The sequence below is a fragment of the Thamnophis elegans genome, chromosome 8 (genome assembly GCF_009769535.1).
Source record: "Thamnophis elegans isolate rThaEle1 chromosome 8, rThaEle1.pri, whole genome shotgun sequence".
Classification (NCBI taxonomy): Eukaryota; Metazoa; Chordata; class Lepidosauria; order Squamata; family Colubridae; genus Thamnophis; species Thamnophis elegans.
Genome location: NC_045548.1, coordinates 10,752,418 through 10,824,506, shown reverse-complemented (window position 1 = coordinate 10,824,506; position 72,089 = coordinate 10,752,418). Strand labels below are relative to the sequence as shown.

Here is a 72,089-nt window from a genome sequence, read left to right as displayed (position 1 = left end):
TTGTATCAGTTGAGATAAAAGCACTTTAACAATCAGTGATTTCAACAGAACAGTAAAAGCAAGATATATCCGACATTTCCCTGCTATTTCAACATTATCAATGTTTTATATTACAGTTAAGTTTTTCTGATAGAAAAATGGAGTTGGTCTTCTTTCCTGTTACAATATTATCCAAAATCTTCTTTGCATTGTTTGCTTTTTCTCATTCTACGACATACTGCACATGACCCCTAATGCTCCCCTTGTATTTTAAAGTCCCTTAAAATCATCTAAACATTAGTAACATTTAGTTTACTTAAAGTAGAACAAAAGAGCAAATTATCATTATACAGTTAAACTCACGTTATTACAGTCCAATTACATTCTCCGTCATAAATCTTAAAATTTTGATTTCTACCTGCAAACTGAAACCATGTTTTTTGCTTATGACACTTAGTGCATTATTCGATTTGATATGTGCTGAGCAAACGACGCATTCTGTAGACTAGGGGTGTCAAAGTGGTGGCCCGTGGGCCGGATGTGTCACCCGCAGGCCACCTCCGCAAATGGGGAGAACGTCCCGAAACATCATGTGACGGCAATGTAACGCCACAAGTTTGATATCCGTGCTGTAGATAGTCAATATGGACATGCTCCCTTCATTGAAACTCTTCTAGCTGAAATCTTCAATAATGTATTCTTTCTTCTTTGCATCCATCTGCACTTTCTTCTCGTTCTTCTACCTCAACCTTATACCTTTCGTTACAACAAAAAGAGCCTTTCTCCACTGCTGGGTTGAAGTGCTATCCACCATCCTTGAGTCAGCAAAGACCTATATTAACACCAAATCTGCTGAGTTGTTGCCATTCCAACACTGTCCACGGACAATCTCCAACTTTATAAAACCTATTAGGCTTTTTCACCTCACTGCCTTGGAGGAAAACAATTGCAATGTTTGAAAAAAGAGGCAGACTACTACGATGCAAAGTGTTGGGATCAGGGAACTATTGCTATTTTTACACCGGTAGAGTTTCAAAGATCCTCTGATTCATGTCATGTGGTCATGGTAGAAAAAAAAACGTGTCATGCTTGTGTCACAGTTGAGTGCATATAGGGAAAGGCCAAAGGCTTTAATCTACATGGTCGCAACTGGAAAGAAAAATACATAAGCTATGTATATAAATAATGAAGAATGGCAACAAATTGCCATCTGTGAAATCAATTGTGAAATCAACCCTGTTTTTCCTGCAAACAGAAAATAATTGAGGAGAAATATAAGCAGAGGATTACCGATGGTGTGTGCCTGAAGATGGTGGGTTTTTGCAGCCTCCTGCTTGTATGAGTTGCTTACATATTCAAGCATCCATTTTTCTCTTATGTTTTTTTTCCCCTGACTTCTCTAAAGTCATCTGGCATAAAGATATCACCAGTTCTCTTTGTGGACTGTAGTAGTTGTAGTTGTAGTTTATTTAATTTGTATGCCGCCCTACTCCCGAGGGACTCAGGGCGGCTAACAACCAGGGGGGAAGGGGATACAAATAGGACAAAAGACAGACAGATTAAAAAACAACAACAGTCACAACATTTCAAGTGGGGCTGGAAATTCATCAGCCTCAGGCCTGCCGGAACAACCAGGTCTTAGTGGCTTTGCGGAAAGCCTGGAGGATGGTGAGGGTCCGGATCTCCACGGGGAGATTGTTCCAGAGGGCCGGAGCAGCCACAGAGAAGGCCCTCCCCGGGGGATTTGCCAGTCGACACTGGCTGGCAGATGGAATTCGGAGGAGGCCTAATCTGTGGGATCTAATCGGTCTATTGGAGGTAATTGGCAGCAGGCGGTCTCTCAAGTACTAGAAACTGAACCCCATATGCTTTTTCAAGAGGCAACTGGACTTTCTGGTTTTTCTTTGAAGACGTTTCGCTTTCCATTCGAGAAGCTTCTTCAGCTCTGACTGGGTGGTGCGGAATGGAAGGGTTTATTTAAATAAATAAATTATTTGAATCCTTCCATTCCCCACCATCCAGTCAGAGCTGAAGAAGCTTCTTGGATGGGAAGCAAAACATCTTCAAAGAAAAAACCAGAACGTCCAATTGTCTCTTGAAAAAGCACCTTTGGGACAACCGTGTCCTGAATGACCGAGAATCTCCATAGACATCTATGAATTTTAATGAAATGTCCAAGTGCTCTAATAAACCTCTTTTATGATTTCAAGGGACTAATTCAGCAGAGGGCTCCAGTTCATAACATCCTAAAGAACATTACTCAAACACCAGTAGAAATAACACACAGTTTAATGCAGTAGAATTTTCATCTGAAATGGCTCCAGAAAGGCCAGTTGTATTCCTAAATGAAGAAATTATTTTAAATGAAAGCACTATTGTAACGTAGCATCAGGCACCTAGTTAAGAAGTTATTCAGGACTCATCTTCTTTCTATTGCTTAGTCTATTAAAAGTTATTATTCATTGATTAAACAGGATAGAGCATGAATAAAACAATTCATTTACTCCTGAAAGTAATAAAAGGACCACAAAACTGGTCAGTATTCTTATTCAATGGATAAACGTAACAAGAATATGGAAGAGAAGGATACAGTAAGTCACCTACGCTACATCGATGGCCATTTCATACGTTTCATTGCTTATTTCATTGCGATTGCCATTAAGAAGAAGCCATACATTCCAAAAACTCGTGACATATACATTGGCAAAAGCCGTAAACCATGAGAATAACAAGACTCGAGGGAACCAGGCTGACAAATACTACCCCCAGAGTGACTTTCTTTGATACCAGTAAGTAGATCCCTAAAGGCAAAGAACTAAAATACAGCAAGCCTAGCAACCAAACTAGGACTCGAATGGAAGTCTGGAAGAGTAAGGAGGTACAGTTCCACACTGTCCAATGGTGGGGTACCGATGCCACAGAATCAAAACTTGTAGGCCTGTAGAATTCCACCACTGGGGTGGAGTTCAGTGTCGGGGGATTCTCTCTTTGTACCTCCATGATGGTAATAACCAGACAGTTGGAGGAGGTGTGGGAAGGACTGACAAGGGAGGCCAACCTTTTGGGAGTCAACAAAAGTTCCGTAGGGTTGTCTGGTAGACACTTCTTCACCTTTCCTCCATAAGCCAAATTGACCAAGATGTTGTTATCGTCTGGAAGGCTACTCACCTCGTCATCAGGCAGGCATGTTTCAAACCTACAGAATGGACAAACAATGACTCCCTGAGGAGATTCCCCAAAGTCTATGATCTTGCAAAGGCATTTGGCACATACTCTGTGGCAACACTCCAGCACTTTAGGTTTCCTCTGCCTCAGGTTATAGCGGTTGTAGCAGATTTTGCATTCAAGCTCATCTGAGCCCTGGGACTCCACGTTATCTTCTGCCAATAGGCTTGTCATTTCTTTTTAATACGCTGTAGACTTCTGGAGAAGGATGTCAGCCAAGCCCTTATCTTCTTTGAAGAAAAGTAAATATCCGAAAGAATAAGATTATCACATCACTTATATCCACCCAGGTAAAAAGAAGCAGCGATGGTATTCGATCATATTTATCTGCTTTATTCTTCAGTGTCTTCTTAAATGTTCATGTTCTAAATATAAGATGAAATTTCTGCAGAGATTAAAAAAAAAAGAGAGGCGTAATTAACGGGAAATCCTTGCATCTTTATTCGAAATCTTGCAAAATGTCACTGAAATACTTTATTTTGCAATCTTATACTTCATTATTGATTGTTTTGAGAGTTAAAGTCTCAACCCATAAGATAAGGAGAGTTGGGAAAAGCAGATAAAACAAAGCTTGTTCTGAAAAAACATAATACAAAGGAATGTACTATGGCATATCTTGCATATGGGCTACAGATATAACTTCTTAATATTATAAAGTTATAATAAACAGCTAAAAGGGAACCATTTCAGGGAGAAAAGGGATCGGATCCAGCTCATGTCCCAGCAGAATCAGGAGCTGTGATTTTCTTTTCTTTTGCTCTAATCCAAAGAAACAGCATTTCCCCCCTAAAAAGTTAGGGGGAAGATAAATAGATAAAAATCTTCTATCCTGTTTCTTCAACATGATTATCTATGCCACGGAACATTTATTTTATTTATTAGATTTATAGACTACTTGATTCTATTCCAAAGACCTGTATGCTTACGTTTTAGCAACACACCATCTATTTCAGTGGTGAAATTCAATTTTTTTTTACTATTGTTTCTGTGGACATGGCTTAGTAGGCGTGGCAGGGGAAGGATACTGCAGAATCTCCATTCCCTCCCCAGTCTGGGGCCAGGTGAATTTCACTCCTGATCTATTTGTTTTGTTTATTTTGTTTCTAGACTATTTAAAACACTTCAGACATTTTCTGCAAGATGTAGAGAGAGTCATCAGTTCTCATGAAAAGGGAACCACAGCGATCATATTTACAGAAATATGTTCTTTTGAAAGGCACGTGAGAATACCAGGTTTGGCACCGGAACAGCTTTTACATGATTTCACATTTATTGAAACGTGAAGGACTTCACATTTATCAAAGGGAGCAAACAGGCAGGATTGAGGGCCTCCCCCAGCAAATTGTCCCTTGGTCTACCATCTGCTTCACTAGATTATCTGATAATGATGTTGGTACTCTATGCCCAAGCAATGTGAATCTCTTGTTGCTTTATGCATCTTCACATTAAGAGCCGAGGTGGCGCAGTGGTTAGGGTGCAGTACTGCAGGCCATTTCAGCGGACTGCTATCTGCAGTTCAGCGGTTCAAATCTCACCGGCTCAAGGTTGACTCAGCCTTCCATCCTTCCGAGGTGGGTGAAATGAGGACCCAGACTGTGGGGGCGATATGCTGACTCTGTAAACCGCTTAGAGAGGGCTGAAAGCCCTATGAAGCGGTATATAAGTCTAACTGCTATTGCTATTAAATTATTATAATATCGGCAGTGATACTTTCAATTTATTTCCTAATAGACCCCAAAATAGAAATTTACTTTTTCCTTAACAGTTGCCTGTTAGATATTTGTAAATGAAATATCCACTGTAACCCCAATATTCCTTTTCTATTCTGCCACTTTGTCACAACATCGATATCACATACTCACCTATAGATACATGCATTTATCTTTTAGTGGATAGAAGCTGCGAGGAGGAGAGATAAGCTATATTTTCACATTTAGTCATCTTCCCATAGGAAAACTGTTACTGGCAGCGGGGTGGGGGGGAGGCAGCTGGAAATTTAAAGACAAACTTTTGGAAGGATAGTGATGGCAGTGGGGAGTGAAATGCCAAACCTAAACAGATTTTAGGTAATGTTGGCTGTTCACGTCTTATTGGTTCCAAAATCTAGGAAAAAACATTTGTATTTTGGATAAAGTTCCAAAAAAACATTGAAAAAAGAAAGAAGAATCAATGACCCACAGATCTTCCCAATGTTAGATGGCTTCTGTGGAGGCAGAAGAAAGTTAGAATGCCTGCCATCCAACAAAATTAACTCCTCAACTTTAAGTAGGAAGTCGGAATACAGAAATAGCATTGTGCATATTGAGTGAACATGTGGTCTGCACACATGTCCATCCAGAGATGGTTAACTTTAATATGCATGGCCAGAAGCAATACAAATCAAGCTGTTGTTTTACAGCCTTGCCAGAATTTTGCTATGGTTTATCAGAAACGAAGAGATAGATGCATGAAAGTTGGGGAATGTGATCAATCATGCAGTAATGAAATAGCTGCCTGAAATGCTTTGTATGCATAAAATCAAAACTAAAAACTTGCTTTGCTTTGCTAATACAAGGGCATACCTTCTTAGATTTTATATTCTTAGAAATGTGTCAAGTTTACAATTGCAATCCAAATTAAGCTGCCCAGTGACTTTATACGCAGATCGGGATTAATTTGGAGTTCAATTAATACCAGATCATTTGTTGTTTTCTACAGATGTATCATTTATCTGTTCAGGAATTACATTTTTAAAGTGGGTCTTTATCAGAAATCAGAGCAAAGATCAACTCACCTGCTACAGCTTTCATTCTTCGGAAGCTGATAACAAGGCTTCCATTGATTTTGGTACAATATTGAGAAAACAGTAGAAATATATCTTACTTATGTTTGCGACATGTTTTGGATATGGAATGTCAACTAAGCTCTTTGTAATAAGCCATAAGAGGATTATAAACATCTGTGGAAATATGATAAAGTCATAATACTCCATTTGTAACAAAAAAGAGAAACCTATGGGAAACTGGTATTTGCTTCTGCAGCTTTTACCTACATCCTTATCTCAAATACTGTATTATATCCAGCACATCTTACCAAACTACCAATCTTTTAAAAATTGCATCAGATGAATATGTTATATGATTATTTTTGGAGTTTTTTTGCTTGAAGAAACCTATTATAAATTATCACAAAGGCTAATGAAAATAAGAAACAAGAAAAGTGTCGCATCACAAAACCTAGCATTCTAGCTACGATCCAATTAACGTTGAGAGATGGTGTTTCCGAAAGCATTTCTATTGAATGCTTAACCTTTGCATTTTCTTTAGTAGAGAAATGTTTTGAAAGGATTTTCTTCTGACCCAATCAAAAACCTTTATTATTAGACACAACAGTCTTAACAGTTCAAGTGAAAGCTTTCTGTTTCCAGAGCTTTCTCAGGTCTAGACATTTGTTTATTTGTGATAGAAGCATCACAATTAAAATAAGGCGTACTACATGACACGGGTGTCAAACTTGCTGTGTCAAGTGACATTTTATAACATTTTTCCCCTCTTCCTGGAGTTGGGGTGGGCTGAGTGCAGGGGTGGGTTTCAACCGGTTCGCGGTGGTCCCTGCGAACCGGTTGGTCGCTGGACCCGGAAGTAAGTAACTTCCGGGAACGGCGAAGGGCGCGCCCGCCCGCGGTCCTTACCCGGTTTTGACGAGTTCTGCGCTTCCACGCATGTGCAGGACGCATACAGCGCCTGCGCGATCGTCCAGGAGCAGCTGGAGCATCGCGCAGATGCTAGTACGCATGCATGCACCGCGCACGTGCACGAGGACGCCGCCGGCCCCGTTCCAACCGAACCGGTTGGAACGGGGCGAGAAACCCACCCCTGGCTGAGTGTGACGCATCCAGCTCCGGGCCGTCACTTTGTCACTCCTGTTCTATCATATAAAATTTAAAGCATAAAATACAAGATTAAAATGTGTAGAAATCTAAATAGTGATAAATAAACTAAAGCAGGAGGAATGACAATAAAACCTTATTTAGAGAGCAACAACCAACACAACTGATTGCAGAAAAGGCAGCAACTCCAGAATTGTGAAGCAATTGCAAAAGCTTCCTCACTTGGTCCTTGGACAAGTGCCACAATTCTTTGCTATTCAATCACAGTTGCCTGATTTTATACACGAGTCTGGAAAAAAACCCAATACTACTTCTTTAAGAGTTCAATTCACAAGGAGCTTCTTAAAGCAGTTGCATTTGTTCTTCAGTCTGGAAAGAAGGAAGCTGTTGCAGAAAGCTGAAAAGATTAGGAACTGCCCACAGGAAGAAATTCTTGAATTGGTGCGTTTGTATTGCAAATGCCCTGTCTTAAGTCAACTACTGCAGCTGTTTCTTGGCAAATGAGGAATCTTAATAAGGCCATGGCCAAAAGGATGCTGGTTACAGGCAAACATCTAAGGGAGAAGTTGTTTTGTGAGATATCCAAGAGTTCACAATTCTTGTGATGATATATGTTACGCAATGATTCCCTAAAGTGAGTTAATGTACTTTGTATCTATCCATATCAGTGGTGGTATTCTGCCAGTTCTAACCGGTTCGGGTGAACTGGTGGTGGCGGCTGCTGGAGGCTCCGCCCACCCACCCCGACATAATGCGTGACCTTCTGTGCATGCACGCTCACATTTGCAAACCAGTAGTGAAGGTAAGTGAATCCCACCACTGATCCATATAATGATTTTATTGGGTTAATGGAAAAAAAAATGGCTTACCTGAAGGGTCCTTTTCTGTGCGCTGCGGGAGAGTCCATGCAAGGTCAAATTCTGTCCTTCTGCCCACTGGACTGGATTGAATTTCTGGCCATGCCTCCTGGTCTCCTCTAATATTCAGTTTTCAATGAAGGCATGGTCCCGTGTAAGACAAGTCTGTGGTAGCATCCATCAACAGCAATAGCAGTTAGACTTATATACCACTTCATAGGGCTTTCAGCCCTCTCTAAGCGGTTTACAGAGTCAGCATATTGCCCCCAACAACAATCCGGGTCCTCATTTTACCCACCTCGGAAGGATGGAAGGCTGAGTCAACCCTGAGTCGGTGAGATTTGAACAGCCGAACTGCAGTCAGCTGAAGTAGCCTGCAGTGCTGCATTTAACCACTGCGCCACCTCGGCTCTTCAAGGTCAAAACTAGGAGAAATTCATTCCAATGGAAAAAGGTATCCCAGGGTGGAGTTGGACTCTCCCACAGAGCATAGAAAAGGACCCTTCAGGTAAGCCAATGGTCTCTCCAAGCAGCCCACAGGAAAATGGAACTTTTAATAAGTAAATGTCCTTTAATAACTAAATGTCTTTATCAGAGGTGGGTTCCTACCAGTTCGCACCTATTCGGTAGAACCGGTTTGTCAAATCTACGAAAGCAAGCCACACCTACAGAAGAGGTTCCAAAAATTTTTTGAAACCCACCATTCACACACACACACACACACACACACTCACACACACACAGACTGACACACAGAGAGAGAGAGAAAGAGAAAGAAAGGAAGAAAGAAAGAAAGAAAAAGAGTGAGAGAGAGATGAAAGAAAAAAAGAAAAAAGGGACAGAGAGACAAAAGGAAGGAAAGAGAGAGAGGGAGAGAGAAAGAGAAAGAAAGAGAGAAAGAAAGAAAACACATGGGCAGCAAGCCACTCCCACCAGGTCACATGGCCGGCAAGCCACTCCCACAAAGGAGGCCACACCCACAGAGTAGGTTCCAAAAAAATTTGAAACCCACCACTGGTCTTTATGAAATAAAATGACACCATTGGAAATAACTATATTTCCAACGGGAAGGATGACCATACTACTTTTTGAATAATTATAGAAATCTGGATTCCACTTCAAAGGCTTGGTAGCTCTCATTCACCAGAGTCCAGAAAAAAAGAAAAGAGAAGATGTTTCTCTTAATCTGCTCTTAAATTGCTGCAGTTTGCAAAACCCCAGCCGCCTGTAAATTGCTTATGGCATCCTCTCTCCCAGGGTAATCCGATTGAGATCACAAACGCTGCCCTTGGCCCTTCCCGCCTTCCATTGCATTGTGATTCTCTCTGCTGATTGAGCTTCAGGTCAGTTGGTCAGCAGTTTGCATAAAAGCCTCATGCCCTCCAGGCATTATTACTCCTCCAATCAACCATGAAAGGGTTGAAAGGTAAATGCAGTGCGTTGAAAAGAAGAAGAACAGCGTTGATTTCATACATAAGCCTCTGGAATCTTAGCATTGCTTTGCATTGAGCATACTTTGGCATCCAATTGGTGAACATCTCTTCAGAAAGGAGATGTTCCAAGCCAGCGGCCTCCAATCTTTTGGGCACCAGGGACCAGTTTCATGGTGAGAAGTTTTTCCGTGGACCGGAGGGGGCATTATTTTGCGTGCTGTCTAAATCCCGCGAATGGGGTTTCCTTTGTCCGTGCGGCCCAGTTGCTGGAATTGTGCATACCAGTCCCAGGGACCCCCATTCTAACCAACAATGCATATGATAAATTATTATCCTTATTTTGAATTTATCTCCATAACTGACAGCCAACATAATTCATATTATAAAATAGGTATAATGTGAATATAATATGATATATAATATTATATGAATTGGGTTGTTCCATTCACCTACCTATTTGTGGTATAGGTAGTCCCCAGCTTACAACCATTCGTTTGAAGTTATAACAGCACTGACTTATGATCATTTTTCACACTTACAACTGTTGAAGCGTTCCCACAGACACATGATCAGAATTCAGATGCTTGGCAATTGGTTCATATTTGTGGTATTGCGGTATCGTGGGAGTGTGTGTGTCATGAGATCCCCTTTTGCAACCGCCCAGCTTTTGTATGCCGCCCAGAGTCCCTAGGGAGTGGGCGGCATACAAATCTTATTAAAGTTGCAAAGTTACTTCTGACAAACAACGAGGAAGCCAGGTTCGCTTAAACAACCATGTAACTAACTTAGCAACAGCAACGATTCACTTAACAACAGTGGCAAGAAAGATCATAAAATGGAGCAAAACTCACTTTACAACTGTCTCGCTTAGCAACACAATTGTTGGGCTCGATTGCCACCATAATTCGATCACTACGTGCATTTGGCAATGCTGCAATTTCTCAAGCAAAGAAATGCAGGTTTCTCAAGGAAAATCCCACGGTGAAGACACTGCAATAAATTACCCGTGACCCGTCAAAACCGCGGTAGACAATAGCGCGCTCGACGAAAGCACGTACCTGACGTCATCAGCAGCGCGACGAAAAAAATTAAAAATAAATTAAATTGAAATTAAAATTAAATTAAAGCAAGCCGATTCACATAAAGGTAAGGGTTAGGTTTAGGGTTAGGGTTAGGGTTAAGTTAAGGTTAGGTTTAGGGTTACGTTAAGCGTTAGGGTTAGGTTTAGCGTTAGGTTAAGGGTTAGCGTTAGGTTAAGGGTTAGGTTTAGGGTTAGGTTTAGGGTTAGGTTTAGGGTTAGGTTTAGGGTTAGGTTTGGGGGGGTTAGGGCAAGGTTTTCGCTTTAATTTTAAATTTACCGCTCACAGCGCGATGTTTTCATCGCGCTGTGATGACGTCACGTACGCGCTTTCGTCGAGCGCGCTTTAGTCTACCACGGTTTTGTGGTGGAACCAAATTACCAGAGCAATTTAGCCACGTTATCCAGGAACAGTGGAAGGTAGTGCATCAAGTGGAGTTGAATTCATGCCCCCCTTGTAACAGAAGTCATTTTGCTTCCGAGTGATGGCTGCAAGAGCATGCTCCTTGAGGGAGCATGCAAATCCAGCAATAGTGGTTAGTCCATCTAATTCCCAGTTAAACCCCTCCCCCCCTCCAATGCAATGTGACTAAATCTGAATCTGGGATTCGGATTCACCTTACTGACTTTGCCTGATTTAAAAAATACCCAGATAGGAGTAGGGGAGAGGTAAGGGAAGAAGGAAGGGGAAGGAGAGGAGGAAGGAAGGAAGGAAGTAGAGAAGGAAGGGAGGGAGAAAAGAAAGGGAAAATAAGGTGGTGTTACAACAGGCGCTAGGGATGGTAAAGAAAGCAACCCAAACTATACCTTATAACCTTTTAAATGGAATAACAAAAGTATAAGAATGGCAAAGAAAAAGAATAACTATGTGAATGTATACCTATAATTGCATGTAAGAGAATAAATGATAGTAAGAATATAAAGCATAATATAGGTAAACAATACTTTGTTATAAATAGCTAAGTATAAATAAATATAGAATTGTACATAAAAATGGATAACGAATAAGGGGACCATGAATGCAAGATAGAAATGTATAGAAGGGAAAACACTAACTGCAAAGAAACCGATACGGAACTGCTGTATGATATATGATGGAACTTCTTGTTCCTATGTTGTTTTAAGTCATGCGTTTGTTTTTGTTGATGTGTTTGTGTTTAAAATAAAAATAAATAAATAAATAAATATATATCGCCAACCTATTTCATTACCTCTCTTTCTCCTGACTTAGATAACACCCAGAAACATGTCATCAACATATGAATGACACTTGCTTTCCAACAGATTGTCCCAACAGTTTCATATATAGATGATTGTATCAGGGAGGGAGGGATCGTGCAGGAGATCTGTTCCCTTAACCACCCTCGCTGTACGATGAGCGAAGAGAAAGGAAGTGAATAGGTGGGGAAACACTGGATTCTCAAACTGCTGCAGTGCTGATGAAGAAATAAATGAATGGCATGCTGCAGCTGTGGATAAACAGCATAAAAGGCTCAGTGTTCACAGGGTGGGGGAAGCCTACTTAGGAGCACTAAGACACTGCACTGAATGAGCAATAAAGAAGCCTCCTTTCAACATAAAACTGGTTGGCCATGGCACACTGGATGAGGGAAGGCTGCCAAAGGAGGCACCCCCCCCCCCAGCATACTCGAACAAGATGCCCATGGCAAAAATTCCTCCTTAGCCCTGAAGATAAGGGCTTTTCCTTCCTTATTTCATTTTGGGTTCATTTAATCTACCATCTGACGTAAACAGAACACGGATGGTGGACTACTGAATTTCCGTGTTATTATTTTTATCCTATTGTTAACTGTATGAAAGCCTAGGTAGTATTGGGGGTAAAAGTGTTGGACTGGCCCCAGGGAATCCAAGCTTTTGGACTGGCCCCAGGAAGGGAGGGAAGTGATGGGTGGGTTTTCAAGAAGAGACGGTGTTGAGGACTCATGAAAAAAATACTGTTTTGGTTTGTATAATAAAATTTTATATTCTTGGCCAAGTGTTTATAATTAAAAAAAAACCCTAAAATATTACAGATGAACAAACCAATTGAAAGGACACTTTACAAAGTGTCACTTGAAATGATGTAGTTGTTTTAATGCTTCAAAGAAGAACGATTGTGCTTATGTTAATACACTTTGCAAAATGTCCCTGTTGAATGTTTTACACAGCCCCATAATGTTAACAAACCTAAGGGTACACGACTAATAAATGCCTGTACAAATTTTAATTTGAAGGATTGGTAGAAAACAGCTGATTTGGAGACGCTAACTATATGAATTGAGTCTTGATTCATATCCTAATCTATGTATTGGCAAGAATGAGAAATTAGCAAGTAAATGTAGCTTATTTTACTTATTTATTGGCCGACACACTTGCTGAAGCAACTTTAAACTGTGTTAGAATGATAAAAGAGCAATTTAACCTAGCCAATAATAGAATTGGATGGCATTTTCAGTAACTTCCTTAGGAGACACCAGAATATCCAAATGATTAAGAAATAAATACATTAAAATGTAGATTAAAATATTTTTTAAAATAAAAACATTCCTAAATAAAATGCACAACGTTTCTTGGCAGAACTGAATGAAATGTCCTGGCTGGCACCAATGATCTTTCTTTAATGTCCTTTCAATTTTTATTTCAATAATCTAAGATAATGTTGTGTAAGAACCAGTTTGCAGATTTCCTGAAAAAGTAATAGCAATAGCAATAGCAGTTAGACTTATATACCGCTTCATAGGGCTTTCAGCCCTCTCTAAGCGGTTTACAGAGTCAGCATATTGCCCCCAACAACAATCCAGGTCCTCATTTTACCCACCTCGGAAGGATGGAAGGCTGAGTCAACCTTGAGGCGGTGAGATTTGAACAGCCGAACTGCTGAACTGCAGCCAGCTGAAGTAGCCTGCAGTACTGCACTCTAACCACTGCGCCACCTCGGCTCGATGTAAGGATGTAATCCTTCTATCTTTCTGTGCTCAATTGTTACGCACACAGTCATAACTTTAGCTAATAAAATTATACAAATTGAGCCAGCATGATATAAGTGGTTATATTTTTGGACTGGAACCAAAGAACAACCTATTTCATAGATTATTGCTCGGAAAAAAAGTGGATGAGATACAGTAGTGCTACATATGTTGTCTTGAGTTCCTGAGGGCACTCACTCTAATAAAATAAATCAATATTTAAATGGATACATGTAATAGGCTGATTACCTTTCTCCTTGTTATTGCAGGAATAGCCTAAAGAAGATTCCAATATAATCTTGTCTTGATGTCCCCCAAAAAACGTTGAGATATAAATCTAATTTTTTAAAAACGTTGAAGGTGCCAAAACAGCATTTTTGGGGGAGAAGTTAGTATCTATGTATTCAGAGAATTGTATTAAATTGCATAGTTCTGTGAACATTCACAGTTTCTAAAAAGATGAAGTTTCTACACAAATTATACATAATGTATAAATATAAAGAAAAGCTTATATAGAATATATTTAAAGGTGGCAAAAAATTGAAGAGTCTGAAATACTTAAAGGATAACTTACCTAATTATTACACTGCTAATTATGTTGAATGAGAGCCAATTTGGTATAGTAGTTAGCCATAAGACTAGAAGCTCGAAACCATGAATTTTAGTCAGGGTTCCCACTCCGAGCAGGGTGCAGAGAGGCTGGTTGGCCACCAGGAGGCACCTGAGTCTTGGACCAGTGGGGAGGAGACAAGGGAGAGTGAGCCGGATGCCAGTAGTGAGTTGTTCCTGGATGCACGGCATCGAAGAGCTAATAGGCGTCAGGAACAGTTGCGCAGTTACAGGAGGTAATTGCACTCAGCTGGTGGTCATTAGGCTCTTCTCCAGACTATAAAAAGACTCCTTGTGCACACACCCCTCTTGCAGAAGTCAACGCAGGATTGAATGTCGGAGGACATTACTGTGAGCTTGGCAGGCTGGATTGCTGCCAAGCCTTATCTGTGTTTATTGCTGCCCAAGATTGTCTGTGCCGGTTTGCTGCCAAGGACCCGTCTGTCTATTAATTAAATGCCGTAACTCATCTTTGGCTCGGAGTGTACTTTGGTGTGGAACGAGGGGGGCCAAAATAGGTTTCTAAACTATTAAAATGCTAAAAGTATGAAGTTTTTGTTTTATTATAATATATAGATAATACTATATAGATAATTAATAATTACATTAACTACATTAATAATAAACAGGGATAAAATGCTAAAAACCTCAAATAATGAACTAAGAATTCAACTTTAAAATATGCCATAATCAAAACACATGGCCAATTTGGCTCTACCTCACAATTTGTATTTATTTTCACATGCAAAAAGCTTAGAGCAAAAACAAATCACAACCACAAAACCCCGTCTATGAACATTTCATGTTCCCAGTCTATATCATCACATTCTCCATTGAGGTCCTTGCCAAAGGTTAAGGAAAGATCTTGCGACTAAAAGAATGTACTGACTGATTTAATTAATACATACTACGCTTTTTAAAGCAGCAGCCTCAGATCTGAACAGACAGATCTGTTCTGTTCTGTTCCAGAGTGTAGAACAGAACATATCATTCTGACTCAAAGTCAGAAAACAATGATGTAATTAGAATACATTGGAATTGGAAAAGATTTTGTAAACCATCTAATCCAACCACTTGATCAAAGCTGGAATACATTCTCCGCAGGGGAAAGGAGAATCTACTGGTTTCTGGGACAGTCTATTCCACTGTTCATTGGTGCAGCATTTTTTTTTTCCTGATGTCAAACAAAAATCTTTTTTAATCCTGTCTTTTGGAACAATTCTGTGCAATTCCTTCATTTGCCAGTTGCCTACAATTCAGCAGTTTGAATTCCACCATGCTCCAGGTTGACTCAGCCTTCCATCCTTCCGAGGTGGGTAAAATGATGACCCAGATTGTTGGGGGGGCAATATGTGGCTCTGTAAAACCGCTTAGAGAGAGTTGTAAAGCTCTGTGAAGTGGTATATAAATCTAAGTGCTGTTGCTATTTGGATCTGACAGCTTTTTACGTACTTGAAAACAGGTATTAGGTCTTCCTGTAGTCTATTTTTCTGAATGCTAAACACAATCAATGCCTCCAATTGTCTCTCATAGGTTTCCCCCGCACCCTTCCAGTCGTCCCGCTATCTTCATTACTTTCTTGTGGGCATACTACAATCTGACAATGCTCTTCCCACACAGATGCAATATTCTAGGTGCAATCTGACCAATACAGAATAGAGAGGACCCTGTTCTTGCCAATGCAATTTCATTGCTTTCTCCGCAGCTGCAGTAAAGCATTGATTCATGCTCATCAAAACATTCGGTTCCTTTTTTACATGCACTGCTGCTCGGTTTGATCCCCTGTTCTGTATTCATGCCATTGAATTTTCCTATACAAATCTAAGACTTTGCATTGGTCCCTTTCGAAATTCATCTTGCTGGCTTCCATCCATTAACCATAGGTCCTCCTGAATCTTGACCTATTTTCAAAAATAATGATCCTCATTCCCCTCTCTCTATTTATTTATTTCATTTGTGATTCTTGTGATTTATAGTACAGTACAGTAGAGTACATACAGTGTGTATAGGGATGCAGTGACTCAGTGGTTAAGATGCTGAGCTTGTTGATCAGAAAGGTTGGCAGTTCGGTGGTTCAAAGCTCTAGCGCCATGTAATAGACCCATTACTTGTCCCAACTTCTGCCAACCTAGCAGTTCGAAAGCATGTAAAAATGCAAATAGAAAAATAGGAACCACTTTTGGTGGGAAGGTAACAGTGTTCCGTGTGCCTCTGGCATTTAATCATGCTGACCACATGACCACGAAGACGTCTTCCAACAGTACTGGTTCTTCGGCTTTGAAATGTAGATCAGCACCGCCCCCTAGAGTTGGGATCGACTAGCACATATGTGCGAGGGGAACCTTTAACTTTATCTTAATTCTTGTAATCATATTTTTTTAACATGTTGAACAATACAAGCCTTAGAACGGAGTTATGAAAGATGCCACTTGACTTCAATGGAGCCACTGATGAGTATAATTGTTCTGCCAGTTCTGTATCCATTTTGTTAGGTAAGCTCCCCGTTGGGAGAGTGAGTACATTCAGCAAAGCGTTGTGAGAGTTGTGTTGGAGAACACACAAACCAGCATACAGAAACACTGCAGTTTAAATAGGCTTTTACTTTCGTGGAAATAGAGGTATCAGCGTCCATCAAACAGTCTAAGTCATACACGGATAAGACAGTCAGTCATCAATGTCTTTCAGTTAAGGGATAATCCAAATAACATAGTCCAATATCATATAATCATTCCGTACTCAAAGTTTGCTAACAGTTGCAAAACTTACAATAGCTCACGGCACTTTCTAACAGCCAGCTTCCAAAACACTCAGTTCAGCCTAGCATCTAATGAAACAGAGAGCTAACAGTCATTCTGGCTCCCTCTTATGGCCAACTGAGGAAACAGTAACCAATCACATTTTACAGTATGATTTAAAGAAACAGGTATAGCATTGCTATATGATTTATATATTGCCAACCCAACCATTAGATTATATTCCTAACACATTTCATTTTCTCTACTAGGATCTTGGGGGGGAGTTTGTCAAATGCTTTTCGGAAAATCAGGGTACAGTACATCCACCCCATTCCTGTTCATCAGGTTAGTTTATCGTGATTTATTCCTGATAAATCCATGCTAGTGTCAGCCTTTGTTTTGCTGCTTGCTTTTCGGCTGCCATTGAAACGGGGAGGGGGGGCATGGTATTTGGGTGTGGGAAATAATCTGTACAGGAGGACTGTTAATTGGGAGTTGTTCTCACCATCTACTGCGCATGTGGCAGGGAGAGGAGTTTCCCGCCAAGGCCAACTGTCCGGCATACCAACCTGATGATGATTTTTGAAGATGTCTCCCACCTGACAGCTGTGGAGATATTGGATTGGACTATGGACTGGGGTTACCAAGAGGAGGGGAATGGGTCATGTATTGATATCAAATGCTTTCACGCGCTTTTGCTCAGATCCAGCTTTGCTTAGCTTCTATTTACTTATAACCAGTGAAAGTACTCTTAATTCTGCAAAATGGAGTTGAGTGGTTTCTTTCTTGGTTATTAAGTGAAGCAGCCCTGACAGCTAGCTTTTGCCAAGCAAAACAGTTTTTTCTCTAGTTATTCCCAAGCTGACCACTTAACAATATATTGTAAGGTTCTGCCTGCTATAGACAGTCTGAACTAACTATGCCATAGTTCACTTGGTCTGCTTTTTCCCTGTTTTTGAAGAAAAGAATAAATTTGCCCTCGTTCCTTCCTCTATCACTAACCCTGACCACCAACTGTCAAACATGATGGCAATTTCACATTCCTTAAAGAGCTTCTGGATGTGTAGGTAGTCCTTGTTTAGTGACTGCCTAAGACAATAATAGTTTAATTGAAGAGCATTCGGAGACTTCAGCTTGTCCAGAATGTAGCCGCGCGAGCGATTGTAGGTGCACCTCGGTTCACCCACGTAACACCTATCCTCCGCGAGCTGCACTGGCTGCCTATTGGTCTCCGGATACGCTTCAAGGCGCTAGTCGTCACTTATAAAACCCTTCATGGTATTGGACCTGGGTACTTGAGAGACCGCCTGCTGCCAATTACCTCCACCAGACCGATTAGATCCCACAGATTAGGCCTCCTCCGAATTCCATCCGCCGGCCAGTGTCGACTGGCGACTACCCGGAGGAGGGCCTTCTCTGTGGCTGCTCCGACCCTGTGGAACGAGCTCCCCGTGGAGATTCGTACCCTCACCACCCTCCAGGCCTTCCGCATAGCCCTTAAAACCTGGCTGTTCCGACAGGCCTGGGGCTAAAGAATCGTTGCCCCTATCTCGAATGGTATGATTGTTGCGTTTTAATTATGTATTGTCTTTGTGTTGTTGTTAACTGTCTGTATCCCCCTTCCCTTGAGTTGTGAGCCGCCCTGAGTCCCTTCAGGGAAAGGGCGGCATACAAATGAAAATAAACTCAAACTTAAAAAATAAACTCAAACTACAACAGTGCAGAAAAATAATAATTTTGTAACGAATTCCTGCAATTAAAACCTTCTCAATATTTCTCTCCCGGTCATGTGTTTTCCATTACAGTCAATTAGTATGTTTTGTCCTGTGTCTGACGCATTTTCCCAACTCTTCTTTTTGCACTCACAGATGGAGAGATTGCCCAAACCGGCTATCTCTTCCTGAGCTGCTTTTCTCCGAAGGATAGCAAGTCCCTCAAAAGTATCAATCACAAGTTCACAAGCTCAGGCCTATCTCCTTAGTTGCTTAGCACCCTGTACTGCCTTGCATATATGAAGTTCAGAAGACCTTAATCAGTTCCACACTGAAGGCTTTGTACTGCTTTCTAAATGGCTTTTGGCTCACAGTCATGAGTGCTCTAGGCCAATGATTGGCGAGCCTTTTGGTAACCGCATGCTGAAATTATGCGTGCGTGCACAATAGCGCGAGCGCATACCCCACATCCACAATGCGACACGCCCCACCCTCCTGCTCGTGTGTGTGTGACCCCCGCCCATGTGCATTCATGCGACCCCCCCCCCCTTGTGCATGTGCATGTGACACCACCCCCCGTATGTGGGGAGTTCTTGCCCTCTCCAAGCTCTGGAGGCTTTCCTCAAGCCTCTGGGAGGGTGAAAACAGCCTCCCCTGGGCTCTGGAGCCCCTCCAGAGGTCGAAAACATGCCAATTTCTGAACTCAGGAGGCCGGAAACACGCTCTGTTTTTGGCACCAGGAGGCTTCAGGGAGGGCCCCTGGGGGAGGCCATTTTCGCCCTCTCAGAGGCTCGAGGAAAGCCTCCGAAGCCTAGGGAGGCGGAAAAATGAGGCCCTCTGGAGGCCGGAAACACTTATGGAACTTCTGGAAGTTCCATTTTTCGCCCTACCCAGACTCCGGAGGCATTCCTCGAGCCTCTGGGAGGGCAAAAATGGCCTCCCCCAGAGGACCTTCCTGAAGCCTCCCAGTGCCAAAAATGGAGCATGGGAGCCCCGCTGCACCCCCGCCCCCAATGCATGCGCATGTGTCTTCCACATGCACAGCAGACCCAAAAAATCAGCTGGATGGCAGGAGGCACGCACACATGTGTGGTGGAGCTACACTGGGCAGTGGCTTGTGTGCCCGCAGAGAGGGCTCCCCATGCCACCTGTGATGCGTTTGCCATCACGGCTCTAGGCAAACAGACAGTATTGGCATATTTCTTTTGATGAGTACTCTGCCATATGTACCTGCTTACTCTCTTGTAATCCCTTTCTCTCCCATGAATATACATTCAAATATTAATTCTCTTCTTGCTAATTAATTCTGAGATGAATAATGTAGGGAGGAAAACAAAGTGGTGAAAATATTATTAAACAGTTTTTCTACTTTAGATCTTTATTTTATGATCATATATTTATGCATTTTCTTCTGACTATATGTATATTTATGCACATATACTATGATATATCAGCATATCACATTGTGTGAAATTGTATGTCCACATTGAAATATCAGAAAAGTAAAAGTAACTGAATAATATTAAATACACTGACAGATACCTGTGCAAATTTTAGTCCGAAACTGCATTTCTCCCAAATGGATATAGCTTGTATTAAACTGATTTATCTGTGAAATTCTACACCCTTCTTCCTTTTATACCATTTCTTCTCCATAAATACTTTTTATAATGATGCATATATAAAAGTCTACATCAGAACCTGTAAATAGTTTCTTTTCTGAAAAAATGCATGAATAACCTAATTTTAAACACTAGATGAAAATCTGTAGGAAATCTGTAGTCCTTTTCTAGTAGCTTTTTAATAATAGTATTTTAGTGATTCACATTCATTCAGGCACAATAACTTTTTAAATACGTGGTTGTTTTGTAAAGGAAGCCTAAATTTACAAGCAAATTGACTATATATAGCCTAAGTACTATTTGCGTATACTTATGAAGTATATGCAAATAGTGTTTAGACTATATATAGGCAATTTGCCTCTAAATTTAGGCTTCCTTTAGAAAACAATCATGCATGTTCTGTCAAAACATAGCATATTACAATAAGTCCTCAGGAATACCTTATAAATCTTTAATTTTGGCAAGGGTCCTGTGTTAGGCACTTTTTTAAACTTAGATTTTCTTGACATGAAATTACAATGCTGGGGAAAAGTAATTTGCCAATTACATTTAAATTTTCTTTATACTATTATTAAATAGGTATTGAAAAATGGTGGTACTCTCAAAGGCAGATTTTCCGTACCCATATTTCCCCAAAAATAAGACCGGGTCTTATTTTCTTTTGGGCCCCAAAATAAGCACTAGGGCTCATTTTCGGGGTTTGTGTGTCAATTTTTCCCCTATATACGGGAGACTTCTGCTTGCCTGCACCGGCTTATCTCAGGGCCCCCGCAGGGAGGCTACCCACGCCTCAACACCTGCCTCGCCTCACAGCAGCAACTCTGGCAGCCCCCTCCAGCAGGAATCCGTGTGGCCACCAGCCCACTTCCTCTTCTTGCTGGTGGCTGCAACGGAGCAGGAGTGATGTGTTGGTGCCACGGCTGCAAGGTAAAGTGGAGGGTTGAAGCTGCCCCATGCATCCTAAACCAGCTTACCTCAGAGCCCCCCGCCCAGCCAGGCCATCCACGCCCTGACACTTGCCTCGCCTTGCGGTCACAGCACCGACACCAGCACACCACTTAGCCTCCTTCTCCATTGTGGCTGCAAGCAAGTCGAAGAAGTGGCCTCCTGCACATGGTTGTTGGTGCCGCTGCCGCAATTGGGGCACGAATGGCCTGGATGCAGGGGCCCTGAGGTAAACCGGTGTGATGTGCGCGGGGCAGCTCCACCCTCCCGCCTTGCCTTGTGGCACAGTGAACAACCAGACAGAAAGGGCGGCTGCGCAGGCTCTTAAATAGGATTTATTTTGGGGGGTAGGGGGTTATATTAGGCGCACACATAAAACATGCTAGGGCTTATTTTCAGGATAGGTCTTATTTTTGGGGAAATGGTATTAACATATATCATCTCTTCAGAGATATGCCTACAAAAGAAAAACCCTGCATAGTTCATGTAAACATAAAGAGCTGCAGACACAATCAGTTGGATTATTGGACTGTAGAATGTTTCCCACAGAATCTTGCAAACTGGCTTTTTGCTTTAATGTGCTGCTTGGACTTCTACTTGCCAATCTGTTCCTTTGAATGATACCATAAAAGATTGGGCTATCAAACAATTTTGTGACAAATATCAGCTTTCTCAATTAACAACTAATTACCTATGCATCAGTGGTGGGTTTCAAAATTTTTTAGAACCTCTTCTGTAGGTGTGGCCTGCTTTGTGGGAGTGGCTTGCCAGCCATGTGACTGGGTGGGAGTGACTTGGCAGTCATGTGGCTAGGTGGGCGTGGCCAAGTTGTAAAATGTGGTGAAACTCACTTAACAATGCTCTTACTTAGCAACCAAAATGTTGGCTCAGAAATTCTGGCAATTGAAGCACGCAAGTCTTAAAGCTGTCAAGTTACAAGACCCTTGCACCCCGAACCCTTTAGGAAAAAAAAACCCAGGGGTGTTCAAACTTGACAGCTTTAAGACTTTAAGGTTTAGATAGGACTCTTAGAGGTGGGCCGAGCGATTGGTGAGCCAGGCAGTGAGCGGCAGGCGGGACAAGGCGGGGCAAGCGTGGTGTGGAAGGGTGGGGGGGGGAGGGAGCTGGAACCGGTTCTAAACAGCACGGTAGATTTGTGGAACCTCTTCTATAGAACTGGCAGGAACCCACCCCTGCTAGGCATACACAAATATCTGTCCCAAACTTGAGGCCTGAAGCAAAAGGACAAACTACAGGCCATCCCTGACTTACAATCATTCATTCAGGAACCATTCAAAGTTACAATGAAACACCCCCACCTCGGAAAAAAAAAGTATTTATGAACCAGTTCCAAAGTTTCTATGGCTTTACCCCTCCCGTCATCATTCCAGGCACTTGGCAACGGGCCCACATTAATGGCTGTTTGCAGAGTTCCACAAACATGTGATTGTGATTACACTGTTATTGTTGAAAAGCAGCATTTACTTCTGGCTTCTGGCAAAGATGAGTAGCAAACAATGGGTTCACTTAATGACCATGGTGCTTCTCTTAACAGCCGCTGGGGAAAAAAAGGCTGTAAAATTAGGTGGGTCACTTGATAGTCTACTTTACAATTGACTTATCACTATAACAGGGCATGGTAAGTCAAAGACTACCTTATGGCAGGGGTTTGAAATGACAAAAGGTAGCAAAAATCATCGCAACCACAAGGTGGCAGCAAAGAGCTAGCGTTTCCATAACTTTTTGTTATCCAAACCTTTTTTGGTTACAATTTTGTAGCTCCAATGTTGGACGCCTATCATAAATGTATCCCTTTTGCAGATATTGCTGCAAATCCCATGCATTGCAAGGACATTTCGCATACAGTGATGCTTTAGTCATCCCATTCAAAGAAATCTTTGCAACTTGAAATGGATTTTCCCACAGAGCTTTTATCCATCTTCACGAGGATCTAAACTGCATTCTCTGGGCATTTATATGGTGCTGTTTCCATTCCCCACTCCCTGGGGAATGAAGCTGGCTGTATGATTATCTTCATTCCTGTCAACCTTAAGTTGTTGAGATTGGGCAAGGAACAGTTCTTTCTTCAGACAACCAATAGGGAAATGCAAAAATCCAGTTGACGTCTTACCCCATAAGCCCGCGATGGCGAACCTAGGCCACAGGTGGCGTGCAGAGCCCTCTCTGCAGGCATGTAAGCCGTTGCCTCAGCTCAGTTCCGTCACACAGGGATGTGCGCCTCCTGCCGGCCAGCTGGTTTTTGGGTCTCTGCCGTGCTTGCGCGGGGGTTGAGGCGCATGCGGGAGACGTGTGCGTGCACAGGGGTGGGGCACATGCGTGGGGCTTGCAAACACGTGTGGGAGGAGGGTCACGTGTGTGTGGGTCACATACGCATGCACAGGGCGCAAGGGGGGGTTCCATGCGCATGCATGGGGGCACGCACGCATTGCATTATGGGTGGGTGTACACCAGTGGTTCGAACCTTCTCTGTGGGTGTGGCCTCCTTTGTGGGAGTGGCTTTCCGCCCATGTGACCGGATAGGAAGATGCCGACAACACTTGTCAGAACCACCCTAAATTACCTCACACACAGCACTGCAATGCATAAAAATATAATGTAAACTTGTTTTTTAAAAGGCATCTTTGGTTTGCGTTAAAACAACTTCGACACACGCAATGTTCTGATTGCACCACAAACGCAGTAGTCATCCTTACCTTTCACAGAGGCACTGAGTTTTATAAATATGAGCATGATAGTATAGAAAAACCATATCCAAGGACCAGTGGTGGGTTTCAAAAATTTTTGGAACCTCTTCTGTAGGTGTGGCCTGCTTTGCAGGTCCACTGGTGGAACCTCTTCTAACCGGTTCGGTAGATTTGAAGAACCGGTTCTACCGAATAGGTGCGAACTGGTAGGAACCCACCTCTGGTGCACGCATACACACACTAGCACACATGCTAACACATGTTTGTACACACGCTTTCAGCACTCAGCGCCAAAAATGTTAGCCATCACTGCCATAAACTATGAAAGTTCCTACAGTGAGAAAAATCCCGTCATCCTGTTTACATAGAGAAAGGAGGCAAAATGTTCACTGCATGCTATGTGGGTTTTCTCTGACCATTCTACAAACAAATGATGGCTTGAGGAGGGTTAATGTCTACCTGTCAAGATGTCATTCTTCTAGATATAAAGCCCATCTAAAACTGTAAGGATGACGTTTAGCTCCAGAACCAGTGGTGGTTTCCGGGGGTGTACGCCCTGGTAAGGGCGTAGCGGTGGCAGCTGGGAGCAGCTGCCACCATACCAGAATGGCGTTTCCATTGAGCCCACCTGCCCGCCCTCGTTTCTTACCTCTTTTTAAGCTAGCGGGCCATTTGTGCCCACGGACGCAGCGTATGGCGCCTCCGCGATGCTCCCCCGAGCAGCTGGAGCGTCGCAGGGTGGTGGGTGCGTATGCGTGCGCAGCGCACATGCACGTGGCGGATGCCCGGCCCCGTCTCAGCGTACCGATTGCGATGGGATCCAGAACCCACCACTGTCCAGAACCTCAAATTGCAAAATAGAAGTTGTGTATTGAATTCCATGAAAGCCAAATCAAAAGAAAATTGGTTTGGCTGCTCAAGTCAGAGGACATTATGGATAAACAGCAAAGATACCTTATTTGGTCTCCAGAAATCCAAGTTATTGCTGGATGGAACGAAACAGTGGAGAGTTTTTTTGTATCTCCCTTTCATCGTCCCGGCATCTGGATTTTTGCTGCCCTGATCTGCAAAAGCTCTATAAAACAGCAGTGTAGTACTAATATTTTCTCTGTTAAATACCATGTATGGAAAAATCTTCATCACTCTTTGTATAATACTTGCAGGAGAGCAATTAAATACATAGTCTTAGGGTTCAAAACACCTGCTAGCCTGCTTTCATAATTTGTTCTATCCTGACAGCCATGCTCTAATCTCCCTTAGAAAAAGACCAACAAGCGGGGCTGCCCTTATAATATTCACGTGAGACAAGTTAAGAAAATAAATGGGTGTGTTTTCTGCTGGTTATAAATAAAAGATCAAGCAGAGATGTTCTTTCTAACCATGGGTTTGGAATGAGGATGGAAAAGATGAGGTTTGATAGTACTAGACACACAACAGGCTTAGTCAATATCACCTGCAAAGTGGAGGGAAGAATTTTACACCTTTTCTGCCTTTCCAGGAAGACCCTCACTCACCTTTCAGAACTGAATCATGTGGCAATTGAGATATCTATGTTACTGGGAAGCCCTCACCTACTCTATCGGTGATCCACCAATTATCTCTTTTCCTTCGTGACCTGAAAAAAGCGCGCACGACAAAAGCGCACCGACAAAACCGCGTCGCTAAAACCGTGACGTCATCACCGCGCCGACAACAGCGCGCCGACAGAAAGCCGATTTAAGTTAAGGTAAGGGTTAGGGTTAGGTTTAGGTTTAGGGTGAGCATTATGTTTAGGGTTAGGTTAGCGTTATGTTTAGGGTTAGGTTTAGTTTTACAGTGCGCTTCTGTCGGCGCAATTCAGCGCTCATTCGTCGGAGCGCTTTAGAACTCGCGGTTTTGTCACCGCGGTTTAGTCGGGCGCGGTTTTATCATTTGCCCTTTTGTCGGTGAACCCTTTTCCTTGTTATCCCCTCTTGCACATTCTCTCTTCCTATTCCTTTCTCCCTTCCTTGCTCAATTTTCTTTTTTTTTCACTCTCATTCTTGCTCAGTCCCAATTCTGGCATTATACAAGTAGTCCTTGACTTATGACCACAATTGATCCCAACATTTCTGTTGTTCATTGAGACATTTCCTAAAGTGAGCTTTGTCCCGTTTTAAGACTTTCCTGGTCACAGTTAAGTGAATCACTGCAGTTGATGTTGGTAACCTGGTTGTTAAGTGAATCTGGCTTCCCCATTGACTTTGTCAGGAGGTTGCAAAAGGAGATCACATGACCTTGGGGCACAGCAACGGTCATAAGTATGAACCAAGCCTCAAGTGACCTTGGGGATGCTTCAAAGGTCATAACTGTGAAAAACGGTTGTAAGTCACTTTGTTCAGTGCTCTTGTAATTTTGAACTGTCTCTAAATGAACTGTTGTAAGCAGAAGACTACCAGCACTTGTCCCTCGTGTAACCCTCACCGCCAGAGTAGGAATAAAACACACCAATCACTTTGCACAAGGGAATGCACCTAGAGGAGTCCACTTTACTCCATGTTGATATGTATTGCCTATAAATAGAACACTTTGATGACATTATTTAAACAACGAGAAGGTATAATTCTGTGCAAAACCCCCACCTTTCTCTGTGATGTTCTGAAATATGAGCCCATCATCAAAATAGGACATGCCACTGGTGTTTTAGCAAGGAACAAGTGATTAGCGATGAGATCCAAAGAGCTGAATGTTTTAAGATAGCAACACTTGAGGACTAATTGGGGAAAGCACACCTTAAGAGGCAGGTGTATGTCAATAGCTTGTTAACGCTGCGTGATTAACTAAATAAATAGGCAGAAGTAGATACACTTCAGAATGTCTGCGAGGGCCACAGGAGATTTCCCTGCGAAGCTTACACCTAGGTCCCAACAGAGTTCCATAGCAACAGTAAAACCACAGGCTCTAGGGGTCATTGGCAAGTACCTACATGTGTTTGAAGTTGCTTTTTGGCAGGGACGCAAATCTTCAAGAGTATGCACGTAAAATACCGTATTTTCCTTCCTGGCTTCTAGACTTTCTTCACTTCATCCTAATGGTTGGTATAGTCCAGTGTTTCTCAACCTTGGCAACTTGAAGATGTCCGGACTTCAACTCCCAGAATTCCCCAGCCAGCGAATTCTGGGAGTTGAAATCCGGACATCTTCAAGTTGCCAAGGTTGAGAAACACTGGTATAGTCCGATCAAGAGGATATAGAATGGCCTTTCAAAGGATGCTAAATATATTGACTCTTTTGCTTATGTCTTCAAAGAGATTACAATGTACATTTTATCCCTTCCACCCGAAAGAAAAGCACATTTTAAGCAACAAATGTTTCATATGGCAAGGATAGCAATTATGCACTGGTATGTGGGCATGTGGGTACGGTGGCTGAGTGACTAAGACGCTGAGCTTGTCGATCAGAAAGGTCGGCAGTTCGGTGGTTTGAATCCCTAGTGCCATGTAATGGAGTGAGCTCCTGTTACTTGTCCCAGCTTCTGCCAACCTAGCAGTTCGAAAGCACGTAAAAATGCAAGTAGAAAAATAGGGACCACGTTGGTGGGAAAATATACCAGTGTTCTATGCGCCTTTGGCATTTAGTCATGCCGGCCACATAACCACGGAGACGTCTTCGGACAGTGTTGGCTCTTTGGCTTAGAAACGGAGATGAGCACTGCCCCCTAGAGTCGGGAACAACTAGCACATATGTGCGAGGGGAACCTTCACCTTTACCTTATGTGAGTATGTATATACTCATAGATTGTTCACTTTTATTACATAGTTTTACATGTGTGACATTACATTAAAATGGAGAGAATAACATAATTTATCAATACAAACTTCTGTTTTTTAATAAAGCTCGATTATTAATGTTTTAGGAAAGGTGTGAATTTTATTTTTGAATTTTAAAGTTAAATATAGTTTTAACTTTTCATGCTTTCCTTCGTGACCCGTCAAAAGCGCGTTCCACAAAAGCGCGGTCGACGAAATCGCGTATGTGATGTCATCACAACGCGACGAAAAACATCGAAAAATTGAAATAAAAATTAAATTACAGCAAGCCGATTCACATAAAGGGAAGGGTTAGGTTAAGGGTTAGGTTAAGGGTTAGGGTTAGGGTTAGAGCGTTAGCGTTACGTTTAGCGTTAGGTTAAGGGTTAGCGTTAGGTTTTTCGTTACGTTAAGGGTTAGGTTTAGGGTTAGGTTTAGGGTTAGGTTTAGGGTTAGGTTAAGGGTTAGGTTTGGGGGGGTTAGGGGAAGGTTTTAGCTTTATTTTTACATTTTTCGATCTTTTTCGTCGCACTGTGATGACGTCACATACGCGCTTTCGTCGACCGCGGTTTTGTGGTAGAACCGCTTTCCTTATGTGGGCCATACACACTGTGAGATCCATGGCTTCTTTACACTGATATATCACCTCTTGCTGCCAAAATAATATATTTGTAATTTTCAGTAGGGTTTTTTTTTATATACTAAGCTACGAACTTAGGTTTCTGTCAGTTTCAAAGATAAAAAGGTATCACATTATTATATAAGAATATACACCAGCAAAAGGAAATACAATAGAAGTAAATACAAAAAGAAGCAGTGAATGAAAAATATTGTTTGACATGGTGTATATGCCAATGCGTATTGTCAAGAGTGTTTTCTTCTGCTTTCCCCCCCACTATTTCAACATTTAGTCTAAACGTTTGGGAATTCACTGTTGTTCTCAATATTTCAGCATTCATTTTTACTATACATTTCATGGAAAGATACTGCAATATTAAATTTATGTTTGTATCTCTAATATAAATTCTTTACAATAAAAATAGTCTAGAGTAGCATACACCTACTTGAACTAAACAGTCATTGAAGCAAAAGGCCGTTCCCACAGAACCATTATTTTCAAACTCTTAAAATCAATGTATGAATGCATGAATGTCATAATCACCACTGTCATCTTAGAAATACACAGAATTCTGGATGATCCAACCAGTGTTATTTCCAGCTGACAAGGTAATTAAAAAAAACTGGGGGTGGGTGGGTGGGAAACCTATCACTGCACCTTCACTCATTCACTTTATGCTTTTTTTCCTCAGCAATTATAATAATAAAAAAAGATTGGCAGGAAAGTAAGATGCTATGACATTTCCCACTTGCATTTTTAAAAATCGTGTGCAAAATTAGCATGTTGACATTAGATGGCTTAGCCACAGAGAAAAGGAAAGACAGAAGTCAGTGCTTGACATATAGCATGGAGGGAAATTGCCTGCTTCAAAGTTTTGGCACATTATTTGTGATTCTGCATTGGTACCAGTGGTGGGATTCAGCCAGTTTGCACCCCTTCGGGAGAACCGGTCGGTAACTTTCTAAGCAGTTTGGTGAACTGGTTGTTGGAAGAAATCATTAGGGCAGAGAACCGGTTGTTAAATTATTTGAATCCCACCACTGATTGGTACATACAGTTAGTCCTCAGTCTGCGACCACAATTGAGCCTAAAATTTATGTGGCTAAGGGAGAAATTTGTTAGGTGAGTTTTTTCCTCTATTTTACAATTTTTCTTGCCGTATATGTTAAGTGAATCGTTGCAGTTGATAAATTAGTAACACGGTTGTTAAGTGAGTCTGGTTTCCCTGTTGACTTTGCTTGTCAGAAAAAAAAGGTGATCACATGACCCTGGGACACTGCAATCGTCATCAATGTGAGTCAGTTGTCAAGTATCCAAATGTAAAACCACATGACCATGGGGATGCTGCAATGGTCGTAAGCAGTGGTGGGATTCAAATAATTTAACAACCGGTTCTCTGCCCTAATTACCATCTGGGTAGGAGGGGCTCGGTGGTCATGTGACTGGGTGGGCGTGGCCAACTCAAGGTCACTTAGATCGATGGGCGCTTCGCCTTAGCTGTTACAATGTAATCAGGGCTAACCGGAGAGGCAGTTTCTGTAAGCAGGGCAATAAAGATTAGGCTAGAAACAACACTAGAATGTTTCCTTCCTGCCTTCCTTACAGGATTAGCCTTGTAAAGTGGGAAAAAACAAAATGAGATTTCTTCCAATAACCGGTTCACCGAACTGCTTAGAAAGTTACCAACGGGTTTTCCCGAATAGGTGCAAACTGGCTGAATCCCACCACTGGGTCGTAAGTGTGAAAAATGGTGATAAGTTACTTTTTTCAGTGCCGTCGTAACTTTGAATGGTCACTAAGTGAACTCAGTAGGTCGAGGACTACTTGTATTCCCTTCGTATCAAGCAAAGCTGGAAGCTAATCGGTTCTTCCATCTAACAGAGACTGTGGCATGTGATCACAAGGGTACCATTGATCTTGGAGTGATGCAAATACTACAACTAAAAGTGCCCATAATATCTTGGGTTGCTATTCAAGTCCACATAACGAAGCAATTCTATTGAACACAGCAGCCCTTACCTCTGATCTCCTTATCTCTCTCCCCTATATCATCTGTTTGTTTGGTTGCCTGCTTATTATCTATTTTTTTTATGCCTATGCTACTTTGCTAAAGAATAATGGGTTCAGGAGTTGTAATAAACAGAAACGTGGCAGATTAAACAACATCTGTAGCAACACTTTTGTACTATACTAGAAATAGTTGAATACTTTAAAAAAAATTACCTGTAACTATTGTTAGATCTAAATTCTGCCAGGAAATTGTTAGCGCACTTAAATCTGATTAAACTGCTCATTTTAAAAATGATTGATCTTTGTAATTGCTAATCCTTTTGATTCATTACCCTCTCTTCTTTTTTACATTTATCCAATTTTGTTGTATTTATTTTGTACAATGACAATAAAGGCTATACTATACATCCGCTATTCTTGAAAATCTGCATGCAATTATTTGGAGTCAGAACATTCTTTTCCTTTTGTAAAGATTGCAAATAATGAAGTATCTCGTAAATTAAAAATACCCGATCAGAACAATTATTCTGGGTTTCCACCAAACGCTACTTGTTCGTAGGAATAAACAGTAGCAAAGCTAACAGTTAACATTAACAGTTTTGTTAAATACAATTCAAAGTGTTGGTATTGCAAGCATGTACAAGCTCATAAATTACCCCTTTGTTATTCTCTTTGTCACTGAATTAAACTATTTTACTTTGAAGTAGCAAAGTGCTTCCATCTTAGTTTGTCAGCATATTAAACATTAAAGAAAAGTGTGCTCATAGAATAATAACTAAATGTAAATAGAGTGTTTCACATTAAAAATTCAAAGTTAATTTGAGGACCCATCAGAAAAATAATATCCAATATTGTTTGAACTGTTTTCCAATTATAATCCATTATTAAACACAATATACCATACATATGATCAAAACACTAGGCAGATATTCTAAAAAGGATCTACACTATTCCTTTACATTACCATTTACAGCACACCTTTTAAAATTCAGACATTAAACATGTATTCAAGAGAACCAAGAAATGCTATGCCTCTTAAATGTAATGGGGAGGGGGAGTAAATGGACCGGATACAAACATCAGTTCCTTGTGAAGTTATCTTTATACTCATTGCTAAGTGAATGAGCCTGTTCCCTCATCAAGCTAGAAAATGACCTTCATTTTCAGTGAAGTGTTACAAGTGCACTGTGGAAGAGCAGTAATTTCCATCTTTTTCAACATTTCCTGCAGGCAACATCTCCACAAACAGCCGTTTCATTGCAATGGGTGGGAGACGACCCAAACTAGGCAACATCATCAGTGCTAGTAAGGAGTGCTTACAACTTCTTAGTAGCACTGATGCTGTTACCTAGTTGGGTAATGAAACGTCTGCAAGAAAACAAGCAAGTTCAGAGAGCATCCCCACTCATTTCAAAGCTACAAACATTCCCCTTTATGAATGAATCGGATTTCAGACCAGGCCAATCGAGCAAAACGCCCGCTAGGATTTCGACCCGCTTCCATCAATGCAATGCAAGGGGGGACCTCCTGAGAGGGTCCATCAAATCCTCCCCCCCCCCCCCACCTCCCGAAGCCCTGCAGACCTGCGCACTTTTGGCTGCTGCCGCCGAGCCGCAACCGGAGCAGCCAAACTTTCCTCACTTCGGAGGCTGTGGCTTTCTGGATCTGCTTTCGCCTCGCTTCACGCCGCTTCGCCTGTCGCGCCCTCCCTCCCCTCCACAACCACCCTCAGCGGGGTGGTCGGAAGCTGCCGGAGCCCGCTGTGCCCTGGAGGAGAGAGAGAGAGAGAGCCTCCACCACCTCCTCCTCCTCCTTGAGCGCCGTTTCTCTCCCTGCAACCCGGCGAGCGGGACGCGGGCGAAGGCGCAGCCCTGCGCGCCGCGCGCCCTACCTTGCTTTGCTTTTGCTCGTGCCGGAGAGACGGCGCGTTTCCTCCTGGCTCGCTCAACCCAGCTCTGCCGCAGCAGCCCCGGGGAATGTCGAGGCAGAGCGGCGGGGCTCCCTGGTTTTGTTACTACCGGGAGGAGAGAGGAGCCCGGATCAGTGCCGTCGCTATAGAAACTGGCTGTTCCCGCCGCCAGCGACGTCGGGGCGGAGGTTGGGTTGGGGGGGGGGAGAGAAAGCGCTTTCAGACGTTCATGGAGGAGCATTCGGGCTTCTGCTTCCCCCCCCACCCCTCACCTGAGGCGAGCCTGTCAGGCAGATGGAGGGTGGAAAGGCTGCTGGCCCCTCTCGTTGCAGCCTCCTCACATACAGCGTTATTATTTTAAGGGACCCAGCCAGGAGACGGCCAGACGCAAGGAGAGATGAGCTGTTTCGATCTTGACTTCTACGGGGAATAAGCAGCCTCTGTGTAAAAAATAAATAAATGGGTGGGTGGGGAACCTTTTAGAAGAGTGCCAAGGGACGTCATGAAAAGCAGCTACCCATTTCTTTGATTCTGAGTCTAGATGAAAGAACCCTTTGGTGGTTCCTCTTCTGTTCCCCTGTTTTTTTTTATATCAATACAAATTCTCATGTCAGAAGCCAGATTGTGTGAATTCAATCTATTTTACTGAAGTATTCATAAGCCACATTGCAGAGCAAAACCCTGGAAGGTTTTACACTTTACAATCATCATCAACATTGAAAAAAAATTCAACCAGGGGTTAAAATATTTAGTTCGTGCCATCCACTTGCAGCCTAACGTTTCTCTTCGTTTATTTATTAAATAAAGAGTAGAGAGTCATTGATTTAAGGAAAAAAAGATATTCTACATCTCTGGGGATGTTCTCTGGGGATGTAAACTGGCCTTGTGATTCATCTGTGGATGATGTCAATGGTGGATAGTGTTTGGCTTGCTGTCTGGTTCATTCTACAGGAATTTATTGATCCTTATTACCATAAATTCTAAATTTATTAAGCCCCCCGAAGCACGAATGAAGAAGGAATGAGAATATTTACCAAAGATTCGGCAAGATTGAGGTCATTAAGTTGCAAGCAAAGGAATTCAGAAATGGGGTCAACTGGAAAATTGGGGGGGGGGGGGGAAATCCTGATGGGAAAACTCCAGGCGGCTATGCAGATAAGTGGAGAATGTCTTGTTTGTATTTAAAGATTGTTCTAAAAGTTGCAAAACAATTGTGCTACATAGAGCAGCTGGATAAATCCCAAGAACTGCTAGAATGAGCAACACCAGGAAAATCTTTTGAGGCTACTCTGACCTCTGAGATAATCCAGCATATTCTTACAAAGAACCACCTCTGCTGTATGAGTCAGTATTTGCAATAAATCGTACCTTTAATAAAAATTGAGTTCTCCCAAATTTAGGTGTTAATCTCATACTGTTCCCAATAACATAATTTCTAGACACAGCTTTAGATAAGCAGAGATTGTTGTTTACCGAAGGAGATAAACAGTATCCCCATAACCTTGTTTGTTTTTATTTTTAATACAGACTTACTTAATACTTATGTAAATCCATTATTGTTTGTGGAATCAAAGTGTTCATTCAAAGCCATATAAAAATGCAAATGCAATATGTATCTATTTACAACAAATTCATAGAGTCGATCATATCTTATGATTTATGATGAATGTAGTTTTATGATAACTATGATCATGATTTATCACTTATAGCTTTTATGTACACTGAGAGCTTATGCACCGAAGACAAATTCCTTGTGTGTTCAATCACACTTGGCCAATAAAGAATTCTATTATATTTGTTGAAGTATTTCTACAGAAATTTTCAGTAATGTTTGACAATAATTACAACAACAATTGGAATTCCTTAGAGGGGAATTCTAATATATCAGATCTCATCTTACCAGAATTAATGTGACCAGATTTCCACCTTTTTAAAAATAAATAAATCATGAAATCCATCACTGAAAGCAAAATGCTAGTGACTTATCTATAAAAAGTACTATCAAGATTGAAGTTTGAGATGTATTCAAGATAGTCTATGCTTCTATCTGTATATTCCAAACACTTTTGCCACTACAATTTAGGCTAGAGAAGAATAATTCTGTTGCTATTATTATAAAACATTTGGAATCAGAAACTATTTCTGAATTATTAAAAATCAACCATAGCCTGTTTATAGGTGTGTATTTATCTAATGATGATGATGTTACCAATTCAGTCATATCCGACTCTTGGTGATTCTACGGGCCAGGACTCTCCATATCTTCTGCACTACTTATATTTATCTAATAGTAAAAATTAATTCTTATCCAGATAGAGGAACAAAGCTATCTGTTGTTAGAGTAAGAAATAGAGAGAAATTGGGCTCCTAGTGAACATGGCTGTTTAGCTGACTGCATACAATAGCTTGTTAGGAGAAAAAAACCCACCAAATTATGAATTTTCATTTCACAATAAATAGGGCTCACTCTTGGTGTATTGCTGTGAAGTTTCCAGAGTGAGTTCCTATTTAATAGATTCCTAGCTTTTCTACAGTAAGTTACTTACCAGAAGTTACTTATCAGAAGTTTCTGGACTCTTATGTGCCAATTAACTGGATTCAGCCCTGTCAGACAAAAGTCAATACTACTTCTGTTTAAACAATTTGAAAAATGGAATAGGGAAAAGATGAAATGAAGTTATTGAGATCAAGTAATACACAATACATTTTAATCCAAAGATAGAAGGAAGGAGAGGTGGCCTAGCAACATAATTATTATTATTTTTGCAATATTTGTAGAATGCTACCATTCCTTGAGACTTAGGGCAGTGAACAGCAAGGCAGATATAAAAACAACCAGCTTTTTTTAAAAAATTAGACAAATACAACTGAAGATGGGTGCCCACAGCCTATTAAGGCTTAAAGTACAATGGAGTAAAACAGGCTGTACCGTGTTGAGAAATGCAGAAGTGAAAGGGCTAAGCATATGTCTGGGAGGGGCATTTTCTAGAATGTCCATGTACTATAGAGAATTCCTGCCATCAGAGCCGCATCCCATGTTTATCTAATGCAGAAGGGACTCTCTGTAGTCCCTTTCTAAATATCCAATTAATTCTGGTAAGATGATACCTGATGTATTCTGGTGCTATTCTAGTGCCGTATAGGGCTTTACAGGTATTCATCAGCGTTCTTGATTTGAACCAAAGCTAAAACCGAACGCAGTGACTTTAATGTTGGTAATATCCTACAGTGGCAAGGTTGACCTGCCAACAGCCTAAGTATTATGTTCTGTACTATCTGGAACTTTGAAGTTATTTCTAAAGGCAAACACATGTACAACATATTAATATAGTGGTACAAATAAACTGTGATCAAAGCATGGGCTGCCTTCAGATAAGAGTTTTTGAACTTCTCAGGGATGACTTAAGTCTCATAAGCTACAACAATTCCATTTGATGGGATTTAATCTCAGCTAGATTAAATCCCATCCAATGGAATGAGATTTTGCCACATCTAGTCCCTGACTACCTCCATACGCAACTCAGATGTTCCTTGTGGCTGAATTTTATCACCTTTTGAATAATCTTGATAAAGGAAGGTTGGAGAACAAGCAGAAGTTGTCAAAGACTGATGATTCATGTAAGACATTTTCAAGAGAGGTTTCCTCTCAAGAAAGCATTGAGTATATCTCCTGGATCCAGCCATAGTCGGAAGGAACTAGGTGGTGCTTTGTCTAATCTGCGGGTGACAAAATTCACACTGCAGAGAACTATAATCATTTCCTACCAATTTTAATACCTGGATTCCTTGCTTGCCATAGTTGTATCCAACAGGGTGGATATAAGCAACTTTATCTTTTAAGAAAATTGCAAATTCATCTGGGAAGCTTGCAGGAACTTTGTTGCATTTGTTCTTTCTTAAAAGGGTGTAGAACATTTTATATAGGGTTACCAGGCAGAAATCTGTAGGCATAGTCTACTGGGAGAAGAGCTGATTCTTTACCAAACATCGGTTCTTACCAATGTGCAGTTACATCTATTTCTGATACACCAGTGGTGGGTTTCAAAAATTGTTCAAACCTATTCTGTGGGTGTGGCCTCCTTTGTGGGAGTGGCTTGCCGCCCATGTGACCGGATGGGAGTGGCTTGCCGCCCATGTGACCGGATATGAAGATGCCGACGACACTTGTCAGAACCACCTTAAATTACCTCACACACAGTACTGGCGTGCATAAGAATATGATGTAAACTTGTTTTTTAAAAGGCATCTTTGGTTTGCGTTAAAACAACTTCAACACACACAATGTTCTGATTGCACCACAAACACAGTAGTCATCCTTACCTTTGTTTTATAAATATGAGCATGATAGTGTAGAATAATAATATCCAAGGACCAGTGGTGGGTTTCAAAAATTTTTGGAGCCTCTTCTGTAGGTGTGGCCTGCTTTCCGGGTCCACTGGTGGAACCTCTTCTAACTAGTTCGGTAGATTTGACAAACCGGTTCTACCGAATAGGTGCGAACTGGTAGGAACCCACCTCTGTGATACCCCCCCCCCCAATTACTATAAGTGCCTGTAGGGGCTTCATGTCCCTCAGCTACTCAGGAAATCGAAAAAGCTGCTTTGGGTGGGAAACTTGGGAAAGGCTTTGCAGGAACAAACTCACCCAGAATTCTGGCCTCCATAGAGTTTCAAAGATCAGCCAGGCATGATGCAAAAGAACCTGCCAAATTGTCAGAGAAATCCCCAATGCCCTCTGGAATCTTTCTGGCTCAATTAATTGCCTGGGAAGGACCCAGCTAAAAAGTTTTACCCATGCAGAGACGTCCCAGGATCTGCAATGTACATTTTGAATGATCTATGAAAGTGACTAATGGCAATGTCTCCCATTTTCATATCATGCCTCATCTTCTCCAAAATAAAGACAATAGAGAATAGAGCTGGAAGAGACCTTGGTGGTCTTCTAGTCCAACCCCCCCTGCTCAAGCAGGAGACCCTATATTACTTCAGACAAGTGGCTGTCCAGTCTCTTCTGAAAAACTTCCAGTGTTGGAACATTTACAACTTCGGGAAGCAAGTTGTTCCACTGATTAAATATTCTCACTGTTAGGAAGTTTCTCCTTGAGTCCAGATTGCTTCTTTCCTTGGTTAGTTTTCATTGTTTCTTGTTCTGCTCTCTGATACTTTGGAAAATAAGTTGACCCCCTCTCCTTTGTGGCAGCTCCTCAAATACTGGAATAGACCAGGTTAATGTGTGCCCACCCATGTATATTGGAGGCATGAAGTCAAGTTTTATGGGATTCCTATCCCAGAGAATGGGGACTGAACACTCATCTATGGCCTGAAGCCTTGTAAATTCTAACAGTCTATCCAGGAGGTGATAAGGGGCGTGACCCGTCAAAAGCGCGGAGGACAAAATTGCGCTCGATGAAAGCGCGCATGTGACGTCATCACAGCGCGACAAAAAAAATTAAAAATTGAAATAAAATTAAAATTAAAGCAAGCCGATTCACATAAAGGTAAGGGTTAGGTTTAGGTTTAGGGTTAGAGTTAGGTTAAGGGTTAGGGTTAGGTTTAGAGCGTTAGCGTTAGGTTTAGCGTTAGGTTAAGGGTTAGCGTTAGGTTTAGCGTTATGTTAACGGTTAGGTTTAGGGTTAGATTTAGGGTTAAGGGTTAGGTTTAGGGTTAGGTTTAGGGTTAGGTTTGGGGGGGTTAGGGTAAGCTTTTAGCTTTAATTTTACATTTTTCGATCACAGCGCGATGTTTTCGTCGCGCTGTGATGACGTCAAATGCACGCTTTCGTCGAGCGCGATTTTGTCCTCCACGATTTTGTGGTGGAACCATAAGGGGCTGCTGATGGGACAGCTAAGGGTTGCTACAGGTAGATGGCTATCATTATATAATCAATGAATCATCTGTATTTCAAAAGATCTAGCTAGAGACAGCAGAATATTACTATCACAGAAGAGATATATGAGGTTTAGATCGAATTATTCAGGCCTCATTCTGATTCTATAGGGCCCTTTTTAATAACGGTGCATCTTAAAAGTGCTAAAACTAAATGTAAACAATCTGTTCATTTATTCTTTTTTTATTCTGCCTCCAGCCCTTCTTTATACATAGTAGAAACATGTTTTCTGGGTCTTCTTTCCTTTTATCCTTGCTGTATTAATTTAATTTAACGCTGTCAGCAATATATCACAAGCTAGTTTGCTCGATTTTCTTCCTCCATGCTTCTTTATTCTTGAAAGGAAGTTGATAATGATCTCTCAGTCTTCCACAGATGAGGATGGGAAGCAGACAAACAGCTAAAACACAGCTCTCAGGCGGCATTATAAATTTTAGTTGCTGTCACTATGCTCAGCTACTGGCTGAGACTATCAAATAGGAGCTTTTCAAGTCACCGAAGAGCGATTGCCAGAAGCCGCTTGTGGACTGCAGATTACGCATTCTTTGGGGCATGTAGCCATTATAGGAAGGAATCTTCCATGTGCCCTCCAAACAAAAGTAACAAGCTGGTTTAGAAAAAAAGATGTGAAACAACAGAAAGGGAAACAGACTAAATAGGAGGGAGGAAATCAATATGTGTTTCTGTGCATCTGTGTTTATTTATTGGTCTACTGCAATCTTTCTCAACCTAGGCAACGTGTCTGGACTTCAACTCCCAGAATTCATTGCAAGCATCGAATCAGATCTGAATTTTTAGCCCTTTTTTCATTGCCCCCCCCCAGACTAAAATAAAAAATCCTCGTAAACATAAAATCACTAGATTCCTCACATATTTGCATTGAAATCACTTCAATGCAATTTACACTCTTTAACCTATCATTTACTGCTACATCTTCTGTTTCATGAAGTCTATTCTCACGCTGACATTTTTAAAAAAAATTATCAAGCTTGTTTTAAAATCCCAAAGCAGCAAATGTTTTATTTAAAAGCGATGCAATTGGTTAAGCAACAAGTAGATTTATGACAGAAACAGTTGCTAAAAAAATCCATTGTATTTAAATTGATCTGTCTAGACATGTTGACATAAAGCAGGCAGTGTTTAACATATTTAAGTCCCATTGATTTCTGTGAGAAAATTAAATATATTATTAACTCTCTACCAGTAAAATCAATGAGACAAGTGTTTAACTTTAGTTAAATTGTGCCCTTTGAATAAATGTATGATTACTTCATTCAGCAAAAGAATGCACAGGAGAGGAGTAAACATAACTTAAATACAATTATTTCCTAATTGCATTAAAATTTAGTCAAATTAGAATTAATTCAAAATTTTATGCTCACTCAAATGTGTACATAGATCTTTTGAATTCACAAACAAAGGAATTTTCTGCCTGCTATCTGTTTTTTTGTAGCCTGAGTTGAACATAAATGACTTTTCAAATTTCCACCAGATTTATGGACAGAGAATTTTCTGTGGAGATAATTTCTCAGTTCTCCAGGGGAACAATATTCTTCAAAAATGGTCATGGATTTGATCCTCTGTAGTAATGAAAGAAACATATAATTCACAGAAATATAAACCCCACAGAATCATGACAAGCAACAGAAGAAGAATCAGAATCAGATCTAATCAGCTAATGCGAATTAACCAGTTAATTTGGAGAATAACACCGTGGCCAACAGACTGGAATAGATCAATCCTCATTCCAATATGAAAAAGAGACCGAAAAAAGTGTGCAAATTATTGTACAATATCCTTAAATTCACACACCAGCAAAATAATGCTTAGCTTCATCCAATTCAGATTAGAACTCTGTATGGAAAAAGAGATGCCAGCTATTCAAAATGGCATTAGAAAAGAATACAAAACAATATTATTATAAAATTGTATTCATTAAACATGGAACTCAGTCAACTGAACATTTAAAAATGTATCACCAATATCATTGATTGGCACTGATGGTTGATATGGGTTGCTGCCAGCATCCTAGGTATCAACCAAGTATCTTCTTAAAATGTACTGATAAATGGAAAAGGTTTCCTCTGCGGGTTCGGATTTCCCAGATGGGAGAGCGTCACCGGCTGAGTGAATTCAATTTCAATTTCAATTTATTGACATTTGTATGCCGCCCACTCCCTTGGGACTCTGGGCGGCTTACAAGCAGACAAAAACATATATAAAAATTAAAAATAAGAATACAATGGTTAAAATTTCACATCATGCATACTGTTAGAATGGGGCTGGATAGTGAATGAATGAATTTAGGATCGAAGCAAGCTGCATTTGAAAGCAAGTTGTCTTTATTATTTCAGGAAAGCAAGACCGACAGTGATGTAGATCAGCGTTCCTGGGTGAGCTGACCCCGACATACAGTAAGTGTACATTTTTTATACCATTTTCCTCTTTGAAGTCCTTTTTGTTGTCTTTGTACTATTGTTTTATCACTTTTTGTGTGTGTCCTTGCTAATGTTTCTAATCCTGTCTTGCGTTTTGTTACTCCTCTGCCCTAAAGTAATTCCCATGGGGCTGGGATGAGCCTAAGTGTCTTCTACTGTATTCCCTATTTTTACATCTTCACCCTGAGCTAATGAATCTTTGTTGTCACTTTGATCTTTTGCTTTTTTAAAAGGTAACTTCTTCCTGCACTTCCTAGGTCTTTTGTATTATTTGTACTCTGCAGCTATTTCTAATTGTCCTGATATCCTGGTAATTATTCTCCGGAGGTTTCTTTTGGAATGTATGCTGGCTTTGTTATTCTAGTGACTTCCAGTTTGGTTATGGGCTGTACTGCTCTCTTCCTAATACAACACTGTCTTGGTGAAGTTCCCTTCCCACAGTACAATGTTTCAAGTAGTGCAGTTTTTTGCAGTTCTGCTGGTGATATTACAGAAAGCTGCAACTTCTTGATGTATTTTGTAAAATTCTTGAACATGGTACTGTGGGAAGTTATCACCCAGCCCTCTCCCAGAAAAATGAAATATCCTAGGAAATATTGAAAAGGCAGAATATTTCTCTGGATATGAAAAGAAAGAAACATGTTTTAAAAGACAGAATAGTTGCCTGTAGCTTCCTGCCCATCCCCACTGTTAATGGGCCATTAAGAAGGCCAAGCTAGTCCCTTTTACATAATAAAGACTTCTCCACTGCAGCCCCAGGGGGGATGGGAGTAAAGGCATGATAATATTGGCCCTTTACTCAACTGACCACATGGCATCTGAGAACTCAACTAAACCTGGATTCAAAACACAGCCCAGAGAGTTGCCCCTGCATGGCCCTATGGGAGTCTGACAACCAATCAGAATACATTTCTTACACAGGAACAGGAAACAGAGAGGTGGGACTAAACAGGTTATAAAAACCCTAGCAAGCTCCTCCTTCAGCCCTTCTCTTCTTCTCCACCAACATTGAAGCATGTGATCACCTTTTCTGTTCAGGGCTCAAGGCCTGTGGCCCTGTCCACCAATAAACCATCTTTCCAAGTAGCCTCCATGTCTCCAGTGTCTTTTTCCCCACTTGGAGCCGAACCCAGAAGGACATTTCTTTCATCAGTACCAAGTGCCCCAATGACAACGGGTATCACTGTCACATGTTTCATCCGTAATCACTTAGTTTCGATGGCCAAGTGGCGATATTTCATGATTTTTTTCCAGTTCTTTTTCTTCGACTCTGGTGTCTCCTGATACAGCAATATCAATAAATTGTACACTTCGACCCTCGACAACTGTGATACCTGGCGGGTTTTGTTCCAAATGATGATCCATCTGTATTCGAAAGTCCCACAAGATAATGATGACGACGATGATTAATTTGATTTTTACAGCCACCCATTTCATCTAAGTGATTTTAGGTAGTTCACAGCAGGGAAAAACAATCTTAACAAAAACATGTTAAATCCCAATATACAAAGAATTAAAGTGTTAATTCAAAAAACAGAAAATCAAGATCATAAGCAAAAGGCATCCTATATCAGCTCAACACAGCCATTGTAAGTGCTCCCCACTATTCCCAGGTTCCACCACAAAACCGCGGTAGACTAAAGCGCGTTCGACGAAAGCGCGTACGTGACATCATCACAGTGCGACGAAAACAGCATGCTGTGAGCGGTAAACTTAAAATTAACGCGTAAATCTAAACCTAACCCCCCCAAACCTAACCCTAAACCTAACCCTAACCCTAACCCTTAACCTAACCCTAAACCTAACGCTAACCCTTAACCTAACCCTAAACCTAACCCTAACGCTTAACGTAACCCTAAACCTAACCCTAACCCTTAACCTAACCCTAACCCTAACCCTTACCTTTACGTGAATCGGCTTGCTTTAATTTTATTTTAATTTTAATTTAATTTATTTTTAATTTTATTTGTCGCGCTGCTGATGACGTCAGGTACGCGCTTTGATCGGGCGCGCTTTAGTGGACCGCGGTTTTGACGGGTTACGGATTCCCAGACCTCCTCTGCATGCTGCCAGAATGATATCTTCAGACCTAAAGGCCAGGAAGGTGATGATTATTGATGTTGCATGCTGAATAATTGAGAAAAACGAAGAATAATGAGGGAGGGGGAAGTCAGTATGTGTATATTGATTACAGGAAGACCTTCAATTGTGTTCATTACATCAAGCTGTGGCATATATTCAGGAAAAAAGCGAATACCAGAAAATCTCATTGTCTTCTCGCAAAACCTAAATGGTGTATAGGTTTTGCAATTTGCGTTCTGTATAATTGAGAAAGACAAAGACAAAGAATAACGAAAAAAAAGTCAGTATGTGTATGATTGATTACAGAAAGATTCTCAGTTGTTGCGGCATATATTTAGAAAAATGTGAATAGCAGAAAATCATTACGCATTTACGCAAAACCTATATTACGTATAGGTTTTGCAATTTGGATGGAAAATGACAAAACAGACTTGCTTCGGGTTGGCAAAAAAGGGGTCATAGATCATTATTTATTCCATAACTCTATATACTTAACATGTACAATATTAAGGGAACTAGAGTGGAAGAAGAAGAGCGCATTTTTAAAACTGGAGGAAGAAACACTGTGCTGTACTGATTGGCATTACTCTGACAACTGAAAAGGATTTGCAAGCCCTAGTAATGAAAGCCAAGAAGAACAGTGAAAAAATTGAATCTAAAATTAAATACGAAGACCAAACTAATGGCAATGGTACAACATCCTGCCTTAGAACTGGCAATGAAGTTATGCACTTGGTAGCTAACGTCTGCTTTTTAGGATCATCTATCCATAGTAAATGAACAAGCAGTCAGGACATACACTGCAGAATAATGCTTGATACCGTAGTATAGCCAAGAAGGCCTTGGAAAAGATTTTCAGATACCCTGATGTGTCTGTACTTCAAAATTCAGAAAAATGAAAATAGTAGTATTATTCTCTGTGATACTCCATGAAAGCAAAAAAAAATACTTTCAAAAATAGAATAGAATTCTTTTTTGGCGTGATTGGACCCACAAGGAATTTGTCTTTGGTGCATATGCTCTCGGTGTACATGAAGAAAAAATAAAATACATTCATCAAGAATCATAAGATACAACACTTAGTGATAGTCATATGATACTAATAAGCAATTAAATCAAAAAGCAGGATAGAAAGTGTATTAATGCTTTGGAAATTTAGTGTTGGAAAAAGACTTAAGAATACCATGAACAGCCAAGAAAACAAATGAAGAGATTTTAAACTAATCAACCCAGAGTTTTCAAACAAGGTAAAAATTACCTTAACTCACATCATTCTAGGCATATTATGCAAAGGCGTAGCTTCCTGGAGGAGGCTTTAAGGATGGCAAAACCAGACCAAAAGGGAAGAAGAGGTCAACCACCATTAAGGTGGTTAGAGTCAGTTACAGTAGCACTGAATACAGGTAGTCCTTGACTTACAATCACAATGGAGCCTAAATTTTCTGTTGCTAAGTGAAACATTTGTTAAGTGAGTTTTGTTCCATTTTACAAACTGAATTGAAACATTTGTTAAGTGAATCACTGCAGTTGTTAAGTTAGTGACCCGCTTGTTAAGTGAATCTGGCTTCCCCATTGACTTTGCTTGTCAGAAGGTCGCAAAAGGTGATCACATGACCCCGGGACACTGCAAAAATATGGGTCACTTGCCAAGCATCAAAAGTTTGATCATGTGACCACAGGGATGGTGCAACAGTTGTAAGCATGAAAAATGGCCATGCCGAGGGCTACCCTTGCAGTGTTTGGAAGATAGCAATAGCAATAGCAGTTAGACTTATATACCGCTTCATAGGGCTTTCAGCCCTCTCTACGTGGTTTACAGAGTCAGCATATTGCCCCCAACAACAATCCGGGTCCTCATTTTACCCACCTTGGAAGGATGAAAGGCTGAGTCAACCCTGAGCCGGTGAGATTTGAACAGCCGAACTGCAGAACTGCAGTCAGCTGAAGTATCCTGCAGTGCTGCATTTAACCACTGCGCCACCTCGGCTCGGATCAGAAAGACTAAGTTGGGAACAGGTTGTCATGGAAAAAATCTATTTCTGTGGATCCTGATGGCACATAATCAATCAATCAATCAATCAATCAACAATCAAATAATCTATCAGTCAATCAATCAATGTAATAAAAATCATATATTCTTTCTGTTATGCTTTCTGTCTTTGCTTATAATGATTGGGACGGCATACAAAAAGTGTAAAATAAATTTTATTTTACCCCATCAAGAACCCTAGGTAGACTAGGTAGCTCTTGAAGCTTTTGAGCATAGGTATAATTCTCAGGTACCCACCCCTCTCTGAGAAATGTAGGCTCTTAGAGGAGTGACTTAACCTTGTTGTATGATAAATGTACAGGAATTGTACAGGGATGTGAAATATGAACCTCTCTTCACTGCTTATCAAGCGACTCTACTGAAAACTAATAGAAGCTTCTGGAATTGTGGCTTGTCCCAGGGCCCCAAATCACAAATATGTTTACGTGAAATGTTCTTTACGATTCCAACTTTTCAGAGACACTTAAACCAAATTGGGGCAATCAGATATGATGTGTTGTTGCCACCTAGGGCTGGTTTAAGGAAATAGAAAGAACATTTTTTTTTATTATAAATTTTTATTTTAAACACGTAAACACATCAACAAAACAGACACATGACTTAAATCAACATAGGAACAAGAAGTTCCGTCATATATAATACAGCAGTTCTGTATCGGTTTCTTTTCATTTAGTGTTTTCCCTTCTATACATTTCTATCTTGCATTCATGGTCTCCTTATTTGTTATCCATTTTTATGTACAATTCTATACTTATTTATACTTAGCTATTTATAACCAAATATTGTTTACCTATATTGTGCTTTATATTCTTACTGTCATTTATTCTCTTACATACAATTATATGTATACATTCACATAGTTATTTTTTTTCTTTGCCATTCTTATACTATTGTCATTCCATTTAAAAGGTTATAAGGTACAGTTTGGATTGCTTTGTTTACCATCCCTAGCGCCTGTTGTGACACCACCTTATTTTCTCTTTCTTTTCTTTTCTCCCTCCCTTCCTTCTCTACTTCCTTCCTTCCTCCTTTCCTTCCCCTTCTTTCTTCCCTTACCTCTCCCCTACTCCTCCCCTCTCTCTTCCCCTTCTTACCCTCTCTCCTTCGCTTTCTCTCCCTTCCTCCCTCCTCTCCTTCTCTTTCATTTTATTTAAAACATGTTTGCGTTCAGTACATTTTAAAAGTTCCTGGCTAATTTTAAATGTCCACTGAAACAGAGAGAGTTTTGTCTCTCTCCCTTGCTCCCAACAGTGTTGTCAATAGATTTCACGAAATGTATGAGAAACTCAAGGCAAACAGCTCCAAAGTCGATTGCAGAAAATATGACTTCAGCAACAGAGTGATCAACACCTGGAATGCTCTACCTGACTTCATTGTTACATCCTCAAACCTCCACAGTTTAAACTGTCTACCATGGACCCCACCCCATTCCTGAGGTAAAGGGGGCATGCATAAACGCAGCAGCGTGCCTACCGTCCCTGTCCTACCGTCCCCCATTTGCTTGTATCCATTTCCTTTGTTCAAACTTATACCTGCTATCCTGTACATGTTTAACAAACTAATTGATTAATAAATGAATGAATGAATAAATAAATAAAGTGCCATTAGAATTCCAAATAAACCTGCCCTCCTAGTTTACATAAAAAATTGCTAGTTCATTATGTCCAATTTGGAAAATACCTAAAGTCCAATTTTGGTAACTAAATAACATTTATAGTTTTCATTTCCTCTTTTTAAAAAAAACAAATGTCAATTTCCCACTTCGTACTCAATTTTTTTTTTAAAAAAACCACAGAGTCTCTGCTTCTTCTTTCACAATTTGTCACCTCAATCACCTTAAATTAATGACTCCCCTCTATTATGTCACTGGCTGGAAACTTATAATGTGAATTTTTCCCACAGGGGAATAAATTACCAATAAGATGCAGTTCAGTGGCAAGTAAAATGATGTCTTGTACTGATGAAAGAAATGTCCTTCTGGGTTCGGCTCCAAGTGGGGAAAAAGACACTGGAGACATGGAGGCTGCTTGGAAAGATGGTTTTAATGGTGGACAGGGCCACATGGCTTGAGCCCTGAACAGAAAAGGTGATCACATGCTTCAATGTTGGTGGAGAAGAAGAGAAGGGCTGAAGGAGGGGCTTGCTAGGCTTTTTATAACCTGTTTAGTCCCACCTCTCTGTTTCCTGTTCCTGTGTAAGAAATGTATTCTGATTGGTTGTCAGACTCCCATAGGGCCATGCAGGGGCAATTCTCTGGGCTGTGTTTTGAATCCAGATTTGGTTGAGTTCTCAGATGCCATGTGGTCAGTTGGGTAAAGTTCCTTAATCCCTTCCCCCTGCAGCTGAAGTGGAGAACTCTTTATTATATAAAATGGACTAACTTGGCCTTCTTGATGGCCCATTAACAGTGGGGATGGGCAGGAAGCTACAGGCAACTATTCTGTCTTTTAAAACATGTTTCTTTCTTTTCATATCCAGAGAAATATTCTACCTTTTCAATATTTCCTAGGATATTTCATTTTTCTGGGAGAGGGCTGGATGATAACTTCCCACAGTACTTAGGCAGAAAATGCCAGGTGCATAGGTACGTGATGGGCAGTAATGACTGTGATAAGGATCTTGATGGGCCATCACTTAAGTATGAGTCAGAACTATGCTGTAGTTGCCAAACAAAAGCTAAGGTAATCTTCAGCTGCATCAAGACAGGGATAGCATCAAGATCAAGGGAGGTGATAGTATCGTTCTATCCCGCACTGACGAGTCCACATTTGGAGTATTCCATGCAGTTCTGATCCCCACTATCCAAAAATTGCTAAGCTCCTAAAAAGAGTGCAGTGAAGAACAACAAAGACGATAGGTGGTCTGGAGGCTAAATCCTGTGAAGAATAGTTAAAGGAACTAGGTATGTTTAACGTAAAGAAGAGAAGACTGAGGAGAGACATAATAGCAGTCTTCCTATAGTTGAAGGGCCACCAGTGGTGAGTTTCAAAAATTGTTCGAATCTACTCTGTGGGTGTGGCCTCCTTTGTGGGAGTAGCTTGCCGCCCATGTGACCGGATGGGAGTGGCTTGCTGCCCATGTGACCGGATATGAAGATGCCGATGACACTTGTCAAAACCACCTTAAATTACCTCACACACAGCACTGGCAGGCATAAGAATATGAGGTAAACTTGTTTTTTAAAAGGCATCTTTGGTTTGCGTTAAAACAACTTCAACACACGCAATGTTCTGATTGCACCACAAACGCAGTAGTCATCCTTACCTTTCACAGAGGCACTGAGTTTTGTAAATATGAGCATGATAGTGTAGAGTAATCATATCCAAGGACCAGTGGTGGGTTTCAAAAATTTTTGGAACCTCTTCTGTAGGTGTGGCCTGCTTTCCGGGTCCACTGGTGGAACCTCTTCTAACCAGTTTGGTAGATTTGACGAACCGGTTCTACCGAATAGGTGCGAACTGGTAGGAACCCACCTCTGAGGGCTACCATAGTAAAGAGGGTGATGATTATAGCACTTGAGAGTGGGATAAGAAGCAATGGGTGGAAGCTCCTCGGGGGTGGGGGAGATCTAACCTGGAAATAAGGAGAAATGTTCCTGTCCCTGAAACCTATTAAGCGGTGGGACAGGTTACCTTCCAGAGTTGTGAGTGCTCATCGTTGGAGATTTTCAAGAAAAGATTGGATAACCATTTGTCTATGATAGAATGGGATCTAGAAGACCTCCAGGGTTCCTTCCAAGCCTATGATTCTATAATTCCATGAACCCATTTTCTTACGCTTCAAAGTGCTAGTCGTAACTTATAAAGCCCTTCATGGTATTGGACCTGGGTACTTGAGAGACCGCCTGCTGCCAATTACCTCCCATAGACCCGTTAGATCGCACAGGGTCGGCCTCCTCCGGGTTCCGTCTACCAGCCAATGCCATCTGGTTACCACCCGGGGGAGGGCCTTCTCTGTAGCAGCTCCGTCCCTTTGGAATGAACTCCCCGCGGAGATTCGGACCCTCACCTCTCTCCAGGCCTTCCGGAAAGCCGTCAAAACCTGGCTGTGCCGGCAGGCCTGGGGTTGATGAGTTCCCCTCCGCTCTCGACTTGTATGGCTGTATGACTCTTGTGTATTTTAATTACATGTATTGTGTTTGTATCCCCTTTTCCCCTTTTGAGTTGTTCGCCACCCTGAGTCCCTCCCAGAGAAGGGCGGCATACAAATAAACTAAATCTTAATCTTAATCTTAATCTTTTGCATGCATTTCCTATCTTTTAGCTAGATTTTCAAGAATCTGTTTTACTTTGCAGCCTCTAAGAAACATTCTGACAGGGAGCCCTGATTCCTGATGGCCATTTCTTCTGCTGACTTGAAATCCTGGGAACAAGGATCAAAAATCACTGCTCCATCCTCAGCTGTACACATCCTGAAAGAGCAAAGCAAAACAACACCCACTCCCATATCCTCTACAACAGTGATTCTTAACCTTTTCTCCATCATGGAACCCCATTAAAATACCTTTTGTGGCCCCTGACCATGGCTCCAAAATCCGAATCACCAAGACTTAACTCAAGATTTAAATCACAACTGTTCTGACTGAGAACAGTTGCATGAAGCAAACTCCTTGTCCCGACAAAAAAACCTTTCTATTAATTCACTGTGAATTCTGCTCATTCACATCCAGCTAAGTCTTTCAAGGGAGGATTTACAGTCACAGACCTTATCTGGCTTGAAGAGCTGATAAGCCGATATCTGCGAAACTTGGCAAGGAGTCTCGGAGAGTCACGGACCAATTAAGCAAACAAATTGTCTCCTGCAAACTCCACTCCCCTTCCGCTCTTTTATTTCCTCTGGGAAAGGCCATTCATTGTCCACCTGTGGTCTTACTCCCAAGTCGACCTTGTTCTTTAGCTGTTCCCTTCATCTGGCAACTCTGCTCATGGGAACACTCTGGGAACAGGCTCCAGCTGTTCGTCTGCCTCACTGATGTCTGACTCTGAAGGCAGCTGATAACTGGCATACGGCTCTGGCCCCCTTTCTGCCTCCAACACAGAGCCCTCATCAGAGCCCTCCCCAGCCCTTGTTCCTTCCAACCTCCTCACTGTATGAATCTGCTGCCAGCTGTGCAGGCTGCTGGCGGGCCACAATAACAATATTTCTTCTGCACCTAATAACGGCAGCAAGACTGTTGGAGGCGCAATACTGGAAGAAGGGAAGACTTGTCTACAACTCAAGAATGGACATTGAAAGTTACAAACTTAGCCGAGACGGCTAAAATATCGGCATATCTTAAAGATCACTCAAATGAGAGATATAAACGAGACTGGAAAAAATGGATTGACTATATACAAAATAAATACGGGACCAAGAAATTCCAGTTAGCCTATGCTTAAGATCAGAAATGATTTAAATTGTTTAAAGTTAGCTCAGCAAGAAGAAGCTAAGATCAATGTAGAGATGTCATTAATTTCTTTATTTCTTTTTTTTCTCAATAGATTTTAGTCTGTGTTTGTTAAAAATCCATACCGGGTACGGGTTCTGGGAAGTTGGGGGGGGGGAAGGAGGAGGGGAGTTGGGGGGGAGGGTGGAGGGAGGGAGGGGTATACATTAGTCTAGACAAGAATTTGGTGGTAAACTAGAACTATTTTGACACACAAAAAATTGTACTCCGATGTTTTACTGATTGAGGAATGATGAAATGTTTGTTTTAAAAGAAATAAAACTTTTGACCCCCCCCCAAAAAAAACAAAACAATATTTCTTCAAGCTTTCATGGACATTGCAACCCTCCAGGGGTCTGCGGACCACAGGTTGAGAACCACTGCTCTACAGAAAAGAAGGAAAATAAATAAATAACATAAAACTGAGTGGCATGGCAGTTGATAAAAGTACCATCAACTTTACCATGTCTTTTGGAACAGAAATATTGAATATGTAAAAAAAAATGTTTTTAATGTTGGAAAACTATCAGTCAGGCAAGGAGGAGTGATCAAGCAGGGTATTAGCCTCGAGTCATTGCGCAGTTGTAAGAGATCTAGGACTGACATACCCAAAGTTCCATGGAACATTATTTGTTTGTTCTCAAGGATGGACGAGTAGTCTGGGGAGATCCTTGTACTATAGCTAGGAAGAATGAAGTAGTCGACTTGAACCTTTCACATATGGATCTCGTTGCTTGTGCCCGACATGAGCTTACAAAAGAATGGATAAATTTTCATTCCCCAGATCATGTGGATGTTCGTTTTGCGTAGTCTCTGTTTCCTACTTTTGAATGAAGGCTTTTTCCTTACAATGTTTTATTGATAAATTTAAATATTTGGAGGATTGCTGCATGATTGTTGAGAAAAAAAAATACAGCTATTTTCAATAGTTGCTGATAGGAGCTATGTAAGTGTCCACCATACCTCATACACCATGTTGCTTGTATCTTTAAAATTTATATAGTTTTATTTGTTTCCTAGTATAATTTGATTGCTTATTAGTAACCTATGACTATCACTAAGGGTTGTATCTTATGATTCTTGATGAATGTATTCTATTTTATTTTTCTTTATGTACAGTGAGAGCATTTGCACCAAAGACAAATTCCTTGTGTGTCCAATCACAAATTCCTTGTGTGTCCAATTCTTTATTGGCCAATAAAGAATTCTATTCTATTCTATTCTATTCTATTCTATTCTACTCTACTCTCTCCCTTTTGAATCTACCACTCTGCAAATTCAGGGGAAAGGGGAATTATCATAACATACTCTTGTATTATTATTATTTTTTGCTGCCTAATGATATTCAAACCATGGAAGTGACATTGCATGGATGCGTGGGGAAAAAACCACGAGGGATGGAAAAAAAAACCCTTCTCTAGACTAACCTCATATAAAAATATTGTAAAATGTTCCAAGTGAAGAGTTGGGTGAGTTACTGAGTTTTTGAGGGATCATTTGGGGGGAAATATGGAATAATCCCCCAAAGTAGACTTATTATAGTACTGCATCTCTGATTACACTTATTTTTTAATTATTATTAAAAAGATGAAGGCTATCCTGTGGGACTTTCTGCCTCCAGCCTGTGGCCTTTAAGACTTCCTTAATTTGAAGTTGGGGAGGAGGGGGAAGTCCCCAATAATTTGTTTCCTGTGATCTTTACAGGCTGTTAGACAGCATCTCTTTCACTTCTTCTTGCCTTCTCCTGAAAAGAACCAAGATCTCCCCTTTGGCTGAGCACTCATGGCCTCAATGCGTTGCTATCAGCTTGTCTTCTTAAGTCAAAGTAAATAAGTTTTCTTTTCAATGTTTTATTACTCTCTGCCTCTTCATTTTCGCCACACCTTCAGGATCTTTCTTGATTTGAAAAAAAAAAAAGTATCTTTCATTTGGAAAATCACCCTACAGCTGTTCATTTTTAGTATCTTTTTTTTCTGGTATCTTTTCTTTTTCAGTCTGGTTTGGGCTTCGTGCAGCAGTTGCTGTCCCACAAGAAGTTGAGGCGACCTGTAATGAAGATGCTTTTCTCCCTTGTAAGGTTTTCCAAGATCTACAGCTCACAACTGGAACTATCTCCTGGCATAAGGTAAAAAAAAAAAACTGCTGTGATTCATTTACTTCATTTACTGGATTCTGTTTCATGCCTTATGTGATTTTTGATGTCATACTGAGAGGGTGAAAAATATGTTAGCAATAGCAATAGCAGTTAGACTTATATACTGCTTCATAGGGCTTTCAGCCCTCTCTAAGCAGTTTACAGAGTCAGCATATCACCCCCACAGTCTGGGTCCTCATTTCTCCCACCTCGGAAGGATGGAAGGCTGAGTCAATCTTTGAGCCGGTGAGATTTGAACCGCTGAACTGCAGATAGCAGTCAGCTGAAGTGGCCTGCAGTACTGCACCCTAACCACTGCGCCACCTCGGCTCATGTTGCCATAATCATATAGATTGCTGTAGTTGCTTCAGTTCATATATTGCATTATTAGCTACATGAGTGTTTATCTGAAAATGGTTAAACAATACTCTGATGAGTGGGCGTGCATGCATATTAGGAAGAACAACTTCTAATACACATAGTCATTTTTCATTTTTTTTTCATTTTATTAAGCATTTATAGGCCGCCCTTTTCCCTGAGGGGACTCAGGGCGGCTTACAATAATAGTGGGGGGAGTGCAGGACAAAACACAAAAAGAAAATGTGAATAAAAATAATTAGCAGTAAAAACCCAACATTCATTCAACATTCGGGAGGGGCGAGAGTAAAGTCTTATCCCCAGGCCTGACGGGATAGCCAGATCTTGAGGGCTGTGCGGAAGGCCTGGACGGTGGTGAGGGTGCGGATCTCCACGGGGAGATTGTTCCATAGCGTCGGAGCTGCAACTGAGAAGGCTCTCCTCCGCGTAGTCGCCAGTCGGCACTGACTGGCGGATGGAATTCGGAGGAGGCCTACTCTATGCGATCTGATGGGACGGAGGGAGGTAATCGGCAGAAGGCGGTCTCTCAAATAGCCAAATCCACTACCATGGAGCGCTTTATGAATGGTAAGTAGTCCTTGACTTACAACAGTTCATTTAGTGAGCAAAGTTACAATGGCATTGAAAAAAAGTGACTTATGACGGTTGTATACGCTTATGGTCATTGCAACATCCTCATGGTCACGGGATCAAAATTCAGATGCTTGGCAACTGACTCATCATATTTATGATGGTTACAGTGTCTCGTGGTAATTATTTTTGTAACCTTCTGACAAGCAAAGTCAATGGGGAAGCCAGGTTCGCTTAACAATGGTGTTATTAACTTAACAACTGCAGTGATGCACTTAACAACCGTGTCACAAAAGGTTGTAAAGTGGGACAAATCTCACTTGACAAATGTCTCACTTAGCAGCAGAAATTTGGGGCTCAATTATGGTCGTTAAGTTGAGGACTACCTGTATTCTACTGATGCAGTTTGTAGGCTGTATTTCCCCATACACAGGGGTCTCCAGGTTGAAGAATAGGGCTTTTGCAGATGAAAGCAAAATTATGTCACAAGAGCCTAACATTCAGAACAAGGAATGCATTGCTTCTTTTTTTCTGTATACCAGTTCAGAACAGTTGGAATAATACACCATGTTGCCTCTCTCTCTCTCTCGATCTCTTTTGCATTTTTAAAAAGAAATCAGTGGAATTGTTTCAAGATAATGGCAGCACCGAGCTGCAAACTTGATAGAATGCAGTCAGGCAAACAGGCAAATAGTAGAATTAATCACTTAAAAAACTATTAGGGGCCTAATCAATAAGCAGTGTATTTAAGCCCTCTAGGGGACTATTAAATAATAATCCCAACAAATTGTATGACATTTTGCACTGTAAAGTTCAAATAGCTCTAAGGTTAAGTCACAAGTATGGGATAATTGTGAACTGTGCGGTAAATACAAACAATTAACCTTTGACTTTGCTGCTTGAGAATTATGAGAATAATGTGACTCTGCAGAGTGTACTACATGTTGTGTCAAATTAATGATCAGACTGTAACAAAAGCAAGATTTTCCAGCTTATTGTGTGATATATTGTTAAAAAAGATCTTCTATCTAAAATAACAATAACCCATTAACTAGGTATGTTAAATATGTTAAAGGCTCATCCGAAAGCTGAGTTTAAAAAAAAAATAGCTGGAATTCATCTTAACTTATAACAAAGGATACAAAATGTAAATGAATGAAAATGCTGCACTTCCCCCCACAAATAACAAGATGTACACTATATATGTAATATAGTAGTTATACTGTATATTTGAAAGACTTAGAATAGATATTGTGTTAAACACACATCAACTTCAGTGGTGGGATTTAAAAATTTTTTAGTACCTGTTCTGTGAGCGTGGCTTGATGGGCGTAGCATGGCTTGGTGGGTGTGGCAAGGGAAGGATACTGTAAAATCTCCATTCCCTCCCCATTCCAGGGGAAGGTTACTGTAAAATCCCCATTTCCTCCCAATCAGCTGGGACTCGGGAGGCAGAGAATAGATGGGGGCAGGACCAGTCAGAGGTGGTATTTACCGGTTCTCTAAACTACTCAAAATTTCCGCTACCGGTTCTCCAGAACTGGTCAGAACCTGCTGAATACCACCTCTGATCAACTTACCTTAACACATAACAAGATCATAGTGATCCAGGTTAATTTTCAGAAGGGTAACCACATTATCAATCAACAACTAAAACAATGCATGGTATCTGACGAAGCCAGACTATATCTATTATCTTTTATGCTGTAATAAATGCAATTGTCTTTTAGGTATTCCCCAGATACTGTATTCATTGTTTATAATTATTATTTGCCTGGTGTTTAAAAACACCAGTTTTTTTTTTTTTTAAAAAAAACCTGTTAGGAAAATTCTGTGCAGTCAAAACAAATTCAGTTTGTTGTGGTTGTTTCCAAAAGATTTCCAGTCATGTTAGCTTTTTGGTGGAATACTCATATGGCAGCAATTTATCCCCTGAGTGTGGTGTTATGGCTCCATGTTGTTGTGGGGATCATTGGATCAGTGGCAGGGTGACTTAAGTTCTAAATACATAGGAAGAAACAAGTTCCAGGAACCAAATACTGATTCCTTTGCAGGGATTGTGTGGGAGGGATGGAGGAGAGAAGGAGAAGAGAAAGTGATGACTAGGAGATGAGTAAGACAGAGAGTTCCTACTAATGGGGGGAAAACCCATTTGCAGAGCTGCAATTCAAAGAAAAGTGCGAACTTTTTTTGTGATTTCAAATAACCAAAAGAGAGACAGAATAAATCAGTTAAATTCCCCGAAACAGATATTATTGGGAGATATACATTCTAAAAAGTTGCTTAAATCTGATATACTTGGAAGGTTGCTGTTTTCCAACTTCTGTAAATTGCAGCCAACAGTGTAAAGTTGAGGAGAGTGAATTCCTCTCATAATGACCTCCTAGGTAAGAGGTTATAGCAAATCAGTAGGAGAGTAAGGGAAACTCCATGAACTTCATGGGGTGTAGGATTGCCTTCGGAGACATTATGCTGAAACCGTTTCTTATTTCAGATTAAGTGAACTGAAAAATTGAAGGATTAGGATGGGAATATTGAAATGATTAGCGCTCTGGAATTTAGCAGGAGGGATGGTTCATTTGTATTCTGTCTAACTGGCTTCTGAAAAATTGATTGATGAGATAGATGAATGATGGTTCTGTACACTTTATTGAATTGGATACTGAACAATACTAACACTGATAATAAATACACATTTAATAGCAGCAATTTTTCATGGCAGAATATTTGGCTATTGATACTTTAGCTACAGTGGGATGCATTGTAAAAATTTGCAGTATGTATGTATGTATGTATGTATGTATGTATGTATGTATGTATGTATGTATGTATAGCTTTTCCTTGTAAACAATTTAGGCAAAAAATAATTTATCCTGTCAAACCAGATATGGCCACTAGATGACCCCACAGGCAAATGTTATTAGATGGCTCTGAAAGAATTTATCCTAAAAGGAAAAATAAGTGTATTGCATTTATGTTTTTGAAGAATTGTCGCTGCCTTATGCCATTTTTTTTTGGGGGGGGGGGGCTGTCATTTTTTCAAGAAGATACAGTTTGCACATATTACCTTTATATCTTGTTTTCCTGTATACACTGGATTTAGCAGATTACTAAAGCAGATTATTTAATCATTAGAAACGGTTTCCTATTTTAAAGTTTACTAGTCTAGTTCTAACATGGCTCTTTTGGCCCCGAGCCATCCCATTCTGCTACCAGAACTATCCAAATGGCGGAAATTAAAATGTGTATTAAATATTAATCAAATTGGAGCCAGATTTAGCTGAAACAGCACCACAGGCACAAAGCATTTCAGGCAGGTGTGCCCCTCATTCTTGCCTACTGCTCATTCTCATAATCAGTAACATCATCAATTTAAAGCTGCTTTAGCAGCAATAAACAGCTCCATACCAGGATTCGGTGGTGACTTGAAAGCAATGAGTCTACCTGATTCTAGAATGTCAACAGTATTGGAAGATGAGTCTTTTATTTCCAGCTCAGCTCTGAAGCAGCCAAAATTACAATAAAATAGTTCGTTTTTGCAATACTTTGAGCCTTTCCCCTTTTGCATCTATCCATGGTATAAAAAAAATGCTTTAATAATATTTTTTGCTTTGGACGTGCTCTTTTCAGTGAGTGATAACTCTTTTGAAAGCTTAAAAATGGCAAGTTAAGGTGCAGCAATTGGGGAATTTCCTTCACTGCAGGAAAAGCTTTCACCAGTCACTCTGCCCTGTGTGAGTTTAGGGTGGCAGATTTAACCATTGACAGAACCCCTGAATTCTAAGAATGGCTCCAATTATCTCTTGAATGCTGTATTTTGCTTTATAAAGAGCCATTTTCAACAGTAGCAGATAAACCAGTACTCTTTAAATAGGAGACCAGGACCTCTAGGCATGAATTTCAGCAAGCATCCAGAAGGCTCCAGACTGGAAACCCTTCATTAAAGGGTTTGGTTATGCTACATTTCCACAGAATAGTTGGAGTTGGAAGAGACCTTGGAGGTCTTCTAGACCAAACACCCTGCTCAGGCAGGAAACCACATACCATTCCAGATAAACAGTTGTCCAATTCCTTCTTTAAAACTTCCAGTGTTGGAGCATTCACAACATTTTGAGGCAAGTTGTTGCACTGTTTAATTGTTCTGTCAGGAAATTTCTCCTTACTTTTAAGTTGCTTCTCTCCTTAATTAGTTTTGAAGATTTGCCTTTAAAATCTCATCTGTTTTAAACTTCAGCAACGTTGGTCACTTAGGTTAATTCTCAATTAATGTTAAAAATTTCTAGTTTGTCGTTCCTCTAACACCAATATTACTTCTTCGCATCCTCAGAAAGAGTTTCAGGCTCACGTCTCACTGCCACCAGCCTGAACATCTGAATGGGTGCCAGATTAAAGAAAGCAATAGAGCAGGAGTGTCAAATTTACATTGTCATGGAGCCATCATGTGACACATCATGACTTTTTTCCCCTTTCACTAAACTGTAGACTTATGAAGGGCAGCACAGTGGGAAGGCTGCTGCAGTGGTTTAGCACTGGCGTATAAATACTTTCATGTAGTTGCAATCAAAAGTCTCTATGTTAATTTGTCATTAAATTTATAGATTGATGAAAACCACAGAGGGCCGAAGGACGCGGAATATAATAAAGAACATGCATATTCCAGAGGATTTAACGACTCCTTAGAGATTTCTAATGGCACTTGGCATTTTCTGAAGATTAAACATGCTACGCACTTGAGTAGTGGAACTTATAAATGTATCTTACTGGAACCAGTCAGAGAATACAACCAAAGTACAATTATACTCAGAGTAATAGGTATGGTACACCTGTTTGTCAATCTCTCTTCTTTTTCCTTGCAGTTGGAACTTTCGAAGTACTTTAATCACGTAAAGATTACTGTTTTGCTTTGCAGGCTGTCATGAGGAATCGCAAAATCTGAAACTCCAAAAATACACCACAGAACTATTGTTGCTAATCACTATTGGGAGCTTCTATTTGTTACTTATCATCCTTACTTGTGTAAGTGTTTTCCACAAGTCTTTCTACCCTAGGATTCTATTTACTGCCTTTTTTTCCAAGTGTTCCTTCCTGCATAACAAGAAAATGCAGATATATGGGCACGTTCACCTTCTTCTGTTTATTAGCTTCACTCCCAGTCTTCTAGGATATAGAGGATTAATTTCTGAAGGTTTCTGGCATGATTGCACAGCCTGATGATGTTGTTTAGTGAAGAAATATTGGTTGTAAGTAAGACATACACAAATACAGGCCATTGGAAGTTCAGTGACCAAGATGCTAAGCTTCTGTGCAGGGCAAAGAGGGGGGGGGGGGAGAGAAAGAGAGACGATTGCAGATAATGATCGGTTTTTATATGGAGCCGAAATGGTCAAGCAAAGCACAGAAGGGTGAAAAATACCTCCAAAGAAACAGACTGCCTGCATAAACAGTGAAGTGAAGCTCCTGAAGCCTCCAGAGGGCCTCCGGGGGGGGGGGAGGCTTTTTTCACCCTCCCCAGGCTCCTATAAAGCCTCTGGAGCCTGGGGAGGGCGAAAAATGTCTTTAAAAAAAGATGAACTCAGCTGACAGTGCAATGCCTCGCATGCCCTGACAAATGGCTCTGTGTGCCACCTGTGATTTGATTTGATTATATTTATATGCTGCCCTTTTCCCCCGAAGGGGACTCAGGGCGGCTCACAATTCAAATCAGGGAAAGGGGGTACAGACAATAAAATAAAAAACGAAACATAACAATGCATAATTTAAAAAAACACACAACAGTCATACCATTCGAGACGGGGGCAACAGCTCTTTAGCCCCAGGCCTGTCGGAACAGCCAGGTTTTAAGGGCTTTGCAGAAGGCCTGGAGGGTGGTGAGGGTTCGAATCTCCACGGGGAGTTCGTTCCAGAGGGTCGGAGCAGCCACAGAGAAGGCTCTCCTCCGGGTAGTCGCCAGTCGACACTGGCCGGCGGATGGAATTCGGAGGAGGCCTAATCTGTGGGATCTAATCGGTCTAGTGGAGGTGATTGGCAGCAGGCGGTGGAGCCTGGGGAGGGCAAAAAATGGCTTTAAAAAAAGATGAACTCAGCTGACAGGGCAATGCTTCGCATGCCCTGACAAATGGCTCTGTGTGCCACCTGTGGCACGTGTGACATAGGTTTGCCATCCCGGAGTTAGGGAAACAGCTTCTGCCTTAGTGAAAAGAAGAAGACAAAGAAGAGATATAGAGATGCACACATGCAAAAATGTATATGTTCCAATGTGTATATACTAATGTATAGGTGCCAATTTAGAAATCATTAATGTAAGATATTTTGTCCTAATTAAGGACATGATTAATCAAGAGACCCAAGTACCTGCATTGTGTCATTTTTATCTGCTCAGTGTTGAAAGGCAACTTCCTGTCCTCTCACATTCTTGATCTTTCATCACAGATGAAAGGGTGGACTACATAACCCTTCAAATTAGGCAATTTAGATATATTTTTTAAGATTGGAAATGTATTTGGCTTCTGAGACAGGAAAAATACTAAATCTGATTCAAGGAGCTTTACATTAAAATCTCATTACATCAGTTAAGGATAATTAAAATTATACCCAATGAATGTAATACTTCTCTTATTCTCAAACACATTAAAAATGACAATTTGGTGACACTTTTTGGAGGGATACTGTGACTCAGGGATGTGTTCCTGCCTGTTCTAACCTCTTCTATAGAAGAGGTTCCACAAATCTACAGTGCCATTTAGAACCGGTTCCAGCTCCCTCCCCCCCCCCCGTCCATCCACACATCATCAAGATGAAGAGCGAGAGGAGGAATTCTGGGAGTTGAAGTCCACAAGTCTTAAATCTGTCAAGTTTGAACACACCTGGGTTTTTTTTTCCTAAACGGTTAGGGGTGCAAGGGTCTTGTAACTTGACAGCTTTAAGACTTGCACACTTCAATGCCAGAGTTCCTGAGCCAACATGACTGGAGGAGGAATTCTGGGAGTTGAAGTCCACAAGTCTTAAAGCTGTCAAGTTTGAACACCCTTGGGGTTTTTTTTCTAAACGGTTAGGGGTGCAAGGGCCTTGTAACTTGACAGCTTTAAGACTTGCATGCTTCAAATGCCAGAGTTTCTGAGCCAACATTTTGGTTGCTAAGCAAGAGTGTTGTTAAGTGAGTTTCACCACATTTTACAAGTTGGCCACGCCCACCCAGTCACATGGCTGGCAAGCCACTCCCACTTGTCACATGGCTGGCAAGCCGCTCCCACCCAGTGACATGGCTGGCAAGCCACTCCTACAAAGCAGGCCACACCTACAGAAGAGGTTCTAAAAATTTTTGAAACCCACCACTGTTGCGACTGTACCCAATATGTTTGAGAGGCCACTGCAATCCTATGCACCTTATTGATGAAGTACTTACACTGAACAGCATCAAATAAAAAAATGGTGCCCAATGAAGTGAGAAACATAGCAGCCATCTTATTGCTAATTGATTTATTATCAAGGATGGGTTAGAACTGCATGTCTGAAATAAACCACATTAAGGATAAAGTAAAGTAACATCAAATACAATACATAAGATGTACTGTACATAATTTCTTGTTCGCTTGCTTGCCTTTGCATTCATTGTTGACTCTCATGACTGCCTGAATTAATCAGTTTTCTTTGGCAAGTGGTTGCCATTTCTTTCTTGCTAGGCCTGAGAGAAAGTGATTAGCCCAAAGTCACCAAGTTGACTTTCATGCCTAAGGCAAAACTAGAGTTCACATTCTCCCGGCTTCTATCCATATACCAAATTGGCTGTCGTGTGTAATTTCTGCCTTTGCTTGATTACCATATTCATTGGCATTAATCAAAGATTATCTGCTGAGGAGATAATTTATCTTAGCTAAAATCTGCCTCTCGTTGATCTTGTAAGAAGCTGTTACATGTTTGTATTTTGATATCATCAATCTTTGGTTTTAATTTATGCCATTCAGTATAAGATTTGGCTTGATAAATGTTGAAGGAAATTGCTTAATTGAAACACAGGAAGACAGAACAGAAAAATAATATTTTTTTCTGCTCGCTCGCCTGAAAATAGTTGAGGTTTTTTCTATAGTACCTCTTTGTTTCTCCAGGCTTTTTTTTTTTTTAAGAAAACAACAGCCCTAAACTTTATTTGAGATAGAAATGTAGTGGGGTTTCTAAGTTGATGGAAGCTGGGACTTGTGCTAGAAATGACTATTTCAAGAAAATAAAAAGTTACGGGACATTTCTTCTATGTTAATAAAGCCTTACCTGCACAAAATTAACTTACATTAGGTTGATTTCCAACTGCTTAAATTTCAAAAAAGAACATTTAAGACTTTTATTTTATTCATTTATTATTTACATTGGCTGCAGAACTTTTGTTAAATTTAATAGACACAGTCCACAACAGTATTTGGACCCAAGAAGATATTAATATTGTTTCAGAAATGAGGATAGGGACATCTAAGCCAGAACCAACATATTCACTTTTATGATAACTCCTCTTTCAGATAAATAGACAGGATTGGATACAGGTTTATAAAACTAAAATCAATATGAAAGGAGAAGAGAAGAGAAGAGGAAACCCATGGAGGTGTTTTTGTCTTCAGATTACTCTTTAAGGTGACATAATCAGGCTATAGATGATACCTCTCTTCAGAACTCAAAACTATTAACTTGTGGAATATAGTAATCCTAGATTTAATGATGATTATTAGCATAGAGAACTTCCAGATAATGAAGCCTGTCGGTCAAGTGCAGGGGTGGGTTCCTGCCAGTTCTAACCTCTTCTATAGAAGAGGTTCCACAAATCTACAGTGCCATTTAGAACCGGTTCCAGCTCCCTCCCCCCTTCATCAAGATGAAGAGCGAGAGGAGGAATTCTGGGAGTTGAAGTCCACAAGTCTTTAAGCTGTCAAGTTTGAACACCCCTTTTTCTAAAGGGTTAGGGGTGCAAGAGTCCTGTAACTTGACAGCTTTAAGACTTGTGTGCTTCAAATGCCAGAGTTTCTAAGCCAACATTTTGGTTGCTAAGCAAGAGCGTTGTTAAGTGAGTTTCACCACATTTTACAAGTTGGCCACATCCACCCAGTCACATGACTGCCAAGCCACTCCCACTCGGTCAAATGGCTGGCAAGCCACTCCCACCCAGTCACATGGCTGGCAAGCCACTCCCACAAAGCAGGCCACACCTACAGAAGAGGTTCTAAAAATTTTTGAAACCAACCACTGGTCAAGTGCTGGGAAAATCAGGAAATCCAGGCAGTTCAAATGAATATAAAGATTTATTGAAATCTTAAGGTCTCTATAAGAATCTGGGCTACAAATCATGAAAACTAATTGGTGGTAGATAAGAGTCAGTGGATTCAAGGTGGGCTGGACTTGATGTTGTTTGGGTGTGAAGGGAGTTGACACTGATTAGATGTTTGACCCCCCCCCTCTTCTTGGGCTCAGCCTGGTTATCTACTACACTGACCCTACTAGTCAAAAGATTTCCTGAACATTTCTTCCTGGCTGTTTGTGTCTTCCTTGGCTGTCTGCTTTGACTGGACAGCCATTTCATAATAGCCTTAAAGTACCTCTCTTCCTTCTTTTTCCTTATAATATTTTTTTTCAGTGAAATTAGGAATTGGGAGGCTTTTGAGTTAGTAACTATCTGAGATATTGAAACTCCAAATGAACATTTTTGCATCTTTGTTTTGGAATGGCTTTTAAAAAAAAACAGTTTTACCTAAGAGATTAAGGGTTTAACTATAATGTAAGGGATTAAGTTATAAATGCTAATAACTTGTAACTTGCTTCTACATTTACTTACATTTATGTTTTACTTCAGCCTTAAGACAGTTTGCGTCAAATATTGTTTTCTTTTTTTTTAGACATGCTTAAAAGAGAGAAGATCTTCTGATCATCATAAATCTGAAAAGCAAACTCTACCTTTATAGTACCTATCGAAAGAATGGTTTCTATTACCCAATATTGGACAGCATTGGGAAAGACAACCTTATCAGTTAATTTGGTGGTGCTACAAGGAGCTCGTCAATAGTACTATGTCAACAAATAGATATTGTCACAATACTGTAGATGAAGGATATAACTGCATAAGTGCCTTACTCGGTCTGGTACTCTTTAGGTTGTCAAGTCCTCACATTTCATTACAAGTGAGTATTTTGTGACTCATCAGGATTATCAGATGTAGTTTCAGATCTGCACAAAAGTCCAAATGTCCCTCCCTACCAATCACTCAGTGCAATTATTGGTAGCTTTTAATTGCACCAGCTTCTGGATTGCTCCAATTATGAGAGAAAGGCAAACAGGAACTATCACAGCAAGAAAAAAACTCAAGCTCAGCAATTAACCAGTGACTGAAATCTTATTAACTGGCATCTCAATTCCTTGTATGGATTTGAAATCATATCTGGCAAGGCCCTTTGTATTGCATCATATATTTAGTAAGAAGATAAGAAAAATTCAGAGAACATTACAGTTATTCCTCATTCAATGACCACTCATTCAAAGACCATTCAAAGTTATGTTGGTGCTGAACAAGGAGACTTACAACTGGTCTTCATACTTGTGGCCACTGGAGCATCTCCATGGTCACATGATTGCACATGGCAATCAACTTGCAATGACAATAGTTGCAGTAATCCTATGATGACCTGGATGTCATTTGTGACCTTCACTGTTAGTTTCCAACAAGCAAAGTCATTGGGGAAGCCAGCAGGGATTCCAAATAGTAATCATGTGACATCTTGCCTAATGACCATATGGGATTTACTTAATTGATGGCAACTGGAATTGCCACAACTGCTGTTGTGACCTCCCATGTTCATGTGATATTGCACTTTACAACTGCATTGTAATGGTTAATGATGGAATTGCCAATCCCAATTACTGTCATTAAGTGACGACTACTGTATTTCATTTCCTGCAAGATGAATATACCGCATTTTTCGGAGTGTAAGATGCATTCCCCCCCGCCAAAGAGGGTGAAAATTTGGGTGCGTCGTATACACCGAATGTAGCCCTGCCCACTCACTGGCCCCCACCCTTTGGCCTCTGCCTTCCAGCAATTTACCACCTTGCAGCAAATGGGGAAAATGGGGCTTGCGGAGGCGGCAATAGGCTATGGCAATCCCTGCAGCCTGAAACAGCTGATCATTGGGAGGCCTGTGCTGAAACTGAAATTGAAAGTAAAATGGGTTGGGAGGCTTTTTTCCCCCTTGTGGTAATCAGGATAAACTGAAACAGGCTGCTTGCTGCAAGGAAGTAAGTCAATAATTATTATAAATGCCTATAGAATGTTCAAATTATTAGACTTATTTTTTAAAAGACTGCTTTATTATTGTTCTAGACTACTTAACAAAATGAAGCTTTTTTAAAATAAATGCTTGATCCGAAGAGGCCCAGTGCTATTGTATCTTCTTTTAAATAGCAGAGAATAACATATACTTCCAGACAGCCACATCAATTTTAACAGTATCTGTGTAAGTATAGTCTGAAATGTAACACCACAAACAGTGTATATTGCCTATACTGTTTGCTGTTTGCTGCAAGGAGGCAAATTGCTGGGACCCAGAGACAGATTCCCCCCCCCTTGTTTTCCCTCCCCCAAAAGCTAGGTGCATCTTATACTTTGGAGCATCTTATACTCCGAAAAATACGGTGTATGATTTTCATAGTGTTGCTAAGTGCATCTTCTTTTCTTTTTAATTTACAAAAATATGCTATAATGTTATATGGTACTTTAACTTAGCAAATAAATAACTGATTGAACCATCAGTTTCCATATCCAGATATAAAAGGAACTGCAGTATATAGTTGCAATTTGAAATGCATCTTTCATGAGCTGGAGAATAGTAGGAAACATTCCTGAAGTGTTTGATACATGTGTGTACAATATGGCACACTATTTATTTGGGTCTGCCAAATCAACCTGTTACCTACTAAAAATGATTTCTCATAAGAACCTTCTCTTAAGGAAAGAGGATTAAATACCTGTAACAAAATTTATATTCATTTAAAAAAGAGACACGAATGCATGAACTTCTTGAATATCTTTTTCCTAATTTAAGTGCCTTCGCCATGGTTGAAGCTTTGGAATGAAAATCAGAATAATTGTTATTTCTGGTTTCAAACATGCATTGATCACCTGTGTGTGAAAAAAGAGCTTTAAATAATCATTTCCAATTTTAAGCATAGTCAAAAATAAGCTGCTGCTTAATTTAACTCCAACTTGCCTATCCTTGTACTTTTCGCATTTTCTTGACTTCATCTCAGTGGGGTTGCACAGCTGTAGTTCAACCTCTCTGTGTAGGGCATCTGTTTGGGGAAGGCTGATTCAGTCTTTCTTGACCATATGCTCTTGTGGGAGCAGAGGGAAGTAGCTTTGAGGGGAAATTACAAAGAATTATGTGGCAAACATTGCCATAGTGTAATAAGGCTTTCCCAGCATGTTGATTTGGTGAGGTACCGTTCATCATCCTGGAGAGTCTTTAGCATGGGTTAGTTGCCTGACAAAAGTGAAAAAGACAAAACAGATAGCAGAAGGTAGAAAGGGTGGGCTTCCCTCCCCCCCAGATGCATAAACATGAAACATCTGAATCAAAAACAGCATTGCAATTCTATCTATCATATTCAAAAATAAATCTCACTGGAACTTATTCTCGTGGAAGAATGCTGAAGATGGGGTGCTTATTTGTCATTTCTTCCTGGTGAAAATATTGCTAATAATTGTTTGAGTATAAGCTGTACGAGTTGTATTTATCTTGGGTTGATCGGTATAAATTAATATAATAAAATCACTGTTTGAGTGCTGTTCTCTTTTATCCTTAAGAACAAATATTAAAAACAGGCACGTGTGATTTTGCTCATTTTTAATAGAACAAAACATGATACGATAATAGACTTTGCCAAATGCTACAGATATCTAGTCACCTTCTTAACACTACATTGCTTTTGGGGGGATTAAAATTGATTTCCCCCCCCCTCATCAGTATGCAAGGAAAACAATGTTAGAGATTATTATTATTCTGAAAGAAGGTACAAGTCTACACATATTTTATGTACCTTCTTTTTTCTCCAAATAACTACAGTATGTATACAATCCAAATTCGGAGTTCTGAATAACACAGTAGCAAATAGTAGACAATCAGCTTGTATATTACTCTATCTTCCCTTGATTAGCAGTCAATTCTGCAGTAATCTACAAGTAGCAATGAAAATACTGAAGATCGTTATGCAAATCCCATTTTTTAATGAATTCAAGTCAGCATGTGGTAAATAGTAGAATTTAAATCTGCTTTATAAGAAAGCTGAACAGTGATTCTTCTGGGGTTAGTTAGACCATAGGTATGTGTCTATGTTTAGTTTTTACTGGGATTCAAGAGAAATAGACAAGTTTCAGTCTTTTTGCATACCTGTGGGGAGAATTCAGGATATGAAAACTGCAATTTGAAAAGCTCCTGAACTAATTGAGCAATGAATAAATAAAAAAGATGAGAAGTTCAGGATGGTAGATTAATTAGGAGAGGAGTAAATCAATTGAAAGGCAGGGATTTGACTACACTGGATGTATATTAGGTACTAATTGCTTTGCTTTCTCTACAATTTTGTGTAATTTGAAAGGCTGTACAGTGAAAAGAGACAACACGAAAAAGCAATTTTAAGTTTGTGAGTCAAAATGTAGGCTTCAGCGTAGAGAGCTACAAAGAATAACTTTGGAGAACGTATGCGGCAGTTGTTCTAAAAATGTGTTTTAAGCCTGTGGAAAAAACAAATCATTAAAAAGAAACTTAGATGGTTCTACTTAATTCCTTGGGATAGAAGAAGGAAAAGAAAACACAATTAAGCTTTCAAGATTTGGTTATTGTATCCCAGAACTGTCAAACTCCTGACCTGTGGGCCAGATGTGTTACGCGCTGGCCATGCCCACAGCTGGTTTCGTGAAGGGGGGAAAACTCCTGATACATCACATGATGCAGCCGTGACGTGAGTTTGACACCCCGCCTATATCAGTGTTTCTCAACCTTTGCAACTTGAACATCTGTGGATTTTAACTCCCAGAATTTCACAGCCAGCATGGTTGGAAGGAGATTTGTGGGAGTTGAAGTCCAAACATGTTCAGATTGTCAAGGTTGAGAACCCTGTCCTCTACATCAATGGATGACCTATTGTATCTTGAATGGTTGACAATTAAGGCATCCCAGCTGTTCATTGTGTATGTATATGGCAACTTAAGACTGCAACATCTTGAAGCAGTCATGAAAAATAACTGCCTCTGCCTATAAGGCCCAAACTTCACTGAGATTTATCTACTATAGGAAGATTCAGAAAGCATCTTCTTAGCCGAGTACTGGCATAATGTAGAATTAAACTGGAGATACAGCATAGAATTTTTCACAGTAACCACTAGGTAAATCCCAGTTCAGAGTACACTATTCATACTATTCCTCCATTTATACCTTGAAGCTACTTGCTGAACAATAACTTGCACCATTCTCCTCTGAGTTTCAATTCAATGGTGCTGATGCCCTGAATCTGTGCATCAAACCCAAGCCACTGAAGCTTAGGTTTATGGATACTTTAGTTACTTCATAAACCGAAGCAGTTAAATATTATGCCTACATGCAACAGTGCCATACGGATTTAAACCATGCTGTGTAATTTTGATAGATGACAAAGTAACTAAAAATCCTTTAATTAGGAGGGGCTTGTATAATATTTAAAAAGGCACATCTTGGCTGTTTCTTTTCCTCCCCCCTTTTTTTGGCATTTTTTAAATTTAAAGAGTTTGTGGCTCCTAAAAAACTAATGACCTGAACAGCGGTATAATTTTACCACAATTTGATTATAACTATCCCTGTGGCTGGACATATTGTATCTACTAATGTTTTAATAGTGGAAAATAAAAAAGTAATGTTAACTCTTGCAATAATTCTTGCAATTATACTGATGAAAGAAATGTCCTTCTGGGTTCAGTTCCAGGTGGGGAAAAAGACACTGGAGACATGGAGGCTGCTTGGGAAGATGGTTTATTGTTGGACAGGGCCACATGGCTTGAGCCCTGAACAGAAAAGGTGATCACATGCTTCAATGGAGGTGGAGAAGAAAAGGGCTGAGGGAGGAGCTTGCTAGGCTTTTTATACCCTGTTTAGTCCCACCTCTCTGTTTCCTGTTCCTGTGTAAGAAATGTATTCTGATTGGTTGTCAGACTCCCATAGGGCTATGCAGGGGCTACTCTCTAGGCTGTGTTTTGAATCCAGGTATGGATGTGTTCTCAGATGCCATGTGGTCAGTTACGTAAAGGGCCAATATTATCATGCTTTCCTGTGGCTGCTGGTGAAGTCTTTATTATGTAAAGTGGACTAGCCTGGCTGTCTTAATGACCCATTAACAGTGGGGATGGGAAGGAAGCTACAGGCAACTATTCTGTCTTTTAAAACATGTTTCTTTCTTTTCACATCCAGAGAAATAATCTGCCTTTTCAATATTTCCTACGATATTTCATTTTTCTGGGAGAGGGCTGGATGATAACTTCCCACAATACTTTCTAAAATTTCCTCCTTTAAAGAGTTATAAGAGGCTTCTCTTTGCCTTTCCTGACCTAGATTTAGACAGCCTGTCTTAGTTTGTGTGTCCTTATTTGGCCAGGAGTATTGTTGAGGAGGGTCACAGGCATAGCTTCCAAATCTATGTACAAATAGTCCTCAATATACAACTGTTCATTTAGTGATCGTTCAAAGTTACAACGGCACTGAAACAAGTGACTTAATTTATGACCATTTTTCACATTTACCACCATTGCAGCCTCACCATGGTCACATGATTGAAATTCAAACGCTTGGCAACTGACTCATGTTTATGATGGTTGAAGTGTCCCGGGGTCATTTGCAACCTTTTGACAAGCAAAGTCAATGGGGAACCTAGATTCACTTAACAACTGTGACAAGAAAAGTCATAAAATTGAGCAAAATTCACTTAACAAATGTCTCACTTAACAACATGATTTTTTTGGCATAATTCTGGTTGAAAGCTGAGGACTACCTGTACTGAATCCTCCAGGTATGTGTGGTCTTCAACTCAGAATTACCTAGCCACTTAGGTAAGGAGCCGAGGTGGCGCCGTGGTTAGAGTGCAGTACTGCAGCCACTTCAGCTGACTGTTATCTGCGTGACCCGTCAAAAGCGCGGACGACAAAAGCGCGATCGACAAAATCGCGCCTTTGACGTCATCACAGCGCGACGAAAAAGATCGAAAAATTCAAATAAAAATTAATAAAAATTCAATTAAAGCAAGCCGATTCACATAAAGGTAAGGGTTAGGTTTAGGGTTAGGGTTAGGTTAAGGGTTAGGGTTAGCTTTAGAGCGTTAGCGTTACCGTTAGGGTTAGGTTAAGGGTTAGCGTTACGTTTTTTGTTACTTTAACGGTTAGGTTTAGGGTTAGGGTTAGGTTTAGGGTTAGGTTTGGGGGGCTTAGGGTAAGGTTTTCGTTTTATTTTTACATTTTTTCGAACTTTTTCGTCGCGCTGTGATGACGTCACAGCACGCTTTTGTCGAGCGCGATTTTGTCCTATGCGCTTTTGTGGTGGAACCGTTATCTGCAGTTCGGCGGTTCAAATCTCACTGGCTCAAGGTTGACTCAGCCTTCCATCCTTCCGAGGTGGGTGAAATGAGGACCCGGATTGTTGTTGGGGGCAATATGCTGACTCTGTAAACTGCTTAGAGAGGGCTGAAAGCCCTATGAAGCGGTATATAAGTCTAACTGCTATTGCTATTGCTAATTACCTAGTTAAGAAATTCAACCATTAAATCTACACATCTGAAGCATTCTACCTGTAAGAGAGAAACTAAAACACTAAACTAAAGATACACAGACTGAGGTAAATTCTATTAATCCCCACTGGAATTAATAGGATGCAGATATATAGTTAAAGGCTTATGAGTATTGGATTTTCATAGGAGTGTAAGGATTAACCAAAATTGAAAATTCCAATATGTCCCCATGCTCTTCTCGTTCTTCTCCAGGTTTCTCATTCTCCCACAGGTATCAACCAATAATCCCTAGCACTGAGGATGTTCTGTCCTGATGGGCCTGCTGCTGCAGTTCTCCTCCCATCTACAAGATAGTTTGCATTTCTGCTTTGAGGTTTCCTCAGGTACGCAAATAAGTTGGATATAGATGTTTGGACTACATAAGGGTCTGCATTTAGAAATCTCATATTTTTGTTAGTACAAAATGTCCTGTTTAGACTGCATTGTTGCAGGATTCTGTTCTGTTGTTGTTCTGTTCTAGTCTAGTCTGGTCCAGTCCTTGCTTAGCCTAGTCAACATTCTGAACATACTAAAGATCTTCCCATCCCTTTTATTGTGCTGATATTAGAGTTTTTGTTATTATATCACACCTTGAGAAGCCTGCTAATATTTTTACTTGTGTAACATTAGTACTATTTTGGTTATAAAGAGATCGGCACCTGGAGAATTAATTGGCTGCTAATATACAAACCATAGTTTATTTTTTCATTCCAGCTGGTGAGAATTGTACTTAATTAACTGTGTGAAGTTTTCAAATGGGTTACGCAATGTGTTTTATTATTTGGTATATTCTTAAAGTTATATGGGGAGAGAGAATGACTCAGCATCTGGATACTATTTATTTAGCAATTATCTTTATAAGGGTAAGCATAATGAAACTGAAAATATTAAAAAGTTGCATCCCATGATTAGTCTTTTAAAGTTAACATCAATTGGGAAAATGGGTATTTAAAAAAAACAAGAACATAAATTTCTTGGTGCTAAATGATGTACAATGACAATAAAGGCTATTATTATTATTACTATTACTATTATTGTTATTATTTCTAGCAGACACGGTTACACACAAGGTGTAATCAGAGGTGGTATTCAGTAGGTTTTGAGTAGTTTGAAGAACCAGTAAATACCACCTCTGACTGGCCCTGCCCCCATCTATTATCGCAGTGTTTCTCAACCTTGGCAACTTGAAGATGTCCGGACTGCAACTCCCAGAATTCCCCAGCCAGCATTTGCTGGCTGGGGAATTCTGGGAGTTGAAGTCCGGACATCTTCAAGTTGCCAAGGTTGAGAAACACTGTATTATCGGCCTCCCAAGTCCCAGCTGATCGGGATGAAATGTGGATTTTACAGTATCCTTCCCCTGGAGTGGGGTGGGAATGGAGTTTTTACAGTATCCTTACCCGGCCACACCCACCAAGCCATGCCCACTGTACCAGTAGTAAAAAAAATTGAATTCCACCACTGGCCTTAATATATGGGATCCAAAACTTGTCAATCCTATCAGATCGTTGGGAGGACAGAGATAACTCGGAGAGGCAATCTTACTTATATCTGGGTCCTGTGCTTTAGCAATGACCTCTAACACTTTGAGTTGAATCCAGAAGTTCACAATCAGTGTAACCCATGTAGTTGAGAGGTCACATGAGTACATAGAGACATGTCCATAAAGACAACATCAAATTCCACTTACAGATTTTACATACATAAACAAAGAGAGCCAAATATATTTGCTCATTCAAGTTCTTGAATGGGACAAGGCATTTCATCCAGGGGATTTTGAATACTTTTTTTTTTATTACATCAGATGGAACCAAGTAATAATTGACTATTCTACCCCCAAGCCAAAACAATAGAGTTGGGATTCTACCATCTCATTTACCTATCTTGGGATTCTACCATCTCATTTACCTATCTGTATAGACTTAGAGTTTCAAATGGATTAACTAATATTCAAATGGATAACTACTATGCTTCTGCATTCTGGGCCAGCTGTAGCTTCCAAGTAGCTTTTAAGGGCAACCTTAGGCAGTCATTAATGCAGTAAACCATTTGTGAAAAGTTTCATGTATGGATGACCATGAGAAAGGTATCCTAGTCCTGTAAAGGGTTCAACTGGCATACATGTATGATTTCAAGATGCCTTGGGCTTTAGCCGATTGAGAGTTACCCTGATAGAAATTTTGATATATTTTCTTTGCTGTTATCATTTTATGAAATTACATTTTTATTACTTTATTGTACATTACTATGTTGTTAGCTGACTAGATTCCATATAAATTGGT

General features: G+C 40.5%; 2 protein-coding genes across 2 annotated transcripts; one reads left to right on the top strand and one right to left on the bottom strand.

Moving 5' to 3' along the window:
- Positions 1 to 2,637: 2,637 nt before the first annotated feature.
- RNF182 (ring finger protein 182) lies at positions 2,638 to 3,378 on the bottom strand. Its single transcript, XM_032222375.1, has one exon. The coding sequence runs from the start codon at positions 3,376 to 3,378 to the stop codon at positions 2,638 to 2,640; it is 741 nt and encodes a 246-aa protein (XP_032078266.1).
- Positions 3,379 to 51,666: 48,288 nt separating this feature from the next.
- CD83 (CD83 molecule) lies at positions 51,667 to 63,973 on the top strand. The gene is made up of 5 exons (XM_032223261.1): positions 51,667 to 51,744; positions 51,914 to 52,044; positions 57,600 to 57,813; positions 57,911 to 58,017; positions 62,871 to 63,973. The coding sequence occupies exons 1-5, from the start codon at positions 51,702 to 51,704 to the stop codon at positions 62,934 to 62,936; spliced, it is 561 nt and encodes a 186-aa protein (XP_032079152.1). The 5' UTR covers positions 51,667 to 51,701; the 3' UTR covers positions 62,937 to 63,973.
- Positions 63,974 to 72,089: the final 8,116 nt, after the last annotated feature.

Excerpts from the sequence above, each read along its gene's own strand:
- RNF182 (XM_032222375.1), bottom strand. The coding sequence starts at position 3,378 with ATGACAAGCCTATTGGCAGAAGATAACGTGGAGTCCCAGGGCTCAGAT.
- CD83 (XM_032223261.1), top strand. The coding sequence starts at position 51,702 with ATGGCCTCAATGCGTTGCTATCAGCTTGTCTTCTTAAGTCAAA. Across the intron at positions 51,745-51,913 it reads GCTTGTCTTCTTAAGTCAAA|TCTGGTTTGGGCTTCGTGCA; the intron begins GTAAATAAGTTT and ends TTTCTTTTTCAG. Across the intron at positions 58,018-62,870 it reads TACTTATCATCCTTACTTGT|ACATGCTTAAAAGAGAGAAG; the intron begins GTAAGTGTTTTC and ends CTTTTTTTTTAG.